Here is a 72,089-nt window from a genome sequence, read left to right as displayed (position 1 = left end):
CCTTTCCTAAGTATTGCTAACACATGTGTAATGTCACAGACAATCAAAAATGTTGCTGCTACAACCTAAAACTATAGCACTCAGAACCTACTCTGACTGTTCACTGAGGTCCATATTTGTTATTTCAAACTGATTAAAGCCCTAGGCATTTGTGAAAATATATAATCAACAATATGGACCTAGATCCAAACCTAACCCCACACTCACGTCCCCTAGGATCACTGCTTCCTTTCTTAATCCTGCCCAGTAGAAAACAGCTATGGAAAATTATTTACATGAAGACGCCACCAAGGAGTCAAGAAAGTCAGGCCCTTAAAGCAATGTTTCTTAATACACCAAAGATGGCCTGCTTCCTTGTAGCACTTTCCATCAAACTCAAGCTTTAAGGTTAAGAAACACAGTTGATTCCACTTAAACTACACCACATGAAGATGGAGGGGTTATGATGTATGGAGACCCAAAGTATTTAGAACATTATAGACTAAAGCAGAGGTTGTCAACCAGGGGTACACATATCCCCAGGGGTACTTGAGAAGGCCCTAGGGGGTATGCACGGGTGGGTGAGGATGAAATGCTACCACACACCACTCTATGCTACTGCGCAGGTGCCACCCACCCAGCTGGATGGGGGCTGGGGGGACGTGGGCGAGGGAATCTCACATGCGGTGGCTGCTCCTGCTCTGCATCCAACTGAGTGCCACCCTCCCCCACCCCTGCTCCGTGTCTGACCACACATGACCCCCCCCACTCCATGGCATTTGACCACCGGGAGTACATTGATCCAAAAAGGTTGAAAACCCCTGGATTAAAGCAACACTGTGGATTTTAGCTACAAGCTAATTGGTACTTAGTGCAGATCATAAGCAGAAGAGTCTTGTGCTGCATATAAGAACCATCACTTTGTGCCACTACTTTCAGCAGGAAATGAAGTTTCTGAGGGGCTGGAAACACAATATGTTAACACCAATGTAAGTTAAACCAGTAGAAAAGGTTACCAGTTCTCCCAGGATATCTACTGCAGTAGGTGCTATTACAGTACCTTAGCACTAGGTGGCAGTAGAGTAAAATATACTGTATTTTCTTGAATATAACATGCCCTGGAATAAGGTATACACCTCATTTTGGAAGGTAGAACAAAGAAAAAAGATCTTTTCTCATAGTAAGTAACTGAGTAGCAGACTCTAGAAAGCCAAGCCTGCTCATTGTTATGTTTCCTGTGGATCATGTGCAGACTTTACTTTTGCATTTGCTTAGCAGAAGTTTAAGCAGCAAAACTGCTGCTACTATGTTTCTTCATTTATAATATGCACTTCAATTTCTGGCTGCTGGTTTTTGGGGAAAAAATGTACAGCCATGTTGCATATGAGGGAACATGGTAGCCAGTTTGAATTAAACAACAACAAATCCAGAATAGGAGCTGACACACATCTACACCTGTACAATATATATTGCTATAGTTTTACAGCAGTTTTTGTCTCTAGGATAACGCTGTATCAGATTCAAGTAAGTTACACCAGTGGAGGGATATGGAGAGCATGTGTATTCTGTCTGTACACCAGTGTAAGGGCAGTTTATACAGATATAGCTGTGTCAAGTGTCCAGCTCTTTAGCTGTCTAAAAATGGAGATTAACATAGAATGTAGATAGCACGTCCCAGTGACAAAAGCATGAGTCCCTGTTGTACAGGCAGTCCTCAGACTTATGACACAACTGGTTCCTGAATACCACAACCTAAGTCAAAACGTCATAACTTGGAACCCATTTTCCAAAAGAAACAATGTTATAAATGGGGGATTGATTCCTGAATCAAGGCCCAATACCCTATTTTCACCAAAAAGAACCCAAAATTTTGTATTCAATCAATTATGAGTAATATAGCTACATTAATGTATTTATATTGTAAATAGCAATCATACTGATTTGGAAGGACTGCTTTGAGGTGACTTTACTGGACTTTCTGAAGGGCTCTTGGTTGGACTTTTTGAAGGGCTCTTGGCTGGAGGCTTCTCAGGAGTCTTGGCTACAGAGTTTTCTGGAGTCTTGGCTGCTTTCTTAAAGAAAGTATCCAAGGAAGTTTGGACACATGTTCTCCAGGGAGATGGGCAACGTAGCAAACTTGTTCTCTGGCATGGCATCGCATTGGATCATAGATTCATAGACATTAAGGCTGGAAGGAACCTCGAAGATCATCAGGTTCAGCCCCCTGCCCCAGGGGCAGAAAGTCAGCTAGGGTCAAAGGACCCCAGCAAGATAAGCATCCAAGTGTTTCTTGAATAAGTCCAGAGTAGGTGCCTGCACCACCTCTGGAGGGAGTCTATTCCAGGTCTTGTGGGCTTGGACAGTAAAGAAATTTTTTCTTATGTCCAGCCTAAAATGTTCTTGTAGGATTTTATGACCGTTTGTCCTTGTTTTTCCTTGGGGCACTCTGGTGAACAGCTGTTCTCCCAGATCCTGATGAATACCCTTTGTGTACTTTTAGGTAGCCACCAGGTCCCCCCTGAGCCTGCACTTTTCCAGACTGAAGAGTCCCATGGCTTTCAGCCTCTCTTCATAGGGCCTATTCTCTTGCCTTCTGATCATGTGCAAGGCTCTCCTCTGGACTCTCTCAAGCTTCTCGACATCCTTCTTGAATTGTGGAGCCCAGAACTGAATGCAATACTCTAGCTCTGGCCTCACCAAAGCCAAGTACAGCGAGAGGATGACATCCTGAGATTTACTTGAGAAGCATCTATAGATGCAAGCCAGAATTTTGTTTGCTTTACCAGCTGCGATATCGCATTGGTGGCTCATGTTCATCTTGTGGTCAATCATGACCCCCAAGTCTCTTTCAGCAGTGGTGCTAGCAAGCATAGCACTGCTGAGCCTATAAGTAGGCTGTGGGGTTTTTTTCCAAGCTGGAGTACCTTGCATTTATCAGTATTGAACATCATCAGGTTTGTGTCCACTCACTTACTAAGCTTATCCAAGTCAGCCTGGATCACTAACCTGTCCTCAGGTGTGGATGCTATGCCCCAAAGTTTAGTGTCATCGGCAAACTTAGCCAGTGCGCTTCTGACACCAATGTCCACATCATTAATAAAGATGTTGAAGAGAACCGGTCCAAAGACAGAGCCTTGGGGGATGCCACTGGTTACGGAATGCCATAATGACTCACTGCCATCAACCACTAGTCTCTGGGTCCAACCTCAGAGCCAATTTCCCAGTCATCAGACTGTGGTGTAGCCGAGGCCACATTTGGCCAATTTTTCTATGAGGAGGTCATGGGACACCTGATCAAAGGCTTTTTTAAAGTCCCGGTATATGATATCAATCTCTTCTCCCTTGTCCAGGTGGTATGTCACCTGGTCACAGAAGGAGATGAGATTGGTCAAGCAAGACCTACCCATGACAAACCCATGCTGGCTATCCCTCAGGATGTTGCCCTCAGCCAGCTTGTCCAGAAGGGTCTCCTTGATAATTTTCTCGAGAATCTTACCAAGGATTGAGGTTAAGCTGATTGGCCTGTAATTCCTGGGATCTGCCCTTTCTTGAAGATGGGTACCACACTGGATCAAGCATTGTATAGTTGAAACTGACATCAGAAAGTCAAAACAGGGTGTCAATGTATAAATGTTGCAAGTGACATTCTTTGTAACTCAAAACATCTTAAGTCGAGGTCTGCCTGCATTGATAAAAGATTTAATTTGGAGAAACTCCCTAATTTAGAAGAATTGGGAATAGGGAAATGATCCCTATTTTAGTTAGTTAGTTAGATAGACAAACGTTCTACAGAAGTTGGCTATTGCTCCACAATTAAAGTTTGTTATTTAGTTCTTCTCGTTCATTATAGCCCTGTATTTACTGAATTTCCTGATCCCTACATGGTGTGAGGAATCATAAATGAGACATAAATTGAGAGAATTTGAGATCCAGACTTAAACAGAAGCTGGAAACTGAAAGCAAGTAGAGCAATGCAGCCACATGGAAAGGCAAGGGCCACTGAAAGTCATCTTGTACAATTATAGTTTAAGTAAATACAATGTCAGTCATGGAAGTTTTACAACCTCCACTGGCCCTTTGATGTCAGGAAATATAGTAGAGAACTGAAGAGTGTTCAGACAAAGGTTTGAGTGGCAGAAGAGAAAAATTAGAGTCAAATCCTCAATCTTTTTGCATATTGTGGGGAAGGAACCCCTGGTTCTTTCTAACACCTTTATCTTTGAAGAAGGCCAAAATATTCAGGTAAGCATAATACTCTCTAAATTTAAGGAGCACTGCATGCCAAGAAAGAAAGAGACTCTTGGAAGACACAGACTATTTTATGCACAGACAAATGGAACAAAATATAAATCAGTATGTTACTGGGCTAAAGAGATTGAGTAATAACTGTGCTTTTGGGAACTTGGCAGAATCTCAGATTATAGATGGGATTATTTGTGGCACTGTAGAAACTGCACTACAAAAATGGTTATTGCCTGAGGAAGACTTGTTTCTAGAAATGACTATCTAAATATGCAGGGCAGCAAAAACTATGAAAGCCCAGGCTACAGAGCTGAATGCAGCAAAGGGATCATCCATGCAGTTGGCATAAATGAACGTGGCCAGAAAGAGCCCGCTTACAGGGCTGGGTTTTTTACTGGTAAGAATACACCTCACAGGGCGGAATTTTCCCTTCACAAAGAGACTAAGTGAGAGAGAGCAAATAGCCACTTATGCAACAGGTGTGGAAGACAACGTGGCATCAAATATTGTGCTGCATTTGGAAAGTTCTGTTTTAGAAGTAACAAGAGGAGCCATTTTGCCAGGTACTGCAGATCCCTACAACAAATCCCTGTAACTCAAAAGCACAAACAGAAGTCCAGCTCCCCACTGTAACTCATAGCACATCACAGGAAGCTCTATGAGTTACAGCAATCCCCTGGACCCAACAGATATTCATTGTCAGGTCCCAGGGGTTGGGAGATTCAGCTGCAAATTGGAGCGGCTGCAAGTCTGCAGCCACTCTCCCCTATCTCCACTTCTCCTCCCTCCCAGCCCTGGTGCTGTCTTCAGAATGGAAGAGGGAAAGGGTGAAGAGGGAGCTTGATCTGGGTTTTTTTCAGCTAGCACTGGAGGGTGGGGCATGTGCATTGGAGCCTCTGCCCCAGCCTAAAGTGGCTTCAGAGTGAAGTGCTAATTACCTCTCCTATGTATATGGGTGTTAATTGATTTTTGTGTTAATTGATATTATGTAATTATTGTTACGAGGGAAGATATAATAATAAAAGTTAAAATTTAGAGATACTCCCTAATTTAGAAAAACTGGGAATTGGAAAATGGTCCCTTAGTTAGGCAGTGGCTAGCTAGTTAGAGACAAAGGGTGCCTATACACATGCAGTGAGGCTGTTTCAATAGCATGTCAGAACAGACTGTATTATTTGAGTCTGCTAGAGTGTGGCAACTACCGCACTCTAGCAGACTCCAGCATCACGTGTATCAAAATCCCCACACAGAAAAATGGCAGCGGGGGTGCTTTAACTAAAGCTTGTTAAACATTTTTCAGTGCTGGGAGGCTGATACATGTGACACTGTGGGTGCTTTAATTAAAGCATTACTCCCCAACTCTCAGAGCATGTATATAAACACCGGGTTCTGCAGAGGTTGCCTACTATTCCATAATTAAAGTTTGTTTACTTCTTCTCATTCATTATATGCCTGTATTGATTTAACTCAGTGATTACAGCAACTTTGCTGAGCACTACAACCAAAGAGAATGAGCTCAGACTCCTAGTAAACCAAAGAGATCAACAGCAGTGACCAAGAATAATTTCTGCCTACATACATAGAAACTACTGGCCACAGGTTATGTACCTGAGTCACAAAAAAATGGCAAATACTGTATACTGAAGGAATTGATATCCTGTACTATTTCTTTGGGTTGTTTTCCAGGCTACCAGCCTAAGCTTCACCTTCTCTGTACTAAACTTCAGATGCCTTATTTTCATGACTCCTTATAAGCAGGTGAAAGCAGTCCATATAAGCAGTCCATCTGACATGTTATAGCCTATAAGTTCCCTAAGGATCACTAGAGCATAAGTGAATGACACTGCCCCCCTCCCCACCACCTTCACTAGAGGGTAGGATCAGAATGTTAGATGATAGAGGCTATTAATAAATAATTTAATCTCTTATTTGTATTTAAAATGTTATTGCCAATGATTGCTGATAAAATTATTGAACTAATTCAGCGTAATCAAATATTTCAATGTGTATTTAACATTGACTTATACTTCCACATTCCCCTTTCTTTTACTCAGTAATTATAATCTCAAAGACCATTGATACCCTCTACTGTTTTGAGCTTGAAGGCTGTTAATCTGCACACAGAACTTTGTTGCAAATGTAAAGCCAGAGAGTGAGCTTATTCTAATTAGTCCTGTACATCATCAGTTTATAAGTGACCATTTCCAGTGGGAAAGGGCAGTTCAGGATGTATCTTTAATTTAAAACTTGACACCTCTGCTAAACTGCATAACACAAGTACTACTTGCAACATAGTTTGTTTTTTGCATAGACACTTGTTCACTAAAAGATTGCTTCTGAAAGAAATGCTCTGGCTGAGATTCAGCATGTGTACGGTACTGTTGACCTCATATGAAGTTAAGTCTTGTGTTATGTATATGCTTTGCTAACTTGGGACAGACTGATTAGCATTTTGCAGGATTAAACCAATGGCTCTAATTCAACAAAGCACTGAAACATGTTTAAGTCTATCCATATTTGGGAAAGCCCTTCTGTTCACAAAAATTAGTGCCTGAGTACTGAAGGCTCCTAAACATCTAATAGAAATTAACTATGCATTTTATTACCAATGATCCAGGCAGGATTAAAAATGCTGCACAGAGTTGAAAAATGCTGTGAGCCATTTTATTTCCCAGACATTCCAACCTTAAAGTTAATGTGCCAACTTAATGGAACGTCACAAAGGGATGCACCTCAAAATGGCCAAAAGTGTATTTGAGCTATCACACATATAGACTGGTAGACTCTGCTGTTTTCCTTATTTGAACTTGCAGCCAAAAAGTTCTGTATTAATATTGTATTAAGATTGCCTGGTCATGCCACATGGTGTTCCAGAATGTTAAATTCAGCTATTTTACCCTGTAACACACCATGAATTGTGCCTCTGTGAATGATTTCTCAACATCACAATAATACACATTGCCCTCATGCATGCTAAAGAACATCTGAAAAAAGAGCATATGAGCACTATAGGATATAATAAGGAACATTCCACTTGCTAGGCAAAATTCTGATTTAGAATCATAGAACGTTAAGCCTGAAAGGGACCTCAGGAGGACTGTCGCCAACTAGATCATCACAGCCAAGGCTTTGTCTAACCAGGTATTAAAGTCTTCCAAGGATGGAGCTTTCATAGCTTCTCTGGGTAGCTTGTTCCAGTGCTTTACTACCCTCATAGTGAGAGAGTTTTTTTCTGATATCTAACCTAAACTTCCCTTGCTGCAACTTGAGACTATTGCTCCTTGTTCTGTCATCAGCCACCACTGAAAACAGCCCAGCTCCATCCTCTTTGAGACCACCGGTCATTGAAGGCTGTTATTAAATGCTCTCTCAGTCTTCTTTTTTCTAGACTGAATAAGCCCAGTTCCCTCAGCCTCTCCTCATAAATCACATGTCCCAGTCCACTAACCATTTTCATTGCCCTCCCCTGGACTCTTTCCAATTTGTCCACATCCTTTCTGTAGTGGGGGGCCCAAACTGAACACAGGACTCCAGATGTGGCCTTACTAGCACCAAATAAAGGGCATTAATCACTTCCCCTGATCTGTTGGCAATGCTCCTACTAATGCAGCCCAGTATGTTGCTAGCCTTCTTCACAAGGGCATACTGTTGGCTTATATTCAGCTTATTGTCCACTGTAATGCTTAGGTCCTTTTCTGGAGAGCCGGTACTTAGCCAGTCAGTCCCCAGCCTGTACTAGTGCATGGGATTGTTCCGTCCTAAGTGAAGGACTATGCATTTATCTTTATTGAACCTCATGGTATTTCTTTGGGTCCAATCCTCCAATTTGTCAAGCTGTCTCTGGATCCTAGCTATGAACAACATATGCCCCTGGTGGCTGGGGGGGCATGGTAGTGGTGAGAGCACAGTGGCAGCAGGAGCATGGCAGTGGTAAGCAGGAGCACCTGCAGATACTGCTGGTGCTGTCGGCAGCAGGGGGGCGGGGTAGTGAGTCCCAACCAGGGGTCAGTGACCACCCACAGAGGCCGCCGGCAGTATTGGCGGCATCCACCGGGAATTGCAGACCACCCACAGATGCTGCCAGCAGTGTCGATGGCAGGGTGGCGAGCAGCGACTGCCCGCAGGCACCTTTTTGTACAGTGTGCACATGCACCCATGTGCACCCCCTACGTGTCGCCGCTGATCCTAGCCCTACCCTCCATCTTACCTACTACTCCAATCACTTGTGGTCATTCGCAAACTTGCTGAGGGTGCACACTATCCCATCTTTTAGGTCACTGATGATGATATTGAGTAAAACCGACCCCAGGACCAAGCCATGGGGCACTCCACTTGACATTGCTACCAGCTAGACAAATCAAGCCACTGATCACTACCTTTTGAGCCCAACAATCCAGCCAGTTTTCTATCCACTTTACAGTCCATTCATCCAACCCAGACTTCCTTAGTTTGCTGACAAGAATGTTGTTGGAGACTGTATCAAAAGCCTTGCTAAAGTAAAGGTATATCCTGTCCACTGCTCTTTCTGCATCCACAGAGCTAGTCATCTCAAAGAAGACAGTCAAGCTGGTCAGGCATGACTTGCCCTTAGTGAATCCATGCCAACTGTTCCTAATCACCTTCTTCTCCTCCAATTGCTTAGAATAGATTCCTTGAGGACCTGCTCCATGATTTTTCCAGGGACTGAGCTAAGACTGATGGGTCCGTAGATCCCCAGATCCTCTTTTTTTTTCTTCTTAAAGACGGGCACTATATTTGCTCTTTTCCAATCATCCAGGATCTCTCCTGACTGCCACACAAGTTTTCAAAGATAATGGCCAGCAGCTCTGCAGTCATATCAGCCAACTCCCTCAACACCCTTGGGTGCATTGTGTTTGTCCCCATGGACTTGTACACATCCAACTTTTCTAAATAGTCCCCAACCTGTTCCTTTTGCACTGTTGGTTTCCCAAACTCTGCTGCTCAGCGCAGAAATCTGGGAACTGACCTTCCCTGTGAAGACTGAAGTGAAATAGGCATTGAGTACTTGAAGCTTTTCTGCATCATCTGTCATCCCCCATTTAGTAAGGGACCCACACTTTCCATCGTCTTCCTCGTGTTAGTAACATACTTGTAGAAACTTTCTTGCTACCCTTCATGTCCCTTGCTAGCTGCAACTTCAGTTGTGCTTTGGTCTTCCTGATTTCATCCCTGCATGCCAAAACAATGCTGCTATACTCCTTCCTAGTCACCTGTCCACATTTCTACTTCTTATAAGCTTCTGTTTTGTGTTTTAGCTCACTGAAGAGTTCCCTGCTAAGCCAACCTGGTCTTCTGGTGTATTTGCTAGCCTTCCTGCACATTGGGATGGTTCATTCCTACATCCTCAGTAACATTTCCTTAACCAGCTCTCCTAGACTTCTTTCTCCCCTCAGACTGGTTTCCCAGGGAATCCTGCCCATTAGTTCCTTGAGTACACTGAAGTCTGCTTTTCTGAACTCCAGGGTCCTTATTCTACTGTTCTCCTTCTTTCCTTCCCTCAGGATCCCAAGCTCAATCATCTTCTGATTGCTGCTGCCCAGGTTGCCATCCACTTCTATGTTCCCCACCAGTTCTTCCCTGTTTGTGAGCAGCAAATCAAAATGAGCATGGCCCCTCATTGGTCTCTCCAACCACTTGTCCTCAGCACTCTTACCAAACCTTCCTGGATAGCCTGTGCACTGCTGTATTGCCCTTTCAGGACATGTCAGAGTGACTGAAGTCCCACATGAGAACCAGGGCCTGTGATTGGGAAACTTGTGCTAGCTGTTTGAAGAAAGCTTTGTTACTAGCTCAGATTAACTAAACTGGAAGAGCCTTCCTGGCCATACCCAGAAACATTGGCGCATTCTCTTAGTCATGGTTCACGTTGTGATGGCACCACCCTCATCCAACTGTTCCAAGTGGCTGTTGCCAGCTCATGTAGGGGCATGCAGGGAGGAGGCAGAGGAAGGAGACAGTATGACAGAGCAAAGATAATGTTTTGGGGGAGCATGTACCTTAGTTTGGTGTTTTCAGGTTTTTGGACATTTATATTTGTGTATGATATCCTGGTTTTCTGAGGTCTAAGTGTCATCATCCTCACTGATCTGAAAGAGTAAAAGCCACTGACAAATAATTCTAAATGTATGTGAATGAAGTCTCTTGTCTCTGAATATGGATTTTGGAATAGTTTGGAACCTTCAGAAAAAACTGTGCAATTAAAAAATGACAAATTATACATTTAGATTATGCAGTAAAAGAAGCAGTGAAAATCCTGTACTACTCAAGCCAAAGTTAGTATCTCATCAAAAGTTAAAACTTTTTCCCCACAACTTGCCCAAAGGCAGTCTTAAATATGCACCTGAGGAAACATTAGAATTCAGAGAATTAGTATGGCTGAGGCGCTGTGACACCATATCATCTGAGGTGCTCCATGACTGCTAGCCAGTGCTTCTACGTACTCATCTCCATTCCAACATACTGTGCCACTTATACACTTGGTTCTTAGGCACATAAGTTTAGTTCATTCCAACCTGAAGAAGTCATCTTTCCCTCAATAGCTTTTCTAATACAGCTGTCCTAACAGGGCAGCAGACACTGTATATTAACTGAGAAATCCCAAACAGCTGATACCTTTTGGAGACAATCAGAGCCACAGTTTGCAGTGTCCCAAAATATTAAAGGAAACAGAGAGTTTTGCCAGGGTGTTTTAGGGCACAGTTATATTAAGAAACCTTTGCTCAACTGACCCCAAATTTCAGCCATTAAATCCACCCTAGTTGGCTGTGAGATATAGCTGTTCTTAAGCCACTCTAACTAAATATTGGGGCTAGGGACAGAAGTTACACATAAACCAGTTTAAGCCATCAGAAACTGGTTTAAACCTGTAACAGAATAGAAACTCAGGGCACATAAACCAGTTTCAAAATGGCTGAAACTGGTTTAAGATAGACCTGGTTGAATCTAGTATCCGATTTAACTGATTTGGGTCAAACCAGTTTATGAAACTTCTGTCCCAGACCCATTCCTGGTTCAAATTAAATCACAGTCCCCCAGCATCCCAGCATGATTTCCAGCCCTGGGCTGGGCTGTGCTATCTGCTCCAGAGAACAGTGCTGGCCCTGTCCCTCTGCTCCTTAGCTAAAGCAGTAAGGGTTGACTGACAAGGGAAGGGTGGGAGAGCAAGCCCAGTTGGGGATGCAGCCTAGTCTACAGGTCAGGGGGACTGTCCCCTGCAGGGAAACTCTGGCTGGGGTCTGGGACTAGAAGGGGGATTAAACACCCTTCCCCCATTTAAACTTACTGCTGGCTGCAACTGTGGACTACAAATCCCAGAGGCACCTGGAAGCAGGAAGAGGAAATGATGACCAACCCAGCAGAGTCCTGCTGCTATAATTCTGGACTGCAAATCCCAGAGACCTTGGGGGCAGCAGGAAGAGGAAGTGAACACTCAGCCAGAGAGCTGTGCTCTAGCACCCCCTACTTTGGGGGGGGCAAAATGGCTGATCTGACTGGAAGCCAGACTCTATTTCCCAGCAGCCCCTGCCCACATGCCCGGGGTCGGTCTCTATGGAGACCCCAGCTGCAGCAGTGCTGTGAAAGCTCAAGGCTGGGGTTTCCATGGGCTGGCAAGGCATGTACCAGAGCAGGACAGGGAGGTGCTCTGGAGCAGCTGGGATCTTGTGATGGAGGTAGCTTGCTCCAGAGCCAGGACAGAGATGTGATCAGTAGCCTGCATGCTCCAGGCAGGGGATCATGGTTCTGCCCCTGTTCCAGACCAGGCTGTCACTGCCGCAAGGAGCTGGGGCAGAGCTGCAGTCTCTTGTCTGCCCACCCCTGCCTGAAGTATGCAGACTACAGACAGCGGCTCTGCCCTGGTTCCAGAGCAAGCTACCCCCATCACAAGATCCCAGCGGCTCCAGAGCAGCCCCCTGCCCTGCTCTGCCACATGCTCTGCCACCATGGCTGGGGCTGGTCTCTATGGCAACCCCAGCCTTGTGCATTCACATGCAACTGGGATCTCTATGGAGACCAGCCCCAGCCGTGAGCAGGGGTGGCTGGGAAATGGAGTCCACTGCTGACCGGATCTGGCCCACAGGCTGGACTTTGCCCATCCCTGCCCTATCTTCTGATCTGAATCACTGCCAGCACGTGGCTGCATTACCTGAATCAAAGGTAAATGTCTGCTCACTTCTGTTTCAATTTAATCTCTTCAGTTTAGATTAACTGGAAAGACTGAATCGATTCAGCCTCAGGCTTTTTGACTGTCTGTACCTAGCCTAAGGCAACTTCACACAGTAGCAACTCTGCCTGAATCTCTCATTACAGAAGTATACAAGTGTCCCAGTTAAAGCCAATGACTTCTAGAGAACAGCAGAAGGAGAAAGGTTTGGCTAAATAAGAAGGATTATATCAAAACACCCAATATTTTAATGAAAGGAACTGAATATCCACACATTTGCACTTATGTACATTTTTGTGAGATATATATATAATTTTAAGCTGTTTACAAATAACATTTAATGCTTCAAATATTACATAATGTTGATATTATATTTCTAGCAGAAATAAATATATTGCACTTAAAAAGAAACTTTTCATTAGATGTTGCTTCATAGTTTATGTTCATAACTTCTTTTTCCATAAAAAGATTTCCCCCAACCCCATACACACAAACACACGCTCAGTACATGATGAATGTGCTCACATAATGCATTTTAAAGAACAAATTAAACACAGCAAACAGCAGAACTGTTAAAGAGGCTACATCCAGTTTTTACCTTCTCTATTTTGTAAAAGAAACCTTTTCTCATATTTCTGAAGGTAAAATAAGAGACTATTTAAAATGTGCTAGAGGTAAAATACAGCAAACTGTATTTTTTGTCCATAAGCTATAATAAGAAATTACTTCAGGGTACTCACTGAAATCACTGCCTAATTTTCTTGTAAAAAGGTAAGGAAGAGAAAATAAAAAATATATCATTTGGTAGACCAGAAATGATAATCATACTCTCAGTCCTGCTAGGAGTTAGTACCAGTGGAAAAAAAAATCCTGCCACAGATAGGCACAGACAGTCAGAGAAATCAAATCTCACAAAAACAAACCAAGAGAAAAACACGTTCTTGTGGTGAAAAACAATGTTACTCTCACTCCTGCACAGAGGATCAATGTAAGAGCTATTTCCGGAGCAGCTCCCCAAATAATAAGACTTGCATGGCACATGGGCCTTCCTGCCATCTCTGCATACAGGTGAACTTCATCAGTCTGTTTTGGATGCTTCTTAAAGTATATTTAAATATAATTTTCATTAATGCTCTATTAATACATACACATAGAGAAGTCTCAGAGGGCCTAATCACACCATCAATTCATCATTTAGCACATGCTGAGTACTGCAAGCTTTTTTTTTCCCTCCCATCAACATGCTCTGCCACCTGGCCAAAGAATATACTATTTGCTTTGTCTGCCAGACTCTCCTAAAGTGCTTGGCACCTGTCAGTTCTCATTATTTTCAAAGCTGTAAAGGTGCACATTTGCTAGGAAACTTTGTAAATGTTTCTCAGCACTGATGCTGCTCCATGAGTGCAACCAATCATGGAGCTCAGAAAACTGGTGCAGGCATTTTTGACTCACAAAGGAGGATGGCATAAGGACAGCCTGCAGCTGCCTCCACTAGAGCCCACTCCGAGGCAAAGCTGCATCAATGCTGAAAAATAACTACCACCATATCCCAGAGTGGACAAGATCTGCTGTTTTCCATGGACCCAGAAGGAATCATTTGAAAGTGATCTCTCAACTCATTTGTCTGCACTTCTTAAATCAGCTTATGCCCAGTGTAATTCAACCAATGAGTCTGAATTTGTATACTTGGCAGTCCCCTCCCAGCAGGCAGCTGACCAGATGGGAAAGTTCTGTGAAGTGAATGGCCAGATTTAAAATGTATTTGATGTTTAACATCTTTCAGATTCCAGAAATAAAAAAGACAAGCCAGATCAATGCATCTGAACAGTTGTTTTAGTCTTTGTGATGCCTTTGTTAAATACAAGACCTGAAGCTTATTACACTTTGAACCAGGCAGTTCAAAAATAGAAGGATAATCTTATCATTCTCTTAGAAAAGCAAATTCAGGCATGTTAACCCAACCCTTCTGAAAAGAACACAGGGCCCATTCTGCTCAGCCAAGAAAGCTCACTCAGGTAAGGCGCTGTCTGTGCGAGAAAAAACATGTGAAATAGTTTGCAAATATGAGTATGAATATTGCCGAGCATCCCTGAGCCATCTACCAGCAGCAGCTATTTGCCTGAAAGTGATGGTATTGTGACATGATCAATACAGACACCCTGGGAAGAATGTATTGAGTTCGTATCAAAACAACAACTGTTGTTTTTAAACAAAGATATCCTAGTATCCAAGTATTTAATATTTGGCTTACATGTTTAAGGATTTTGCCTGCAACAAATACTTTAAAGCAGATTGAAAACTGCCTCCTCTATGGAGTTCCTTCACTGCCAGTATCACTAACGGTAGCTAGCTGGATACCATCAGTAAGACTGCTAGGTGCAGTTCTGTCTCCATTAAGGTCAAGGAGAATTTTACCGTTGACTTTAGAGGTGCAGACATATCAGAATGTACATGGGAGGCACGGAGGACAGGGAATCACAGAAATAATGGGACAGACATTCCCCAATGTCATGAAAACTGCAAGGCAGTTGTTGCCATTCAGTTACACTGCACTCCCTATGGTTTGAAACCATATGAGCTCCACGGGATTGGGCAGTCGTTGATTTTGCAGATCAAGTCAACAGCAGAAAAGAATGGAGCTAAGAAGTGGACATACAGTCTACTTCTGGTAAAGTGCCCACAAACTTTCCATTGAAAAAAAGAGAGATGCATGCTGGTGGAAACTGCCATTTGCCGAGTTGGTGGGATGAGTATGGTGGAGAAGCCAGAAGGAGTTTTCCTACTGTAGGGAAGAACTGGTCATGCAGCAAAATAGAGAGGGCTGACTTTTCAGAGAGCCTAACCTATGGTCTGTGGAAGCAAACTATGGTCTGAGCCTTGTTCCCCACCTTACTGAAAAGACTGCAAACTGTGCCCACTAAAGGGAATATTCCATATGTATAGCGGGTGAAAATTTGCACCCTGCGTGTGTATTTTCCATGGAAGGGGACAGCTAGTGCCAAATGTTTCAGATGTGTATTACTTTCATTTTTGTAATGACTTGCTTTTCATTGAAAATTTTAGCCATTTGCAACAAAAAAAATCCAGGTTTTCTCCTACTAATATACAGTAGTTGTACCTTCATGAGAAACACGAAAGTTTCTCTGAAACATTTTCATGCCCTGTAACCATCACAGGGGAAATTTTAAATGGAGAATAGCATGACAAGATATAGAAAAGAGCCAATGAGATCATATGATTTATTTCTAAGGCTCTGCTTAATAAGTCTTTGCAAGTCACTCTGAAAGAATAGTTTCCAAATACAAAGACTAGTTCAGCTCATCTCTTCCACCCTTCATAAGACAACTGAAAGTGGTTTACTTGCTTCAGCATTTTCTAGCATATAGAAAAAAACAGTTTTAAAGCTGCTACGCTGAATTCTAATCAGACTTATACCCCATGCAATGCTAGATAAATCAATGATATTGCATAAGAAATACTGGTATATTAGCTTGGTAAATACTACACCTACCAGTTTATACAGTTGGAAGAAAAGCAAAAGAGTACCATTCTTCTTCCAAATCTGCACTGAATATCTCAGTAAGACAATTTTTGTTGCGTTTGGAGGGTGGCCTGGAGCCTTTTCACCACACCTCTGATCTGTAGCTGTTCAGTTTATCTAAGACTGGAGTTCATAGCAAAATGGGTCTTTTACCACATATAACTTCAGCCAAAATGGACACGCACGTGCAAAATCCTAGTAAATAGGTAAGTCAGGCCAAATTCTGTGCTTACTTACAGCCTATCAAAGTTGACAAAGCATTTGGACTGTTACCTGAATTTGTGACATTCCCTAATCCAAAAATTATGAGTGGATGATGAAGTTCACCAGTAAAAAAAAAACAACTTACTAGTTGCCTTAAACAATTTTACACCCATCCTTGCAGCATGCTGTACAGTGCATAGGTAGAAGTTGAGGTAATGCTGAAGCAATGGCATCCATTCATTCTATGGCAAAATCATCCAGATTTTAAAAGTAGTCAGTATGCTTAGGGCTTATTAATACACTTCTTATCTGTGGGAACAGATTTTTCAGCTCGATCAGAACACAATGTAACAGAGACTGGGGAAAGCATAAAAAGGTCTTACTGTGAGCATCAGGCATGACTACCCTTCCTCCATTTGAGAAGAAACATGCTTGACCCACTTACTCTCATTCCCCATACTGAAAATATATGAGGTAGCCACCAGTAAAGTGGTGCTAGGTATTGCACCAAGAAGCATGACTGAGCCTTAGAGCAGTACTGATCATTCCCTGGGCATGCACCAGGCAGTGGCAGCATTACATTTTGTTGGCATATCTCATGTGTGGAGTGAGACAAGCGGGAAAACTTTTTATGGCAGCACTTGCTAGCACGGTCAGAGACAGTGTGGACGTAGCCTTATTGGTAGGGGTGCATACGGCAAGTGAATGGGATACAGGTAAAAGAGAGATGGGTGACTTGTCTTTCACTTCACTGAAACATGGCACATGCTGAAGTCCCTACTGTATCATATTATAACACTTACAGGGTTGGCATATAAGAGAACAGTGCTTTTATGGAAGGTATGCCATTCAAAGCCTATTTTCCATCATCCTAAGATTTGTGATACACTATTGCAAAGCCTCTTTTTATCAGTTGGTTATGTAACTGAGGTCATTAGACATGTACGTCTTGTGCAGACATACAAGAACTGTATGCTGACTGAGCTGCCTGGACCATTGCCTTTCCATGAGAACAGTTGCTTCCTTGCATATGGAGAATTTCACCCTTGTGCACTTAGCCAGTATGAGGCCAGGCATGTCTTAAGACTTTATGGCTCATAGGTCTCATGCTGCCTCTTTGTACCAGGGTAAATTTTGCCCATAATGCTAATTATGGTTCTTACATCAGATAATGACTAGCAACTCCAGTTTAAAGCCAAAATGCTAACAATGGCTTACCCAAAAATGCTTAATTAGAAATCCACACAATATCCATCCTCATGAAGAAATAGCATGTGCCAAATTCTCTGTGTTGATATATGTCTCAGGCAACTCTACTAACCATATAGAGACATAAACAAGCAAAAAAAAATTGGCCTTGATCTACAAAAGCAGCATATCTAGTAACAGCATCTGTGACCCAACCCATGAAAATCAAGGGAGCTGGTGAATTGTGATGTGTCGATCATACTCAAGTACTAACATTTGGAAGCTGGGCAGGCAGATCTATATGTTAAAAGAATAGGGTCAAATTTTGTTTTCTCCTTACAAGTGCACAGTTGGACACAAGGATCCTTTGCAATCAATTGCAGATAAATGTTTTAGTTTAAAAGTTGGAGATTTTTGGTTTTCAGATTGAAGCTCAAAAACAGTATTTGCCTCCATCACTCTTGAGAGATGGTTAATTGGCCCCTTCTGAGATATGAGAAGTTCATTTTTAGACTGAAAGCAAAGAATACAATATCTCTGCGGCAATTCTGTAATGCAGTCTTCTTTTCTGACCTGATACAACCCTGTGGACTAAATGAAAATGAAAGGATGAATTCAACTGAATTACATTTGGTTGGTTTTTCCCTCATGAAAATATCAATTAATAATTAATTGTTAACTATTAAATACTGTTCTTAATAAAGATAAGCAAATGTGGGGGGGGGATAATAAAAAAGGACAATGGCTTTCTCCCGCCCCTGTCCATTTTCCAGCAAACTGATGCTGAGATAGCCTAAACATGCTCAAAGCTGTAGCAATAAATCTGGGGGGTGGTTGGCTTGTATTATTCAGTAGAGAGGGAGTTCAGTAAGAGTATTGCCTCTTTCAGAATCCTTTTAGCATGTGAAAAAAAACCTATACACAATTAATTTGTACACTGTTGCATAATGCAACCTCTTTCCACTACTATGATGCACCTTTGGATCAACCTGTACTTGATTAAAAATCTTGCACACTTTGGAATCCATTTGGCTGTATTAGACACATGGTTCTTTGAGCAACTCCAAGCTGTGTTCTCTTCCAGTGATCCTTCAATGGAGGAATCTATATCCATCATGCATTATGTTAGCTGGTTTTTTATGAGTTCAACTCTCTTCTTCCATAGACCTTTCAGGAAGGTCCCTTGTATTTTCATACCAAATTTGCACACTGAAAATCTTGATTTCTCTTGTCTTATGTCAGTCATACAAATGGTGTCATTACTGCAGAGGAGTGACGCAGTCCCTGAATAGCTGCATAAGGCCCCTGCTGAAAATAATGGTGGTATCTTGGCATGTGGAATGAGGGAAACGTTGGGCCACTACCTTGCATTGAGCTGGCAATGGCAGATGGGGTAAGGGGCATTCCTAGGCGGCTGTATGGAGGCAAAGATCCTTGAATTGGATGAGGAATGGGAGTAGCTATAGATGCAGTGCTGGTACCAAGGGCGGTCAAGGACTGCGGGTGCTGAAATCCAGGAAAACTGGTTGATGATGATACCCAAGAGCTGAGAGATAAGTTATCAGATGTGGTAAAAGCTGATCCTGTGAACAAGGAGAAAAATAAATGATTCATGCTTGCATAGTAGTATATAAAGCAACTAGAACAGCAAAAAGAAAAAAGGAATCTTATAGAGCAATACAGTTTTTAAAGATGAGCTATGAGTGCAAATCAGTATTTTCCCCAAAGATTTCTCTCTCTTTCCCTCTCTAACTTCTTTTTATGTTTTCATTCACCAAAGGTCCCACTTTACCTGTATATAATATGGATAAAACCTCTCTCTAAACAAGGCTTCATTTTAAGAAACTGGTTGTGGTTGCCTGGACAGTAGAATCAGCCTTGCAGATTGGTTTTCGATGGCATTCCACAGAATCTACCACTTTACACAACATTAGGTTCTACTGATTTTTCAGTCTGTGAATAGATCTATATATTCTATCTACTGTTAATGCTGGTCCCAAAAAGTTAAACATCTGATTACTCAGATTCAAGTTTCATTTCATTTCATCACCGAACTGAGGAGATATACATTTTTTCATATCTGGCCAGTTGAGCTGGTTGAAATTTTGAGGAATTAAAAACAGGGTCATTTCAAAGCGCTTCTGTTATTTCGTTATTACTTGCAGAGTTCTAGAGGTTAGCTAGTAACCATGACCAATAAGATCTATAGAATTGCCTTAACACTGAAATCTGCCACAATATCTTGAAATATTGGAAGCACTTCTATTAAAAATTTGCGCTCAACAGAGGAATGCTCTATTTTCATATGTAATTATTTTTATCTTGTAAACTTTCAAAAAATTACTAGTTCCAGAAACGTTGGACCACACAGAATTTCTTTTAAATGAAATGTCTTTTTTTCTCAGCATTTCCAAACTAAAAAGGAGGAAGCTAATTTCTTTAAATTGCAAATGAAAATATATTTGGTTTTGTCAGCAATCAGACAGTCACTTTCAAAGAGTCTAATGCAGATGTTATAGATTGTTCTACTTGGTATTTAGTTTAGCCTTGTCTAGCATTTCTCCCAACTATATAGTTGATCCGATAACAGGTTTTACCAAACAAATCCTGTTTCTCACAAAGGCTAGAGTCAGTTAGTATTATTTATATATACAACTGGTTATCGTTATCTGCCTGGGTTTGCACATAAGTAAATACTATAAAAATTCCACTAATGTCTTTTTTTATTTAAAGAACTCAAAATGTTGTTCATATCCCTTTTGCATTTGCATGCCTATTTGAATCCTAATTTCATTAAAATCAACAGCAAATTCCTGTTGACTTCCAGTGGGGGGTCACAATTTCTTCCCTACAGGGATATTTTAGGAAATAAATTTTCTGGAAAACACGTTTGACAAAGCAAAAAGTTAAGCCAAAATTGCAAAGTCGTCTTTGGGGAAAAAGAAATATTTCCATTGCAATTATCAGTACTAGCTTTAGAATCTGACATTAAGAGATGATCAGATAATCAGAGAAGATAAATAATATGAAGATATTTATCTGTCAAGGAAAAACAGTTTGCCTGTCAGATACTGACTTCCAAACAAGCTATTTGAAAACAAACTGTAGACACACAATGATCTGCAGTTTCAAATAATAAATATTTGTTAGAAAACACCATCTGCTCCTGGGAAAACCATTAAAACAGAAAAAATAAACAAATGCATTGGTTGAGTTATTCCATGATGAACGCTTCACCTGCTCAACCAGAGAGAAAGAGTGATGTGGAGTAATGGAGTTACACCAGCTGAGGGTATGGCCTAGCAATCCTGGAAAATGGAGTATTATATTTAGATCATGTATTAGCAAACTCTGCTGGGCAATCTTCAGTTAAAAATGAGCATTTCCTGCCCCTCCCCTCCCCCCCACACACACAGAGGGCTTGGAAATGGGAACAGTGCTCTTATCAACCCTATATGAAGTCAGAGGACAAGACAAGAGCATTGCCTTTATGAAAGCAGACAGAATTGTTTCACCTCAAGTGGCCACCACGTACTAAGCAGTACAAGAAGTCAGCATGCAGAGAAAAATGCAACACAAGTTAATGCCAGTAAGCAATCCCACAGGACTAAGTCAAGGTCTAGGTTCAGTGGCAGAGTGACTGCAGATGCAATTTGTCCAGCAAGAATCCACTTGGAAGGCACCTCAGAATAGCCATTTGTTTAGCAATTGGTAAATCAAGCAAAACTGAGGTGAAAGGCTCAGGCAGGGTTGGGGCTTTAATCCATCAGGTTGTTAAAAATGAAGGCTTAAGAGATAAGGTCAATGTTCCAGTCTGCTCTCACCCTGCCACACTGCTCTCGCCCTGTCACACTGCTCAGACAATTCAAAGTAGCCATAAGCGGGCTGGAGGTGGACAGCGAGAAGCTTATTATGAGTAAGGGAACTCGCTGCTGGCCTAAAGGTGGTGGAGACCTTTTGTACCAGTTATTACTGCACTTACTCTCAGTATAGGACCTTGCCAGAGATGAAGAAGGGACACAGTGGAGTAGACTTACACACCTCTGGTGTATGCCATGGGCTTTACATCAGTGGCATAAGGGGGAGCAACTCCACAGGGTCAGACAGCAGTGGTTGGCACAGGCACAGTCTGGCTACATGGGGAGTTTAGCCCTTAGTTTTGTCACTTCAAGATCGTTTTCCTACCTCTGCTTTGTGTTGCCTGGCTCTCATCTCCCAGATCATCTTCTCCATAGGTTCTAATAGGGGAGCGTGCATAAGAATGTTTCTGAATAAGGCTCTCCACACTTTCTCTGTGGAAGAAAACAATATAGGATGTCAGTAGGCTCCTCACCTGCATCAGAATGTAAGCCATAGAATAATTCTCTACTAAAACTAAATCTAATGTGACTGGTATGAAGAGATGAATTGAGCCTAGACACTAGACTGAGAATATAATTCATTAGGAAAAAAATCTCTTTGACAAATTTTGCCACTCTATTGCCTATGAAATGTCCAGACGGCCACAATCTTCTCATCTATATTTGTTATTCATATTTATTTAACAAAAAAGTTTAGCATATTTCAGTTATATTGTGGCCTGTTAAAAATACCACACTCATTGTTGCTCAGATGCAATGTTGCTTTTTCTCCTTGAATGAATGGCAACACATTCATAGCCAAATTTCCAGTGTGAAACCTATCAGTTCTTGTAGACAATGAATATAAAACTGGCATTCAACAAAAACTGAAAGTGCAACTTCAAACTGGTGAACACTTGTGCTGGGAAAGCCCCATCTCGGTCAGTAGCGATGATCAGAATCTATTTCCCTGGGGACAAGTGTCCACACTGCAAATACTGTTCTATCAACTGGCAATTCCCCATTTTTTCAGAGACCATTTTCAAGATCAGGGAGAAGTGTACAAAAAGAAACCTCAAGGGTACTCCCTTCCTGTTAAGATTTACGCACACTAGTAACATAGCATGGAACAGTTGCAGTGTTCTTTGTCTTGCAGTAACTATTCTGTGGATTTAAAGACATTGGATAGGCCTAGACTTTCAAAGAGGCAGAGGCACAACCTATTTCCCGTGTAGTAAATTGGCCTTGTTATGTGGTAAAAAAGGAACAAATGCATAACACACATCTCTACCACACAGTGGGTGCATCTACACATGCCCCTATGGCACCGTTAAGGCGCCATCATTTAGTACCTCCAATACCTCCAATGACCTCCTAAAGGAAGTACTAAATGACAGCATAGTAGCAGTCATCACTGCACCATGCCAGTAGTGCATGGTTATTTTGAGCCGCCGTGTGGCCGTAGCGACGCACTATAGTGAGGGAGTGCGTCGCTACAATGATGTAGCTGCGGCATCACGGTTTGTGCCTGCCAATGCTATGTCGCTGTAGTGCGTTGTTACGGCAATGTGGCATCTCGTGTAGACGTGCCCAGTAATTCACTCAAATCTAGAGTAAAGGCACCGGTCGGGAAATAAGAGCAGTAACTTTACTATGCAAGAAAATGATCATGTGGAATGTGCCCTGTACCACTCCCCTAGTCAATTCATCCTGGTCTAGCTACTTGTTTAACACAAACTAGTTCTCTTGCCAGTTTGTGGCCACACACCTTAAGAGAACCTATTCTGAGCAGTCTGCTAGTCCAGTTTGTGTCACCTCTTTACTAAAGAGCAAATTTATTATGGGGTAAAATTAAGGGTGAATTATTTTAGAGTAACTGTAATCTGACACTTAACCAAGTACTAAATTCACATGAACAACTTCAGAAGAAAGTGCTGTCTACCTGATAGGTAATGTCAATTAATGAAGATGACCAAAATAATCCCTGGTATATTTCCATTTAAATCAAGGGTATTATACCAAGGATGCCTCCAACCTAACTCATTCCCAAAGGGGTTTTATGTTCCTGTTCTCAGTTAAGAAATCTAGTTAACTGCAGCTGTTTACACTTTCCATTTGGTGCAAGCTTCTTTAGAATTTACCATTTGGTAATTAATAGCTACTAAATGTATTTTACCATGCCAATGTGGCTATTGCAAAAATTCCAAGAAAAAACATTTTCCAATAGCACAGTAAATCACAATACCACATGTTTTCCTTTCTTACAAAAAGGCCATTATAGTAATTTTGTCCTTGGTCTATCGCTGGTATCATTACTTATGCTAGTCTCCTAGAAAAAAAAAAAGTGGATCTTATCAAAGTGATTTACTTGTGTCAGGATTGGAAGTGGACTGAAAGCAATGGCAGTTCCTACATAAAGGATGATATAATTGAATTATTGCCTTTTAAGTGATTGAAACCAGTGGTCATATCAGGGCTATCTTGAAGAAGATTTTACAAAGAAAAAGACAGATGGCATTGTTTACATTATGTATTTAATACCTCTTTTCCATTTTCAAGAAGAATGGGAAATGCAAAGATGTTTTACTTAAAAAGAGAGGGGGAGGGAGAGAGAAAGTACATCAGGCCAGCCTAAAAGACTAGGATAATGAAGTAAAATAGTCTTGGCTAAGTGGTTTAGATGCCAACCTGTAATAACTTTCACATTTGAAGGCCATATACTCTGTAACTGGCTTTAAAAGCTCTAGAAAAAAAATAAATCACTTTCAGGTGATAGTCTCCATTGTCTCTATTGACTTTATTACTAGTAAATGTCCATTTGAAATGATACATTCTGATATACAGAATAATATTTTGATGCAACAGAAACAATGCAGGGTCTAGACCAGTGAGCCAAACTAGTCAGGTTCACTGGAGGTATTTTACCAGCTTCATTGGAGGTATATTTGGGAATTATTTGCCCCAGTAAATTTACCTTTAACTTACCAATGGGAATTTAAAGTTAAATCAAATGCCTATAATATTTGCAGGCTAAATTCTTTCCAGATGGGTCCCTTTGCTATACAGAAAACTATTGTGCTCTTTGGTTGTCATCTTTTAAAGGGAAAAGAGATGACTTTTGAGTGAACCCTGAATTTGAGAAGTTTAAAAGTAGGGCAAGATATGGTAAAATTATTTATTTTTAATTTTGCAGACATTATGCCAAAGATTTAAAAAGTGACATTATGCCAAAGATTTAAAAAGTGCTGACTGATTGTCAGCAGAAAAAGTATATTCAAGTAGAGACAAAAACAGAATGGGAAACTGAGGTCAGAAAAAGCAGCTTGTCACATAAATATGTTAACTGTGAGCTACAACCTTGCAATGAGCAGCTAAGGGTTAAAATGCAAAACTTTACATAAATTATTTGAGCTTAACCATGCTTCTGGTTTGTGGTATTATCCCAAATTTAATTTTTTTAAGAGGCCTGGATTATGAGTCACATCATATGTCTGTACAAGGGAGTTAGATGGCAAGTCCCACATCTACTTATGACCTTAGGCACCTGGACCACATTGCAGAATCCCTGACCCTGAGTTAGGAACCTTATTTAATGCCTGGAGAGAGTGGCATGTCTTGAAAGGGATTCACAAGAAGCAAACCTAAAGAAAACACTGGGCATCTTAAACTCTACCCTTCTTTTGGGCTTCGGTGCTCTACCAAGAGCTGAAACAGATGCCACCAGCAGTATCGGTGATGGGTGGTGCTGGCCAGTAGCAAATGGGGACTGCCCACAGACACCACTGGCGGTATCAGCAGTGAGGGGGAGGGGCCCCAGAGGCAACTGCCCGCAGGCACTACCGGCAGCATCAGCGGCACTGTTTGTGGGGGGTGCACTGCCAATCTCAGGGAGTGCACATGCACCCACATGTACCCACTATGCGTTGCCAATGCCCCTGAGGGTAGGCACCCATAACCCTTTTGTTCAGAAATTAAACTGGGGTCACTCTTCCAAATCATGGCTGCCAAGGCAGTGAGAGTGCTCCTAGTCCCCTTTAATTCACTGCATAAGTGGTTAGAGCACTTATCCAGGACATGGACATATGTGTTTAAATCTTTCCTGTGCTGGGGGGATACACATCTATATTTCCCACTTCCCAACCATGTCACAAACATCAGGCCAGAAACTATTTAGGGTGTGGAGCTCACAATCCCTCCTGTTCAAGCTGTTTCGCTTTGCAGAAAAGGCTGACAGATCGAAGTCCCACATCCTATCCAATTACTATATAAAAAAGAGATTGGCAGGGCACTTCCCCCTCTGGCCATGTTCAAAAGGAAAATGGCACAGTTGCCGCTGCATTTTGTCAAGCACCCAATGCAATAAGCATGCTCTGAGAACATCAAATCAGATTGAGCTCCTCAGCTGAGGGAGAGGCTGAACACTTAGATTCATAGAAGGGACCTCTGGAAGTTATCTAGTCCAATCTCCTGCTCGAGGTAGGATCATCCCTATCTAAAGCATCTCAAACAAGTATCTGTCTAACATATTCATGACAATTCCAGGAACAGTCATGCACAACTACCAAGCACAATGCCCGAAACATCAAAAACACCCATTAACTTGCCACAGGTGAAACAGGGTGACGAGTGCACTATTGTTTTCCTGCCATTGCAAGGACAGGGAGTAATATATCATATACTCTGTGTAACCTGATGGGGCTCTGGTGTGAGAGAGGCATTCAGTTGCTCAGCCCTGGCACGATGAAAGCAAAATGCCTTCATGTGCTACACTCTGGCACTTGTGCCAGGGGTTGCTGACCCCTGCTCTAGGCTTAGGTGGTCACTGAGGATTTTATGCTCACATTTTTAGATTTAGGCATTTAAATCTTGCCAAAGTCATCTATAGGTGCCTCAATCCTTCTGTGGACCTAGGCTTAAAGCCCTGACACAGATTATCTGAATAGTTTTATTAAAAAGTATACATTGTCTAGGATACCTTGAGTGAGGTGCTCCTAGAAGCAGAAAAGGACAAAAAAAAAGTGTGCATGTGGGGGGAGAAAATAAATATTCATTTATTTAAAATGTATAAGTTTTATATTTGTGTATCTAAAAGTTCTTAAGCAAATGAAAGTAATTTATAACTAAATTGATCATGTCACAACATTGTTCAAAAGATTTATGGACATAATTTTATAAATTACTGAAAGATAAATCAATATTTGGCCATATTATGATTCTGTTCAATAAAAAATACTTAATAAATGAAAACTGTAAACAGAATCAGATTTTTGGTGTTTTTAAAGGCTTTCCATTAATTTTGTTCAGAGGTAATCTACATCAAGATGGACATCTTGTCAAAAATGAAGTAATTTCAGTTTAAGCCAAGAAAAACTTTTTGTCCCCTGGGATTGGACAGTCATTACCTAATACTTGACTTACTGATTTTTGTTTTATAGAATATACTAGATCTCTCAAATGCCTTCAATTAGCAGCAAATGTATGTTACTGAATAGTGGGAAGTTTAAGGTAGTCAGCAAGGTAAAGTAAAGGTGTATCTTCCTGTCAGATTCATTTGAAGATTTTCCTAGTATTTTTTTCAACCATCTGGATTTCACTTGTAATTTATGGTTATGTTATAAATATCCACAAAATGAAAAGTGTGCATTAATATAATAAAATATCAAGCTGTGCGAACAATAGATGTGTAGACTAATAACAGGCAACGGATTAGAGAACAGGAAGTTGAGATCTGAAACTGCCTGAACAGGGAGGAAGGAACTGTGCGCTAAATAGAAAGGAGGAAATGTACTTTTATGGAAAAGGAGGAGATATGGGTAGTAATGGTGGAAGCAGGAGAAACAAGGAGAGGTAATATATGGAAAAATAACTTGTGATGAGCTTGTGATGATCAGCACATTTTAAGCCCAGCCCTGAAAATCAACTTTTGTTTATGTTGGAAAAAAATATTCCCTGCTCCATGCAAATAAGGACTAAGAATCCAAGCAAGTGGACAGCATTTCAGTGATGTGTGGGTGGCCCCTGCATGCTGCACACTGAAGGATAAAGGTATCTCATTATCCTGAGGCTCATTATCATAGCAATGGATCATGGAGAATATTTTCTCTCTCAGGGAGGCAGATGATCATTCAGAACTGCAGCATTTTACATCAAACTATGGCAGAGCATAGGTGCTCCATCCATTACCATCCCTCCTACTAATGTATTATCCTATCTATGGGTTGGATGGCTCAGTCTCATCTCCTATGGTAACTCTTTCTAAAGCCAAGCTCTTTTGATTAAGACTGCTTTGCCACCCACTAACACGTGATTCATCTTGGGCTTTGTGGGATGCACCACCAGGGAAGAGTGGAGCTGTCTCCTGAATAGACAGGAAGTGACTGATGTAGCTGAGACAGAATCCATTAATATCTTGAAAGCCTTGAATTGGCACAAGAAGTGACAGGGTCTTCAGAAAACCCAGAGCACTTTTTTGATGTGTTCTTAGTGGCTCAGGAGCATGGCATCTCTTGCAGGAATTGGAAGGTCTGTTTCTTTTGCTTTCAACCTCAAATTTGGGAAATTCACTTTGGAGGTGATAAGTGCACAGATTACTATGACCAGATGCTCAGTCAAGATGAAAGGACAGTGCTTCCTGGCTTCCAGATGAAAGGAGGGCTTTTTCATCAAATCTTTTAATTTCTTATTTTGACTTAATGATGCCCTCACTACAGTCTGCCAGTTACCTGGTCCCTGACCCTGCACTACATGGCAAATCCTGTCTCCTGAAGTCAACAGAGAGATATCTATGCACAATAAACCATAGCAACTAAGTTCAGTGTATTCTTGCATACACTTCAAATTGAGCCTTTCCCTGCATTTTTCGTTGATGCTAGATAGAGTACAAACGGCCTGTAGACAGTTCTTCACTTTTTGATGGAGCAGAGGTGATGCAATATATTTCATATCAGCTCCAGAAAAAAGAAAAGCTAATCCATAACTGGAGCCACAGGTAGGTGCCAGGTTCAGTTAGTGCCCATCTTAGACACGTACAAAGGTGATGAAGTCTTATGTTCTGCTCATCCACTTGCACGCCTGACTAAAGTCACCATGCAAAGAGAAATTTCACTATGTACCACACATTTTCCTGCAGGTGGTTGCTTGAAGGAACGTTTTAGACCTCTAACTCCTTAAATGGCTTGTCTCAGAACAGCTGAAGTGGCCACAGATGTACAACAATAGTTATGATACATGAAAAGGGCTAGAGAACAGGTATATAATGGCCACAATGACTAAAGGTGATGAAGTCTTATGTTCTGCTCATCCACTTGCACGCCTGACTAAAGTCACCATGCAAAGAGAAATTTCACTATGTACCACACATTTTCCTGCAGGTGGTTGCTTGAAGGAACGTTTTAGACCTCTAACTCCTTAAATGGCTTGTCTCAGAACAGCTGAAGTGGCCACAGATGTACAACAATAGTTATGATACATGAAAAGGGCTAGAGAACAGGTATATAATGGCCACAATGACTAACACATCATTCCCCCCTCAGTTATCAGAAACTCCCTTGCTATATCTAACTGAGAGATAAGCCAAACACTAAGAAACTCATCATAATCCACTCCCCAGGCCTAATTGTCTCTTAAAGAAAATGAAATGTTAAAAAAAAAAGATTAATAGGAGGAATATAATAAAACTGACAACTCTGTTTTGCTTGGCCGTACAACTCAACACAAAGGAAAATACTGAACAGGATGTAGAGTGTATGAATTATCAGTTTACAGCTTGAATGACTTCTTTAGTTCTGGATTTCAAAGGTTTCCTTTTTCATAGCTGCCAGTTAGTACGTTTGGAAGAAAGCCCAGATAACAGGAGACATCAGAAGTGAGGTGAGGTGAAGACAGATGAAATAAATGGGCTGAGAAGGCACAAAAATAAACTAGTCAGAAGTCTCACTGTAGTAGATTTTTTAAAGGGAAAAGATGAGTAATTTGTCCAAGACCCAAGTGCTAAAAGGAGTCTTAAAAAAACTGAAGAACAAATGCCCTTACAGAACAGCCTCAGGGAGAAGTTAACATTTAAAACTCATTTGAGACTTGTTCAGAAATCACCCCATCTTGATAGTGTTGAAGATTTTGATGTACACATGTACGTACACACACTAATTAATATGGTACATACAGTCATTCAAACAACCTGGACTGGCATACTGCTATTACATATTGGCTTTAGGAGTGTCACTCAGCTTTCACTTATTCCCATCAGGTCAAACCATCAGCTGGTGCTAATTGGCATACTTCCATTATCTTCATTAGCACTTGTCAATTCACACTAGCTAGGGATCTGGCCCATCAAATTAAATAGAGTTGTATAAGCTCAAGTAGAAATGGAATTTGCCTTACTATGTAATACACAGCCAAAAGAAAAAAACCCCCTTAAGATATCATAACTAGTATACTAGCATTCGCATATGCAATACAGAAAAAGAAAATGCTGGCAGCTTACAAAAAGATAAAATAAAACCAATAAAATATTATTTGTTCTTGGAAAAATATGAGTTTAGTGGGAGAAAGACTAACTGCATCTCAGAAGTGACATTTCCTGGAATGATGGTATCACAACACACCATCCCAATCAATATTTTAAAGAAGAAAAACAATTAGTTTTGCGCCATTAGGTAAAGTAGCCTAAGTGAGGCTGCTCTTTGAGAAGAACAATAGAAAATATGAAAATGAAGAATGAGTTTATTAAATACCGTGCTTCTGCCTCCCCTGTCCCAAGAAATTAAAACTGGGGAAAAGCAGCAAATGATGTAGACAAAAAGCACTGAGTTTATATTTCTTTTTCCTGATTTTCCAGAAATCAAGCACATACAAAAGTACACAAAAGGTACTGCTATTTCTCTTCTTCATTTTCTCTTAACAATGCATAGGACCAAACCCATCTCTAGCATACCTTCCACTGGGCCAGACTGAATCCTATGGCAGTACAAAGTTGTCTCTGAGGGTCAGGAAAATGGTGTGAGGTCACAAGAGAATAATGTGAAAGTGGCTGACTTCCTCCCCTTATGAGGGGCAAGGGAAATCCACATGAAACAATTCCTCTGTAGTGGAATGTTTGGGCCTGATTTTACGCTGTCCTGCCCCTGACATACATATTTGCACCAATGCCAAATGAGTAGAAAAATGAGTGAACAGGATCCAATCCAAATGGTAGCATTTACACCTGCTTTACATGAAGGGTAGGCCACAATAGATCAGGTCCAACAGCAGAAGTACCTGAAATCCAGGTGTTTAAAATCCTGGGCAATGGAACGTTTCCAAGTTGGCAGCTGAAAAACTGAAGGAAGGATGAAGGGTTTTTGGCTACCACTGAGGAAGGGCTAGATAGGGAAGTTTGGGAGAAAGGCCTCACCCATTCTCAGGACCCTCTTCACCTCCTGACAAAACCAGCATTTCTAACAGAGCCTCACCCCTCCCAGTTCTTGCAGATTAGGAAGGAGCAGGGAAGTGTGTCCTTTGGACCACAATGCAGAAAAACTAGCATAAGGTGGCACCACCCCCATCACTGGCGACGTGTAGGGGGTGCACAAGGGGGCAATTACACCCCCTCGAAGTGCCAGGCGTGAAACCGGAAATGCCGCCAGAAGAGCACTTCCAGTCAGTGCTGACTCAGCAATCGGCTGCTGTGGGGACTCCCACCCCCCAGTCAGTGATAGGCCGCTGGGAGGTCCCTCCCACCATGTCGGTGATCTGGTGCCACCCCAGACTTGGGAGGCATCAGTTGCCCGTGACCCCCATGCTCACAGCCTCTTGCAAGCCTCCATTAAATTTTCTGCCAGCTGAATGAGGGTGTGTGTTTTCTGCCCCTTTAGTAGGAGGTGGTGGGAAACTAGAAGAGAAAGGAGGAGAAAGGTTCATGCTTGGGGGCAGTGAACCAGCCAGAATCTTGAATAAACTTAGCTTTCACACCATATAATTAATTACTAGGTCTAAATGCCACATGGATGGAGTTGTGTTCCTATCTGGGTATCTGAATGTACTGAGCATATGACTTTATACAAAGTATTTCTACATGGGTGTGAAATCCCTCAGAGGAAAATGTCAATTCTGATTACAGTGAAAGCCAGTTTGAAATGCTGTATCTGAATTTCCTATACTTCCTGTGCATGTACTTTCTTCTCTTTCTCAAGGCCTCTGAAAAAGTATATTTTTCTAGGGCATTTATGCACATAGTCTGGGAGTTTGGGGTGGGGAGGCGGGAGGGTTACTTAGAGCATCATGTGCATTAGCATCCCTGCACTGAAAAATGTTGGTGAGTCGCTTTAACTAAAACTCATTTGATGAGCTTCAGTTAGGGTTACCATAGATCTGGGTTATCCCAGACACATCCTCTTTTTGGATAGCCTGATCTCTATCCGGGTGATTTTTTGAAATCTGAACAAACATCCAGGATTTTTCTCTGCTCTACTGGTGGGAACAGAAGGAGGACAACTGAAGGCTGGGGGCACCATGTGCATCTGCATGTGCACACACATACCCAGCATGCAGCCAGGCAGGGGGGTGAGAGCAGCCTTGGCATCTGGATGCAGGTATGTCAATGGTGGGGCAATGGTCAGAGGGCCAGGGCTTGCAGGCTATATGTGTGGGGGGGGGGGTGGAAGGGGTGTGTGGAGGGGATGGGTGTGGGGGGGGCAGGTACCTGCTTGTGCTGGGGTAACCTGTCCAGGTGCTGGGGCTGGGGCTGGGGGGATGGGGGCAAGGTGCCTGCCCCTCCAGTGGGGGAAGGGGGAAGAGAGGTCCTTTGAGGGCAGTGGAGAGCTCTGTGGCTCAGCTGGTGGCACAGGGACCAGTGGCTATGCGCACAGGGGCAGAGCAGCCAGCTCATTTCTTAGTTTGGCTAACATACACTGAAATGGAAAAAAAATGGTCAAAATAAGATTATGATATACATCATTGATCTTGCTCTGAACATTAGTTTATGGTTCAGGAGTTCTGTTGATTCTGACACTTGAAACTGATTGCTTTTTTGCTGGCTAGTCTTTTTTTCTGGTACGCTAATTTTTTTATCATAAGCCCAAAGAATACATTCAAATTCAGCATAAAAATAGAACCTGCTTGGCTTGTGATTCGATATTTCTCATGGACTGAGAGGTATTTTTTCTGGAAAAGCGTAAAGGGGATTACTTAATACACATCTCCAGTGATTTTTTGTTTATTCTTACCTATAGATCACATTTTTTTCAAAAGATTAGCATTACAAAGGCAACAGCATGTACCGACAGTGCTCATCTCAGTTTTCGATATAGTATGAGTAACACTGTGTTATTTTAGATACAACCAGAGGATAATTGTTTTTAAATGTTATTTTTCTAATGGCAGCCACTGTAGGAACTGAACTATAATAAAGCAAATGTATATAAGATCAAGATATAAATGCAAAATAAAGTTATCAGTGGATAAATAAATATCATACTTAAGTAAGATTGACTCTAAACAACCATAAATGGATTACCATAAAAAGTCTCATCCCTAGCTGATTACAGAAGGAATCTCACATTTTAACATAAATTTGAAAGATACCACACCCACAAATCATTTTGAATAGATAAAAGTTATGAAGAGAAAGCTCTCAAGAGGGGACAGCTGTTCTCAGATAATTAGCTAGTAATGAAAGAAAGGATATTAATATCAATAGCTTACATTTGTCTAAAGCCAATACTATTTTGCAGACTCCACTGTCTTTATCTATATTATTGTAACGTCAATATATGCAATGCAAACAGTTTAAATTTTAAAGGCATTTTTAGATTGGATTTCCTGCACAGTGATCATAAATCTAGAACAGGAAGCTTGCAATAGTTAAAGTCACATATTTATAAAATCATATTCAATTAGGTTAGAAAAGTGCAATTTCTGTCATCATGTCATAAAAAGATGTGTTTTTCTCTCAGATCTACTATAAAGAAAAGCTCCCTATATTGTTACAGATAGAGGCTGTTTTCAATCAGTTACAAGGAACAATCCAATTACTAGATGGTTTAGTGCAGTAACTGACTCCAGACTAATTTAATTTCTTTAAGTCTCTAAAGATCAATTGATTTGATTTTTTTCCCCCTCCCTAAAGGCTGTTTAGGAAAAAAGCAGACTTCAATACCTGGAAATGAAATCCAAGCTTTGTTCACTTTCACACTCCTTAAGTCATTCTGAAAATTTGCAACTCATGATGAATGGGTGCTCTCTTGAGATGTTTCACCAATTAGAAATCATTAAGACCACTGTGCAACATTTCAGATGATCAGTGCATGTAGACAGCATACCCGGCTGCTATACATGACTTTATAGTCCATTGCATGGGATCACAGGATCTTATTTTTCTTATTTCTTTTGCTTTCTGTCCAATTGATTTTATCATCATAGCTGGTGCAAGCAATAGTTTTTATAAAAACATACCATCCTCTGGCAGCAGATATACAATTCAGAGAAGCAACATCAGCATTATTTTCATATTTTAAGGTTCTAGAATACTTTAATGTCTGAATAGAATAAAACCTTCATGTCCTTGACTATTGTCATATAACTGAAGATAGAAACACTAAAAAGAAGAAATGATCCAGTCTCATATCAGCACACTTCTGACTCACAATTTTACTATGTTGTTACTTGATGCAATGTTCAACTGTTCCATTTAAAAAAAAACAAGCCATAGTCCCCTAACTAGAGAGGATCTTTCCCTTTTAATCCAAAACAGATCTAAGCCACTTTTGTTCAAGTAAAAAAAATCAGGACCCTCATATGATTTTCATGCCTTTTAAAATTCAGTTTCTTGTACTGATATTATTGTTTTATGTGTGGATATATGATGGAAACACTCATGCCTGACCAAGACAGTTTATGCTTAGCATTTCTGATTACATACCATGTGCTGTTATAATAAGATGCCTTTTGGAAAACTCTAAAATGTCATCTCTAGAATCACAATTACTTTGTGTGTATGGAAGCATCTGAGATTTTTCTGTTGTCTGTTCATTCACACTTACTTTCTGCTGGAGTGCAGTAATTACAACACGCTGGAGAAGACTCAATTAATTGAGTCTGCTGGAGCATGGTAATTACTGCACTCCAGCAGACTCCAGTATCACATGCATCAGCATCAAACTCCTGTAAGGCCAGTTATTTTATGGCCCCATCTGAGGTTATCAGGGTTTTGTTTTGTTTTTGTTTTTCCAGTCAGGGCTTCTTCTCTACCTACAGCTCCTAGCTTGCACACTTTATTGTGATTTGGTCCCTGCAGTTTTTACCTTTGTATTCTGTCCATGGTATGCTTTTTCGTTGGATTTATTTCTGTTTTCCATTGCTTACAAAGGTGTTAAACTGGGAAGCTGTTGGCACTAGCCTGGCAAATATTCATTCTATTTTGCAAAGCTGATTCTGTTCTTTGACTCTATTATCCATTTGCCACTAATAATCCACTCTCTAATTTGTCCAGCTGTTAACTGTTTAAAACCACATGACTCAAATTACATACCTGTGTTAACAAAGCTAACAGTCAATAGTCTTGCCTGTGCCAATTGCTTCTTTTAAAAAAAAAACCATGTCTTTTCCAACCAATACTCTTGTTGGGATCAAAGTATTCTTGAAATTTTGTAATGACTTCACATATCAGTCTACAATCAATCCCCTTATTCCAGACTATCAGTGCATGTAGATATTATTTTAGATGGAAGAGTACTGCATCACCCCAATTCCTCTTTCAGTGTCACATACTTGCAGGAAAATTAGAAGTGCTGTAATCACTCCCTTCAATCCTCAATCAGAGTCCCTTACAGATTCTCTTACAAAAATGATTTGCTCTGTACTTGCAAAGATATAACTTACATCTGATGCAGTGTCATACTGATGTGACACACACAAGTACTGCTAAAAGATTGACCTTTATTTCCCCATTCTCTCATATAGCTCTGGATACATACCCCTCTTACTGTGGCTAAATACCCCGCTACTTAATTTGTGGGGTAATATTCCTCTCACTTAATTTGTGGGGTAATATTTCTCTCACCATGGGCACCAACTTAGTAGTAGTTTCCAAACATACTCTTCTCCTAATTAAATCAGTACGGCAGTTTAATTTCAATTAAACAAAACTGGCATCTCTACATTACAGTGGGGATTATGGATTTAGACTGATGGCACTACTTGCTGACCTCATTGTCTAGGACTTCTAAAAGTGGTCACATTTAAGGTATGCCAAGAGCCAGGAGACAAAGCAGCAGAAACTTTCATTCAGCTCGAACAATACATTTACCTTATGTTCCTCCCACTATCTGGAACAGTGGAGAATCAGAAGGAGGGGGGTTTTGCAGTACCTTACTTCACATTTCCCCGAGAGCCAAATCTTTGTTTCAAATAGAACTGAATGACATGATAAGGTAGGAAAAAAAGAAAAGCTTTGCTTGCTGCAACTTAAAAAAATGTGAAGCTGTTAAAATGACGCCTTTCTTCCCCCCTCTCCTCCTCCCTGGTCTCTCCCATTAAGGAACCACAGAAGGAAGATGAATCTATTAGATTCCAGTGGAGCAGATGTCAAGACTCAGAACAGCTCTGTCTTCATAAGGTTTATAAGTATTTTTAAAGGAGGTTGAGGAGACTTGCTATATGCAACAAGATAACATTAAAATGCACAGCTTCCCAGGAGTTGAAAGGATGCTTTTCCTACAAACTCTCTCTTCCCTTTATCTTATCTGCATGGAAAGTAAACAGAAAGTCCCCATTACCTCTCGATATCAGTGAGTCTGGAAGAGTCCCGGAATCCCTTAGCAAAAGGGTTGCTGTCAATTTTCAGCTTGGTTATCTGGAAACACAGAAAAAAGAGTAATACAACATGATTGTGGTGCTTGGCTGTTGCAGGATACACAATGTTAACCAGTCCATCCTCAGTTTCAGATGGTTCAAGCAAGTGTGGGATCTCTTATATAACTACTCATTTGACACTACCAGCTACAAAATGCAAGAGTCAAGAGTCTCCTCTCACACCGATGTAAATCAGGAGTAAGTCCACTGCATAGAGTTTGCCTGGGGTAAACCTGGTGTAGGTGAGAGGAAAGATCAAAATTCCTTTTTGCTGTTTCTCCTACAGTCCTGTGTCATGACAGATGAAGAGGCAAGGCTAAGAGGGCATGAGGAGAACAGCGTATTGAGGTTTGCTCATAAACAAGAGCACAAAGAACCTTCAGAGGCCTCAAGTTATTGCTTCTGAAAGCAGTCTCTAGCAGCAAAAATGGGTCATATTCCCCTCCATGTAGAACTGAGATGTGAGTAGCAAGCAACATCACAATAATACCTAGTTGGTGGGACCCGACAACTTGGTAGGCACTGTGTGCGAAGATTTTAACTCACTGCCTCAAGCAGCCCCAACATTGATTACCATGGTGCAGTTATTCACAGAAGGTTTAATTAACTGCACACTGAGCACACAGACACACAACATGATTATTATACAATAATTTACTCTGAATTTTTTTACTCCATTGTTAGTTTATTTAGGAGTGGAAACACAACCAGCTCTTCCCAGCTGACTACCTGAAGTAGGCACCATCAAGACTGTTTGGCCACTAGGTTGTAGATAACACACAAAGGCATACACTAGTGTAAAAGTTATTCTGACAGCATTTCCTTGTAATATTTCTGTGCATCATATGTCTACTTCATTTTTTTCTCTGGAATAAATTGAGAATACTCTGAAGTAATCGAGTCATGTGTCTGTCCCTTGAGGCAGCACAACTGCTTTGTACTGTTAAGTGAAAAATGCTAAAACAAGATTTCAAATGAGAAGGTTGAATGAAAACGTCACTGTCCAAAAGCAATTACAAACCTAAGAGATCAGACATCTTACAACTAAAACTTAATTTCCTTCTTCAGATGTAGCTACAAGATGGAATAGGGGCAGCCTTTCCTTTGTTTAAGAGGTATATACAAGGAAAATGTCTTTGGATACCCCACTTATTAATGTCTTGATCCTGAGATCCTAGCATTCAAGACCAGGCCTTATCCCAGGGGTGGGCAAAATGGAGGATCCAGCTGGCTACTGGACTCCATTTCCCAGCTGGCCCTGCCCACCACTGCAGCTGGTAGACAGGGCCAGGGTTTCCATGGAGACCAGCCCCAGCAGAGCTGGCAGGGTGAATGGCCGGGCAGGTAGCTGTTCTGTAGCTGGGACTGGGATCTTGCAGTGGTGACACCATGGTCTGGACCTGGAGCAGAGCCGCGATCTGCTGCCTGCAAGTCCCTGCCCAGGGTGGGTGGGCAACAGATACCAGCTCTGCCCCAGCTCCAGACCATGCTGTCACTACTGCAAGATCCCAGGCCTGGAGCAACTCCCTGCCCCACCATGTGCCCTACCAGCTTTGCTGGAGCTGGTTTCCATAGAAACCCTAGCCCCACACTGTCATGGGACTGCCACTCCTGGGGCTTCCTTGGAAACTGGCCAGAGTGATGTGGGCAGGGGCTGCTGGGAAATGGAGTCCACTATGGGCCTGATGCAGCCTGCAAATCAGACTTTGCCCACCTTTGCCTTATCCACATACAGAAAATTAACCACCTCTATAATCATTACAGGTATTACAAGCAGAGAGAGAGAAACCCAGAAAATACAAAAGGCAATACCCCAAAGGTAGGAACTTTGCTTCAGAAAAGACTAGGGGGAGTAAAAAGAATTTGCATTTATTGCCATTTAATGTAATAAAAGCTCATCTCCAAGCTCTTTAATGACATGCTGATTCAAGAGTGAAAGAATGTAATGTAGGCAAATGCTTCTGTTATTTTCTGCCAAAAATGTCCCATGTAAAGCCATGTGTATTTATATTAGTGCCAGATAATAATAAGTATGGCTGTATGGGTAGAGGGGTAGGGAAGAGGGTAGATCAGGATGCTTTTTTGGGCAAGATAATCTAGTTCATAAATGAAAAACTCCAATCATCTTAAAAATTCTCCCTGCTGATACCAGAGATGAAATTTTGCTTCAACTGCGTTTACTTGAGTTACACTATTCAGTGAACATTTTCACCTGATACCTTCCTGCCAGTGGAGACATCGTTAAGAATACTTTATGTATCCATCAACCCTTGATTGCCATGGTTTCTCTTGGTTTTATAATTGATGTACAGTTGCTTCACATATACTTTGGGAAAAAGACCCCATCATATTTGCCATACTCAAAGCATCCAGTTGCCTCATTAGAAGTCAGATTTGGTGCTGAAAGTATGGAAAGCTCTAATAAAACTCAGATTTCCCAAACTTTATGCCCAGCAGAATTAAAAGGCTCCCAATGCACCACGCTCCTGAAAGGTGGTGGGCTCTGTTGACTCCAGCTGATGTCAGGGAAAAGTCCAAGGCACTCAAGACCTAAGGGGTAAGCAGAGGCTGGAACCTATGAGGAACTATTCAGTCATTTCATACTTCATAAGGCATTTGTTATCACTGCCTTAATTCTAGGAGCTTTCCTTCAAGAAAAAAAAAAGATCGTGTACAGAGATCTGGATGTGCAGGTGACCTTATGAGTTAAAGGTATTTTAGCACTGGATGACCCCCTCCACAGACAATTAAGGTTACATCCAAATCTCTCTCTCCATTCTGAAAAGACTGGTTTCCTGGGAAGGCAGTCAGCAGAATGGGGAGGAAGACTTATGAGAACTAAAGCAAACAAAGCAGCACTGATTACTTAAGCTGCTGTCTACATTATATGAACAAGAAGTCTGATTACAACAAGGGTGGGAGTGAAGCAAATAGGCAGCCTAGTCTAACAAATGGTCCACTGGACTGAAATTTGTGTGAAAATGTGGGTCCAATGAGGTCAATAGCAATACTACTATTCATTACAATGGGGCCAAGATTTCAATCCTGGTTTTTATTCTGGCTACTGACTAGCCACATGATCCTCGGAAAATCATTCCATCTCTCTGCTTGTCATTTTCCTTTGCTGCTTTCACTTTCCATCCCTCACTCATCCAGCCCACGCACTGGAAAGGTTGAGAACCCCTGGTTTAAAGCCAGAAAGACAGCCACTGCCCAAATAGCTGATTATGGGCATTTACATTAGAGAAGACACACTGGCAGGTGGTTAAAAAAGCTTATTTGAGCACAGAGGGGCACTGGAGAGTATGTGTGTGATGGGTGAAGATGCTGGGCAGTAGCATAACTAGAGTGGGGTAAGCAGGGCACCTGCCCCAGGCACCAAGTAGGAGGGGGTGCAAGGATTCCCTGCACCGGGAGTCTATGCCACAGCAAGAGACACTCTGCACTGCCCCTGACTGCCCATAGGAGCACGATAATAATAATACATGAAAGATAACAGTTATCCTAAATGTACAGATTTAAGCAAGTCATTACAGACAAGTTCTGCACCCACTAAAGTCAATAGTAAAACTCCCATTGTCATTAATAATACAGGATCAGCTTCCTAAACTTTCTGCCACACTTACTCCACAATGAATTGCAGGTAGTTCATCTGGAAGAAACAATTAGCTAATGGACCAAACTAGTGATTTGACTTTAGTTTGGTTCAATGTTTGAAAACTGCCTTTAAAAAAGTTCTAAGTATTATTACTTAGATCACTGAAGAAACAATACCCAACTCTGCTGCAGAATAAAAAGATTTCTAGGCATTCCCTAAGGAAGATCTACATATGTATATTTTTGCCTGTCAAATCACCATTTTTCTAACAGCTATGATCTGGTGTGACATCACAAGTGAAACTTATTCTAGCTGCCAACATCTGATAAGATCACAACCATTTATGATGTCATGTAGAGACAATATATATCCTCACAGACGGTCTCAGAAACAAGCAGAGAACATCTGCTACAAAGCATTTTAAAATGAAATTTGACCTACAATTCAACTCTGTAGCAGTGGTTTGATTGTTTAAATAAATGCATGCCCTTTAAATCTTAAATTATGAGATAGTTTGTTGAAAGTGTAATCTTTTTAGCTTTTATCTAATAACCTGCAGAAATGTAATCAGCCCTCTTAAAACAGCACTGAAAGAAATGGCAAAAATGAAAAAAAAGATTCCATTTTCATTAGTCATAAATAACAGGACCGCATGGACCCTGAGGGTCTCCAGAGAAGCAAGATTGAGAAATTTTGCAGTCATCATTGATATATTCAGGCAAGTTTTGCTTAGAAATAGCTGTGATCTAATATATCATTGATAAGTGCAAACTTGCATTGTATGGTTTATTGCACAGAAATAAATTCTGGGTTTAAATTGGATATTTTTATTTTCCTCATCCCCATAGAGAGTTCAGGGAATACTCCTTTTCTAGACGCATTTATTACCTATATTTTATTAAGATTACCACACGGCTAACTCTTTTTCTTTCTTTCTTTCTTTTTTTTTTTTTGATATTCAATTATAAGCCTGAGTTTATTGGGAGCTTTTTCAGCTACAAACTGCTGTAGGGCATATCATAAATAAGATCAAATCCTAGCACTATGGAGGAAAGTATTTTTAAAACAGTAAGTCAAACTAAATGACTTAATGTTCCCTCTGGCTTTAAAATCTATGAAATATGGTCAAAACATATATCTAAGGCAGATCAATTCCACAGTTCATATCCTACCAAAATTTAGTTACAATGCTGAATATGTATAATATTCAATACTTTCATTCCATTTATGGGATCTGAAATTAATACTTTTTTGTGCTTTGTGTTATCCGAGGTGTTAAGAAATGCTATACATTTTATACCTAGAGAAGCAAATATTCTGAGGGATAAACACCTATGGGATCACACCTCCCCAGATGTTCGGATCCTATTCAGCCCTTTTCTGATAGAAATCTTTTTTTAACATATGAATAAAAAAGAGACACCCTTGAAAGTGTAACATTAATCTCTTAGGATGGACTACAAAGCCCACTTAAGCCAACTGGAGCCTTTTCACTGACTAAAGTACCAAAGGCCTTATTCAATGCCCACTGAAGCATTCATCATCCAATGGTCTACAGATTCTCTAAAGTTACTTATTAGAAATGCATCTGATGTTAAAAGTGGAATCCATCACTAATGATTGTGTTTATCTGGGGATCGTTATTCATTTGCATATTAATTTGAAATTCAAATATTTACAGTGAAATGTGAAAAGCAGATTTGTGGGTTATTTCCCTCACACCTTGGCTTCATGGTTTAATGAATCAGCCTTCAAAGTACATTCTGTCATCGGGTTTGGGCCACAGGCATTTAAGCTGATACCTCTCAGCATGTCAGATTATCGGAAATTAGAGCAGCTTCTTGATGAAATAAGCAGAGGGTTAGCTTGAAAAGGAATAAACAATAATACACAATGTTACTATAAAGAAAACATCTGGGCTCATTCCCAAAGCCCTTACTCATGTGATAGCACTTATCATTTTCCAATGAGAAGTTCCATTTAAATTAATTAGTCTTGAATGTAAGGTGATCACGCAAGTATGTGTGTAAGGCCAGGAGCGGAAAGAGCACTTGAGAACAGTGTGATGGAACGTTATGTTACATCAAAGAAATTTCTATGCTAGATTTTAAAAGGGAGGAATTTATTAGCACAGAGAATTTTAGACAAATCAACAAGTTATAAAAATAGTCTAGCAACACACTCACCAGTTGATTCTGATAGGCAGTGACAGCAGTGAAAACTGTCTCTGGGAAGATAAATGTCCGGAATTCTTCAGATTTCAGATTCAACAAAGATGCAGTGTGGTCCTTCTTCTTAATGATGTGTACCCTTGGTTGGTATTTGTGCATGGAGTTCAAAATAATCTGAAGCAAAGAGTGACAAAAAGATGTCCTGAGATGAAGATTAAGATTACTGTGAACTAAACAAAATGTATCTGTAAATGGCAGGGCTTTGGGAATCTAGATGTACAGAGGCTGATTTTCCAAGATGCTGAGCATGCGCATCCCTCTGTAACTTCAGCGGGTGGTCACCTTTGAAAACCAATTCCTTAAACAGAATGTTAAGGAGATGGTTCCCCTTTGTTCATGTGTATGTTTGCATGTATCTAGTATGTACTTCTGAAGCATTAACATCTATTTATCCATATGATGGATTTTACAGACACAAATGTTATCGTCTGTGCACAGAGGTATTTGAAGTTCTCAACCAAACATGCAGGTTTGAGTGCTTGCTTGGAAGGGTGTCCCCAGAGGCCAGTGCCTACAAAGTTATACTCCTACAAAATGAGACCTGCTGGGGCCCCTTTGGAAAAAAAATCAAGTTCTTGTTATTATACACAATGTATACGCAGCATTTAAAGAAGTCTATTCTGCATACTCAGGTAGCAGACTATGTTTGGACTGGTGGAGCTCTGAAATAGGACCAGAGCTAGCTGAAGAATTCATCAGAAACAGTATTTGTTGTAATGTTCCCATTTTTCTTCATTAATAGTTTTTGTGAATAAGGGCTTTTCCTAAACAAAACACACCAATTATTGGACTTCTTTTCCTGCTAAAGTGAAAGGATAGATTCCTATTGACTTAAAATGATATTAGACTATTTGACCACCTCTAATCAAAATATTAGAATATAGTAAGTCTAGTGTAGAGCTAAGTTTGCACCATTTCTCATGTTAAATACAATCACAGCCATTTAACTAATTTGGCAGTGACCTGGGTGGTTCCAGGTATAACAAGATTAGTGGTAATTCTTTGCAGTAGTGGTTCTCAACCTTGTAAGCCTCAAGGCACCCTCTGGAAAATATCAATTCTTAGCTCTCACTCATTTGTTTGTTTGTTTGTTTGTTTGTTTGTTTGTTTTTTACTACAGAAAAATAATAGAGCAATTCCTCTGTTACAAAGAATGCAGAAAGACCACAACAGGTCAGAATGTTTCTGACACTATGGATTCCCATCTGAAATCTCTGGGTTTATTTTGTGAATCATGTGTAGGTGTCTGTACACCTATCAGTACTGAGCCTTTTGGATATCTGCTCTGAGACTTTTGTATAGGGTGGGATAAAATCTAATAAATAAATATATACATCCTATATTTACTCACCTGCTGCATCTTTCCTCCAAAAATTAGCCTTCCAAGGTTGGGGTGCATGTCTTAATGGGGAATCTGATTTTCTGTGCAAAATAGCAGCAGTAGCATTTCTATTCAGCCTGTGCTGAGAGACTCATTTGACTTAAAGGATTCATGATTCATTATAATCTACTTGATTCCCACTAATTGCTCTTTACTCCATGTGTGTTAATGACCCACTCTCCTTTTTAATTTTCTTGGTGTTCTACTAATCTAGCTAGCCATTCTTAAACAATTTTGCTGAAGAATTTGCAATTTAGCTACTACTGATCTCTCTTCTATTTCACAGCCCTGCAGACTGCAGACTATTTTTAGCTCTTTTCAAAACCCTGGTTCTAGCTTTGGTCCCCAGTCTTCAGCAGAAGTTGCAGTTTCAGGTTTTAGCTGAGCAACCAAGAGCTGGTAACAATTCAACTGTGAAACGGTTAAAACCATAGCTTTTTGCCTGAACCTGAAAAGGAGGGTGAGTGAGCTAAAGCAGAGGCTCTGTCCCTGCTGTCTGTGACCATAATTCTGGAGGAATCTTTTTTTCTCGTTCGGCCTTCCCAAGAAACAAGGTGCATGTCTTATTTCGGGGGGGCGTGGCATGTGAGAAAATCTGATAATTGAGTGCCTCCTCCCCCCTCCACAGCACCCTTCAAAAAAATTGCAGCGGTCCAGAGTGCAGTGACAGCCTGGTTGAGAATCACTGCTTTATAAAATCATAAACAGCTACTCCACATTGCAGTATATTGCTACTCTACATTAACTCAAGATGAAATGCAAAGTTAGATATCGTAATCACGAAGTAAATCACACAGGTTGTATATTGCATCAGAGCCCTGGTCTGGCAATAGCTTTTCATGCAATGAACTCCCATTGTTCATTTTTCCCCCCTCTTGTTTGAACCAGATTCTTTTCTGACCCACACTTCCTTTTCAGTGGGATTCAGTGCTTATACTGGAAGGCAGGACTCATCCCATTATCATCACTATCATGAAAATGAGACAGAATTTTGAGATTCTTTGTAGCATGAAATTTTTTAACATTTCAGTACCCTACAGAAGTCACATCACTGGCTTCCACTCCATTTCTGGTGCACACTCAAGCTCCTCTTTTTCACAGACATGGGCACAATTACTTTCCTCCTTAGCGTCTCTGTTCTTGCTGTTTCTTAATTTCCCTTCTGTCCCTACTTCTCTTGGGAGTACATCCTACTCCCAAGTGTCTACCTCACTGCTCTGTTGGTTTTTTTCACCTCTAAAATACTCACAGTTAATCCCATCAGGGCACAAAAACACCACCATCTGATTTATATCCCTAGTCACAACCATGCACAAATAAGCCACAAAGTAAATGAAATTTGTGAAAAATGTTGCCAAAAATCTGGTAGTAAATTTTAGAAAAATCTCAGTTTACTCAAAGATATTCAGCAAAAACAAATATTAGGCAAGACTGTATGGATGCATTTCTTATAAATGGCTCACTTTCCCCTAAAGAGTTCATCCAAAGTTCTATATACATACTCCCAGTTTCTTTCTTCTGTTAATGATATCTATTCACATACAGCAAGCTTTATGTTATGCACACAGCAATGAGACTCAATCTTACAGAAAATACATGCATAATTATGTTATGCATATTGCTCTGGATACAGGAACAGTGAAACTTGCCAAGTCCAAAAGTCTTAGGGTAAGAGAAAATTTAAAAAAATGCTAAGCTAAAAACAGCTGGTCTCTTCTCTTCAGGGAGACTCCTCTTCAGAAAAAAAAACATTTTACAATAACCACCATTACACTTTAACCACAAAATGTTTCTTTTGGAGGATGGAAAGAACACGTGATCATAGAATCATAGAGCAGTAGGGCTGGAAGGGACCTCCAGAGGTCATCTAGTCCAACCCCCTGAACAAACTGGCCAACGTGTTGTACCTATAACTAAAATATTAAGACATTTTTAAGGTATTGACAGTTCCCCATAAGAACAAGAAATGAGAATAAGAAGAAAGAGTCAGAGAAAAGGGCAACTTTAAATTTAAGTTAATAAGATCCAGATAACTAAACTCTGCCTCTAGGAACCATGGTGTTCCTGAGCTCTAAACACTATGAAATTACTTTTTCAAAATCTTCAAAGAATGAATTTGTTCCTTGTGTCTATACAACATGTAATGATGGCATTACTGCAGTACCAACATGGAAGCAATAGATACCAATATACTCTGATCATTAACATAAAAGGATTCTGGTCTTGCTGCTTCTTAGAAGATACTACCAGGCAGTCTCATATGCTAAGATATAGACTGTATTTTTCTACCTTATGCACTGGCTGTCTGAAGTTATTACATCTTGTTCTGTAACAGGAATATTCCTGACACTCTCTAAGAGCTACTGTTTTTCTTCTTTTTCAGACCCATCTGTCCTGGGAAATGAACCCCACTTTGCTGGTTCACAGTACATTGCTGCGAGTCATGCATTAGAGACACACATGGCCTGTTATGATGAAAAATGCTTTTTAAAGCACACATACTTGTTTTGGAAACTTTATATATATTGATCCTATCATCACTCGCATACTTTGCTTCCAGAGATCTGTTTCTGAAAAATGAGTAAAATCACATTCTTTTGAGCCAGAATGGGGGGAAAGGGATTTAAGAAAAGCAGACCTACATACCAGATGTTTAAAAAAGAGTAATGCATTGGCATCTGTGCTTTCCCTCTTTTTTTCAGGCAGTATTTCCATTTAAAAGACTTTTCTCCAACCCTGAGGTCTTTAAATGAGAAAATTCTCAGTCATGTTGGAAATATTCTGATTGAACAATTCAGACAGATGGCAGCTATATCAAGCAGCCTGAAAAAAGCAGTAACTGACCCTCTGCATCTGTACCCTGTCCCTGAATTAAAGGTCAAAACCCTCCTGGACTTGTTTATTAACATTGGATATGCAGCATAATACTTATATTGGAAACCCTCCTATCCTAAGCTTACTCCACAGATTTGATTTCCTTGAGTGTTCACTTAAGTCACTCAATTTTCAAAATCCTAAGCCTACAGCTCAGGCCTTCCCATGAAAACTGTTCCCATCACTGCTGAGCGTCCCTCAGTTATGGGACAGCCTACCTCCACTTTCCTGTATCTTCTAGCACCCTGCAAACAGGGGGCATTTATAGATGTGCTCCAGGAGGCAGGGGGAGCACTTTAATTAGCCCAGCTCCAACAGCCTCACTAATTAAAAGCACCCCGAGCTGCAGGTGTATCAACATCCTTGCACTGAAAAATGGTAGCAGGGTGCTTTGGATTAAGCTTTACAAGCTCGTTGAACAAGCTTTAGTTTAAAGCACCCTACTGCCATTTTTCAGCACCCGGACACTGATACACCTGACGCTGGAGTCTGCTGGAGCACAGTAATTACTACATTCCACCAGACCTGATTAATCTGTCTATGAATTGATTAATCAATTAATTGAGTCTGCTCCAAGGTGCTGTAATTACAGTGTGTTGGAGCAGCCTCCCTGCACATGTATAGGAGCCCAGGGTGTCTCATATCTCCCAGCAGGTCTGCCCCTCAGCCACATGTTTTCAGTGCTTCAAGTACTTCTGTGACTTAGGAGGAAAACCAGGAGTGGGTCAGAGCTGGAACTTGGTCCTGTTTATGCTCAACCTCACCCTGTGATTCCCTGTGTTTCATTTTTGTTGGGATGGTCTGGGCATTTTTTCCTATTGCACACAATTTGCCTTCAAGCCATTTTCTCTTTTCTAATGTTACACCCTTTCGTTTACTACTGGTTTAACCCTAAAATGCAGACCCTATACCCATTCCCCCTTGAGTCAGGGAGCAGAAGAATTATTCCTGATGGCTCCATCTCCAACAGGTTGCTTAGGGTACTGACACCAAACTTAGCAGAGAGTATGTTCCTTGTATGTGACAAGGCACTGGCCAGTGTATAAGAGATGAGAGCATGAGCCAGTGGCGGGGGGGGGAGGGCAAAGCAAAATAGAGATGGAAACGTATCCGAGAAATTCATGTCAGTCTTTTCCATTTCCTTTTAACCCTGGCTATTACACCTGACTCAGGGTTATATTCTGCCTCTTTGGTTGCAAAAAATGTTCTACCACTGACTGCAATAAGGGGAGGCAGAAAAACCTTCATGTTGACCTCATCTGTCCCATTAATATGCTACCACATCAGAACTACCATCATGTATCATTTAGAAATACAGGACTTTTTTTTAAAGAATGTGATGACCAGGGAACTGGGTTTTCTGTTTCCTGCAGAAAAATGGGGAGGAAACATGGATTTTCCCTTTTAACTAAGAAAAACCATGGATTTTTCATTTTAAGGCAGAAACACACAGATTTTCCACTTTTGCAAAGAGCTCTCTGCAGGTTGGCAGTGTTGCAGCCTACAAGGCACTGGGGGGGGGAGCAGGAGGAGGGTGGTCAGGCAGGGGGTGCTATGTGCATGTGCACGCTCACACATGCGCATGGCCACCAGGCAGCCTAGAGGGCAGCTTCTGCAGGTAAGTCTGGAGGGGAGGGGATTGAGGCCTCCAGAGGGAGTGGGGCTGCTGCTCAGGTGCACGGGGCTTGGGGCCAAAGCTAGAATACATGGCTGCAGGGTCCCGGCAGGGAGTAGGATGGAGCTGTGAGTGACTTGTCACTGGAGTGGGGTGGGGCTGGCTCCCTGTTTCTGCATGCAGTCCCAGGAGGCCAGGGGGGGCACATGCCCCCCCAATCTGTGCATGGGGCAGGCTGCCTTCTGCAGACACAGGCTCCCCACCCTACTGCCCTCCTCCTGGGGCTTCCGCAGCCCAGCAGGTGGGACCTGGCATGGCAGGGCAGAGTGGGGCCAGGCAGAGAAGCTCCTTGCTGCTGCAAGCCCCATGCTGCCCTGGCAAAGCATTACCTGACCACCCAGCAGCAGCATGGGCAGTGGCATGGAGTTGTGCCCCAGCTGCTGCCAGGCGACCAGGGGGCATTCACCAGGGTGGCACGGAGCTCCCAGCGGTGGCAATGAGCTTCCCTGCACAGCCCATTTTGCCCAGCCACTCTGGGTCAAGCCTGGGAAGGCAGCAGGGTGGGGAGCTCAAGCCTGCAGCTGGTGGCCCACATCCACACCCCCACAATGTGCTTTATTCCCGTTGTGCCACCTGCCGGGGAGGGGGAGCCAGACTCTGCACTGTAGACCACCACAGCAGCCACCACCTCCCATGGGTAGCAACCAGGGTTCAGGTGCTGCTGGGGGGGACAGGGGGCTGCAGACTTTGGTCCCTGGCCCCAAGACCCTGGCATCTGGGGTGCCCTTCAGCAAGGCTGGGAGGGATGGGGGGGGCTGTGGGAGGGGAGTGGGGGGCATCAGCAGGACTGGGGGCTGTGGCTTGGGGGTGAGGGGCCTGGACCTGCATCCTGGTGAGCGAACAGGCAGGGGAGCTCTGATTTTCCATGATAAAAAAACCCAAAATCAAATACCAATATTTATTTAGAATGTATTTTATTATAGTCACTGAGGCACCAGTAGGCTTCCAAATTGCTTTAATATTGTCACTATATCAATAAAACATTGTGGTCAACTGATACCTGTATCTATAGTGGCATTTCATTTTAATGGTGGATCTTGGGTTTTTTAATCAGATAATTTGCAATTTTTTTTTTAAATCCAGAGAAGTTACAGTTTTTCAACAGGGAAAACCAGGATCACTGGTGATGACTGATGTGAAATATGCTTCTCCAAAAAGCAAACATAAAACTTATAATAGGGAGTTTCAGGGGGCTGTTTATGTATAAAAGAGACAAAAACCCAATACAAACTTCCCCACAAACCTTGGCCGCTGCACCTCCACTGTGACATGAAGAGACCAGCTGGAAAAGTGATAGGTCAGGTCAGTCTTAGCACCTTGTCGGGCCTTTGCCATTGGGATTAGAGGGTCAACAAGTTTAGTGTTATTCTGAAGTCAGGTGAAGGCAGGGTAGATTTGCTTTTTGCATCTGATGACGTAAGCTGCTGTTCACAGAAAGCTTATGTATCTCTGCTTTGGTTAGTGTATAAGGTGCAAATCTACCCTGCTTTCTGCCTAACAAGTTTAGTGCCAGCTATTTTTTAAGATCTTTTACCCTTTTTCTACATAGGAAGCTACTTACATGTCCATGCTGATCCAGTTCATTGTTTGTTAGCTTGACTTTCTCAAAGGACACCATCTGCTTTAATAACTGTTCTCCTGTAAATGGAGAGTCAGGATGCACATACAACCTAAACAAATGAACAAGTACACAAATCTTACAGTCAGGTTTGTGTAACTACAGACTTTACCATAAAGCATTCAAACAAAATTAAGACATAACATTTTGTCTTCAAGGCATCCAGTGGCTTCAGAGAGATGCATTTTCTCAGAGCTTAGAAAAACACAGATATGCACACAAAGCAAGAGAAGCAGACTTCCCCTAAACTGATGCCTATGTGCAAAATAACGTGTAACAAAAGAGAATAAAATACATGACTGAGATCTTCATCCACTGGAACATAATAAAGGATACTTTTTAGGCCCTCAGACTTCTTGGAGCATATTTTGATATGAATGTCTGTAATTTTATCTAGTTAGCTGCTAATAATAATCTAAGCTAGGGATATTAACAAAGCATTACATTGTCGTATCTTTTCCCAAATGAAAAATTCCACCGAGCTGTGCTAACAAATACTTAAAAAAACAGCGACTGCAGCTCAAACAGAAACATAGCGTAGATAAAGACATAACCAGAGAATTCAGATAAAAATATATATTTTTTCTTATTAGTGTCATGAATTATTACAACCTTCATTAGCTCACATGTTAATTGTGATGAGGATGTGTGTTTATAAGAAGCTGAAAACCAGCATGGTGGCTTGACATGAAAAGTCATTGCGTTTATGAAAATTAACAGCTATTTTGTCAATTTGGCAGGATAGGATGGGGTAGCAGGATTATGTTGGAACTAGAATGATTTCAAGTATTAGATGCTTTAAATACAATATCTTCATTAAATAGTATACAATGATTTAACTTCAGATACTTGGTAGGTGTTAACTGATAAAGCCTATGCTTGTTAACTGCATCTATGGCTTTTGCTCATTCCCATTGTTTAAGTTATTTGACTCCCACGATGGAATCCCCTCCCACTAATTCTGTAGGTCAGGAAAAAATGCAAAGGGACCTGTTTCAGTGCATACCTCTTGCTTTGATATATATTTGTGTCCCAGAAAGGAGCACTAATTGCTCATCACTGAATGATGGGGCCTAAATATTTAAAGGAGGATGAGAGATAGGGGGAAAAGTTAATCATATTTGGGCTACATTCAGAGACTTTTACCAGCATAGTTATATATCTGTCAGGAGTTAGTGGAGATGTGATCCCTGATCAACATAGCTGAACTAGTAGGATTCCTTAGTGAAAGCAATGTTCTATCACCCGAACTGGCCTTTTACTTGTATAGCTTGTTTCACTTCTTGGGATGAGTTTTACTGTATTAGTACAAATCACAGATTTTCCATCCACTTTAGGAGTGTTTTGCTTATATGTTATGCTGATATTCGTATGCCAGTAAAGTGCTTCTAATGTAGATATTGCCTCAGCGTTGTGGACTCATAATTTCATCATAAGACTCATCATATGGGGTGCTTTTCTTTAAAAAAAAATCAGTTTCTGGAGTCATGTCATTTCCCAGAAAAACTCAGCTTTCATTGAAGCCTGCATGGCTGTGAAGAAAAGAATGAAAATGTGATCCCTAAGGCTCAGAAAGCAAAAGAATGAGAACATGAAATGCTATTGTTTAAAATGCCATTATTCTTAAGCAAATTGCATGCTTTCTGGAGGCTGGATAATAATTTTGGATGATTGGATTGGCAATACTGCAAGCCATAGCTATGGAGATTCGATCTTAAGAAGGTTTGGCTATTTGAAACCAAAGATACGCATTTTGAAAGTAAGTAGAGACCTTTCTGTACATAGCTACTGAGCACAATCACCATAAACTATATAAACACAATTAACTTTTGTCACAGTTAACAGGCTATAGATTAGATGAATGCTAACAATGAACAGGAAGCCATCTCCCTAAAGTATGACTTGCATACTTTAATGTGCAGTGCTGGACATGAAAGGGTGGTGGATTCTTCAGATATTTTTACTATGACACTCTAGATCTCAGCCACTTTTAGTATTACAACTCACAGATAACTCACAATTTTATCCTAATACATTTGCTATGTGTTAATGGATCCCACAGGAACATATGACTCCACATGTTTGAACTGCACACCTCTCCAATGGCCAAATCTTGTAGACCAGAGAGATGAGAATTCCAGATTAAATATAGTTACCAGCTGGTGCACAGAGAACGGATGATCATGTGGATATGCATGAGCAAAAGGATTAGAGAAATAAACGTACACATTCCACTGCACAAAACTCCCACTGAAGTCAGCAAATGCTCAGCATGCCTAAGATCAGCAGGATGGTGAGAGGTTGTTCAGATCAATTTCCAAAGTTTTAGGAAACACATGCTGGTGGAAATTCATAAGTTATTTTGTGTTTAGGCAAATATTCAAGGTTGTTGTTATTGCTTTCTTTTTGTATATTTGGCTTTTATTATATTTTCCTTTTCTTCATCCACTGGAAGAAAAGAGAGCATGCAGCTTCTCATGGACTTAATTTATCATTCCATAGGCAGAAGGTTTGCACAACTGGGCTTAAACCGTAAGTCAAAATACCTTCAAAAAAGAGAAGCTTTCCTACAGTTGGCTACAAGAGTACAAATATTGTACTTTCATTATGCAGACCACTCTGGATTGGTTAGAATAGCTGAGTAAAGCAAAATCTTTTATCATTGCAAGGAGGCAGTTGAAAGACAGATAAAGAATAAGTGTACGTGTCAGAACTTACAAAGCTAGTATTTCCTTGAAGTATTTTCTGTAATTTGTAAGTCAGAAGAAACAAACAAAAAAAATCACCATGTAAAATACTCTCTCTCAAAGCACTTTAGAAGATTTACAAATATTTTCTAAAAAGGCTTTTTATTCTGGTGATTGTATCAACATCAACTTGTTTTAAAGTTGACAGCAGAAAGACAAGGGTTTAATTGTTATTTGTACTGAAGATCCATGAAGGGATAAGCTTTCAAATAACATCACATAATACTTGTTGATTTCAAGCACAGTTCTAGTGTTGCAAGCTATTTTATAGAAGAACAAAGAAAAAGCCCTAGGGCCTTGATCCTGCAAGGACTTACATAGGTGCATAGATTCACTCCTGTGAATAATCCCATTGCCGTCACTGGGGCTATTTGAATGAGAAAAGTTATGTATGTTTTTCGCAAGGTCAGCACCTTAATGCCATAGGCCTCGATCCTGAAAACACTTACATACATGAAATAGCCTTGTGGATTCTATTCAAGTGAGGAAAGGTAAAACCCAGACATGTTTGCTGCTCAGGATCTTAGAAATCGCATCTATGAAAATGTGATTGCTGTGTCCAGATCCTGAACACATAACTTAAACATTATATTGACAGACACTACACTTCAACTTAAGCAGTATCACTCCCTAAACAAATGGTTAGCATATGCGCTCCAAAAGCAGTAGCTGAGTGTAACGTAAAAACACCAGAACCCCAAAAACCTTTTATCCTCAAAAGAATATGCTCAGCAGAAAGACAGAAAAGGCATGTGAATGGTAAAAACATTTATTGAAATGAAAACCCATGTATTAATACTTCTTTCTGATCAGCATTGTCTTAATTCAAAACGGTGAAAGTGAAGCAGAAATTGCCTTTTAGTATGTGTTTGAATTGTGCACAACGTATAGAGATGTTGGCCTGATTAAGACCACAGGGTACTACCACATACAAACTCTAAATGACAATAAAAATAATAAAAGTAATATAAGCATGACCCTAATCCCATCAAAAAATGTAATAAGTATTTACTATTACCTTCAATGGAAGCAGGATCAGTATTTTCAATATTCAATATTCACATAATATATTCCTAAAACAATTTATTTTAAAAAGTACTTTATAAAAGATAACTACAAAACTCACATATGGATTGGTGGCATATCCAAAGGCACTCAGAATGCACTTGACATTTGACTTTGCCCTGAGACATCATCACTACCACCATTAATGTAGTAATAATAATACTAATAATACTACTATTACTAATATTAACCTGATTATCTGTACACTCTTGGGGACAAGAACTATTTTTTTCATTATGTTTGGATGTTGCTTAGCATACCAGGTAGCTGATCCAAATGAATCCCTTGGCACTATTGCAATATGAATAATAATAAGTACTTTTAATTTTTTTTTACTAAGGCAAAACAAATGTCAGAGCCATTGCCTCTAGTAGAACCATGCCATCCACTATCTACTTTTTAAAGCCTTGAATTGCCAATGAGAGATCAGCAATCAGCAAGACTATCACTTCAGTCAGACTACTCATATGTGCAAGGTGTGCAGGTTTTGGCTCCATAGTGGCACACAAGCAGATCCTTCTATTTCTTTTGCATAACATGTATCTGTCTTTGCAATATCCAAAGCCCTGACTCTGCCCTGAGAATCCTGCAGATATACCAAAGTGTATTTTTGGATCCTCAAATCTTCGGAAAGGTTTTTATTAACATGGGAGTCTGCATGTTTTTCAGCACAGGACTGGGGGCTGAGGCTCTGATTCAGAAAGATCACTAGGCACGTGGTTTTCATTCAAGTCCATGAAACATAAGCATAAGCTTAAGCCCTGTGCTGAATGTGACTGGAGTTCAGCATATGATTGCTAAATTAGCTGCTGAAGCCTTCCTATTTATCAAAGCAATTTAAATATATATAATCCGTGAGTTTACACCTGAAACCTTAACTGTAACAAGGGAATCATTTTAGAAGTGAATTGACTCTTGCACTTCAGGGGGTAAAAAAAGAGTTAACCTGTTTGATTTTATTTATTGTTTCAAAGTTTCAAAAGTCCTACCTTTCCTGAAAAAATAACCTTTTGTGTATGCTTGTGTACACAGGCATGTATATGTATATACAACACATGTACATATGCCTACCATGAAGGAGAAAAGTATGGATCAATTATAAAATTGCAAGTTAGCAAACACTGAATATATTGTTTGATCATCAGTTAGAAAATAATGCCACTTAGAAAATGAATGGCATCCAGCTGTAATTTAATATTTATACTGGCACTTAGAAAACAGTGGCTAGCTTGCTTTAAATGGGAAAGAAACATAACAGAATAAGATTTTTTTAATATATAAAATTTCCATCTCTGTGGATTGGTCCAACCATTTTCTATAGCTGATCCTAAAGCCAATACCTGCTTGGTTTTGGAACCTGAAACCAGGGCAGGACACAGGTATGGGCGAACCGGGCGGCTGCCTGGGGCCTGGACAGAAAGGGGGACTGAAAATGGAATTTTTATTATTATTATTATCATTATCTCTGGTGAAGGGGGGCCCAAGACTAAAAGTTCTCCCAGGGCCGTCAGGAGTCTAGGTATGGTGCTGCCTGAAACACAGATCTGGGACCTGATCTTTCACTATTGAAATTAATCAGAATATTGCCACCAGTTTACAGACACTTCTGAAAAATCATTCCTCAGTAAAAAAAACAAAACATTTTTTAAAATTATCTGTAAAATTCACAAACCTTGCAGGAAGTGGAGGGTCAGCTTTTCCAGCTACCAACCAGGAAGACCTGTGGTAGGCATATCTGTATCTTTTATTGTCCACTGGAACAATATCCATTAGCACGATGTACTTGGCTTCAGGATCCACTCCAGAAAAAGAAACCCTAATGGTAGGAAACATTCTCCTGAAATAGAGGCAAATTAGAAATGTAAATATATGAGTAAGCAAGAGAAAAAAAGAACTAAAAATGTTGCTGTGACTGAAATTGCATTCTGAACACCAGGAAAGAAACAGAGGTTCCTACGTACTTATACTGCAATTTGATGGGTGTTTAAATGATCTGTAGCTCTCAGTTATGCACGCAACTGTTAGCTGAAATTAACATTTATTTTAAGCAGAAATGAAAAATATATATCTGACTGGTAGTTACTATATAATGTCTCAGATTTCAAAGAAGTATTTAAAAAGATAATGTATTACTGTTCATCAATATGCACATTTTATTAGGTATTTTGCAGCATTTTTCTTACTCTATTTCCAATGATATTCCTGCAAACTTTAAACTTGCTTTCTTCTACTATATTTACAGCATTTTCAAAGAGAATTTTTTCTCAAGCGCAATTTACTTATGTGAATTCTGGTAAAAGTGAATTTTAAAATTAAACATGTTAATATTTTCCCTAAAATTGCTTACCTAATAAAAACATAAACTTCAAATTACAAATGTTATGCTTATCGAACTCAAAATAGGTTTTTATTGTTGATTAACAAAAATATAATGTAATCAAGGAAATAAATTACTAACAAGTGACTTTTGAAACTAACCAAAGGACTTACATTTGGGATTTTTAAAACACCAACAATTTTTAATGAAAAAATTTGTGAATAATTTTAAATGATTATTTTGACCATTTGTGCAGGTTTTGCACGTGATGTGTGAATAGAAAGAGAAGATACTCATCAAATAGCATACTTAAAGTATATGTTCAGGACTCTGTGTGCTTACACACAGTTCTAAAAATTATACCAAAATACAAAGCAATGGTTCAAAAAATATGAAGCAGCTTGCAAACATTAACAGTTGAACACTATGCTGATGCACAAATAATTCTAACACTAACACAATAATATAGGATAAGCCTTATTGCTTATCCTATGTTATTTCCGCGTCTCTTACGGCATATACAGTAACCAATAAAGGACAGCAAAGCACATAATAGTACCCACTAAACATGGAGGATTTTTTGCTATCCTTTTCAACAGGATCAGGCTCAGCATAAGGAAAGAGAAGACTCTCTGAGCCCCCAAAAAAAGACTGTGTCTGTTTTTAATCCTACATTTACCAAGCAGAGAATCAGCCCTGCTCCAAAGCCCACTGAAGTCAACAGAAGCATTTCTACTGTCTCCAACAACTGTGAGAACGTGCCTTGTGAGAGTTGTTTTGTGCTGGAGACATGGAAATAATACAAGATACACAATAAGGACTTTTATAGTGTTAGAATTATTTGTGCAGCAGCAATGTTAGACTGTTAATGTTTGCAATGAAGCAATAAAAGGAAGCAGATGAAGCAAAGCAGAAGTAATTTTCGTCACATCTGGAAAAGGGACACTGAAAACTTTGGTTGTTAAGGTTTCCAAATGTCTCAAATGCATCCTAAGTTTCTGCCTTCCCCAGTGACCCATTAAGACCATCTTCTGCCTTACACGGTAAATGTAGCCCTGGTACCTGACTGATGAGCAGTAGGTTCAAAACCTAACAAGCACCCACACCCCTAACTACCCTCATGCCTCTGAAAGCTGAACTGGGAAGTATCTCATACTGAGACTAAAGCAATGAATGCCTGGGAGGGCACTGACTGCTGCATCCTTACAACAGCTGCCCTGCTTCCCAGAACCTCTGTGTAGGGTCCGCTATAGCAGAAGTGGTCAACCCGCAACATGATGGCCACAAGTGGCATGGCAAGCCTTTTTGTGTGGCATGTCGAAGATTGAAGAGGGGACAGACAGTGCAGTGCCAACCAGGACAGGAAGCAGAAAGCAGAGCAACAGATAGGCAAGAGGCACAGTGCAGGGAGCAGAAAGTAGGGCAGCAGATTGGGCAGGGGATGGGAGTGGCACTTGGGGCATGTGTGGGGCTAAACAGTTGCCTGCCACAGTGTTACACCATCCCCTGCCAGCATCCTAGGGCACGAAAGCCTACTGAACTGGTGGAATATTGATCCCTCTGGATAGCAGCAGGAACTCTCTTCTCCAGAAGCGCCCTTCTCCCACCAGGCAACTGGCCCTGTGCTGGCTTGCGTGCTAGATAAGCCAGCACAGGGCACTCAGGACACGGAGTAGCACCTCCATAGGGAGCACTATGGGGTTCAGCAGTCACCCCAAGGTGGATTAAATTCAGATCAATGTGATACCATTTTTTTTTAATACAGAACTAGTGGCTTCTGGCTGTGATCTCCTTCAGGGGTGGGTGGGTAGGTTTCAATTAAAACAGTACTTTAAAACTTTTGAGAAATGCCTGGAGGCTTGGGGCATGGAAGTGTCCCCCTGCCTTTAATTGTGACCCAGTTAGAGAATCAGCAAAACTGGACCAGTTGTGGGGAATGACTTTGAGCTATGATCTGCAGCAGAGGGGGAGGTGGAGAGGATCCTGCCTGTCTGCCTGCCTGTCTGTCACAGGGGTAGAGCCTGCACTAATAAGGGCTTGACTTCGAGTCTCTTCCCAGATCCCTGATGCCTCAAAAACACATCGGGGTGAGCTCCAATGAGCTTGGGGAGAGAAGCCGGTCTATCACAGTATTTTCATGCCCTGAATTGCCTTGGCAAGCTGCTTGCACAGGATCTAGCAGGTACACATCACCCCCCAGCCCCAGTCTCACCGGCCAGACTTGGTGATGATCATCTCGGTGCCCAGCTCATGGAACTTGTCCCACAGCTCCTTGGTCTCGAGGCTGCAGGAGATCTTGGCCATCTCCTCGCTGGGGATGATGGGGGTGGTGGGGATGAGGGGCTCGGTGCAGAGGGACGCTGGGCTGGTGCTGAAGTCCCCGTGGGGGTCCAAACTGGACAGGTCACCCAGGGGCTGGGCACAGGAGGATTTCTCCACGAATTGTTCTGCGATGGGGAGAGAGACAGGGAGAATGAGGGAGGGATTCCTAAGCTGCCCCTGGGCGAAGACCCCTCCAGCCCTGGTGAGATCCTTGCTAAGCCAACACCCTCTCAAGGCCTTCAGTTGGATCCCAGACCCACACAGCACAGTTTCCTCAGATCAAGGATGATTTGCTCACCATCTGCTGGGTTTTTGGTTGTGGCTCCTGGATACAGAAAATCATGGACTCAATATAGACATTGGAGTTATGACACATTGCAACCTGTCTGACATTTGATTCACCAGATGCCTGCCAGACTTGACCTTTTACACTTTCTTTCCCCAACCCTTCCTCCCCTCCCCTCCTTTTTTACCCTTTGTCTTCCTAATTTCCAGCTAAAGGAATCAGAACTCATGGTACTGGTGATATCTTTTATTAGACCAACTAGATTTTTGCACAAAAAAGAAGGGGTTTCTTGCAAAAATCCACTTGGTCTAATAAAAGATGTGATATCACCTCTACCAGGACTCATGGTAGAAGTGATATCTTTTATTAGACCAACTAGATTTTTTCAAAAAAGGAAAAAAGAGGGGTTTTTTTTGCAATAATCCAGTTGGTGTAATAAAAGATGTGATATCACTAGACCAATCTAATTGGCCTAATAAAAGATATCATATCTTTTATTAGACCAGCTAGCTTGGTCTAGTGATATCTTATACCAACTAGATTGGTTTAGTGATATAGCATCTTTTATAAAAAAAAGATCTTTTTTTATTAAAAAATCTTTTTTTCCCCCCCAAAATGTAGTTGGTCTAATAACAGATACCACCTCTACCACAAGTCCTGATTCTTTTGCCTCTAGACCAATAAGGGTACAACCTGGATACCTAATTTCCAGCTATTCACTTTTTCACAGGCATCCTCTTTTCTACCTTGGAAAACTACTACAGTAGAGTCTCCCTTGCTTACCTTTGGCTTTTTCCCCTCCCTTCCCTTCTCCGTCTTTTGTTTTCCTAATTTCCACCTATTTGCCTTCTCACTGACATCCTGTCACAATTTCAGCTTCTTTCATTCCTTGGAGCCTCAGAACAGCAGAGACTCCCTATGCCTGAAGAAGAGTGATTTTGAGCTGGAAGCTTGCAAATAACTTCCCCCCGCCCCAGCTACTCAGTTGGTCTAACAACAGAGATCTCATCTACCCAAAGAGTCTTGCTTGCTCACCATCTGCATCTCGAGGTTGTGAAGCCCCCAGACACAGTGTGGGGCCAGTCCAGAAAGCAGGCATGCAGTGCCCATATTTCACAGGGGTGGGTTGGGGGGTGGGGAAAGAAATCAAGTCAAGTTCCCCGGCTGCAGAGCTGCACTGTCCTCCTACCCTCTCGTGATTCCCGGCCACTTCAACCGCACCGGGAGAGCTGATTGCCCCGTACCTCCTGCTGGGTAGGGGACCGCGATGGGAAGGTCACTTTGCCAGTGCCCACTGATTCTCATTCAAGCTGCAATGCCCAGCACGAGTCAGTTTGATTGAACGCAGGGGGCCGGGTGTCTAATTGTTTCGATGATCCCAGCCCTTAAAAAAAGAAACTACTTGAGTGTGTAATGCGGGACGGCTTCTCGCGGGTATACATTGCAGCTCAGAGAGATAGCAGGACTGGCGAGGCTGGGTTGCCAGATATCCAGGCTGCCTCTGTTTCCCCGTGGTATAACCCTCCTGTGCCCAGCAGCTCGTCCCAAGGGGAGTGACCGAGCTGGTGGCAAGACTTAGCTCTAGCACTGACTCAAATGGCGGGGGAGAAAATGCATCTATCATGTATCCAGCCGGAAAGCTTGCAAATAAATATTTTTTTTTGCAAGTATCGAGTCGGTCTAACAAAAGACCTCGCCTCTGCCACGAGGTCGGCTGGCATCTATCACACAAGCAGACAAGGTTTTTGGGGTAGATGTGATATCCTTTATTGGACCAACTAAATAGTTGGGGGAAATTGTTCTTTGCAAGCTCTCCAACTCTTCAGCTGGTTTAGTAGAAGGTATCACATTTACTCATGTCTGCCTATACAACCAACACGGTTATAACCACCACCCCCATCTCTCATCTAGCCATATTTAGGCGCTCTTCGTTTAAGTTGGTCAAAACACGTGAAATTTTTGTAAGCTGCCTAAGTCTAAAATATCTGGAGGTGGACAGTAGACGTTAAAAAAAAAAAAATAAGATCGTCATTCTGCCGCTGGTATTGGGATAAATATCCCTAAATTAAAGAATAGCATCAGATCCCTCCCCGCAGCCCCGTCAATGTTGTTTCTAGGATCCGTTTAAATCAGAGAAATCGCCATGTCGCTATTTAGACAACTTGAAAGGTTAAGTTAATTTTAATTTAATTTTCTACTCAAGCCAAGCCAGAGGCGGGCTATTATTGGAGTAATCGCTCCCATGGAATATCGAAATATCTAAAAATATCTCCATTTAAATCTGAATATCGAAAAAGCTGCAGTGCCCTGATTTTATTTGATGGTTATCTCGGAACTAAAAACATCTCATCCGGCTCGCCCCCACTCCGGGGAATCATAAACTCATAGAAAATGAGGGCTGGAAGGGACCTCAGGAGGTCACATCTAGTCCACCCCCCTGCTCAAAGCAGGACCATCGGTACAGAAACTATAGTGGCGCAAGCACGCGATTGCAAGGCAACGATCTTTTCTCCAAAAATCCTCAGAAAGTAATGTTCAGTTAAGAGATAGGCTTACTAGATTCGCCTTGTATTTTATTTTTTTTAATCGAATTATTTTGGAGAACAAGAAGCGATGAGAAGGCTAAAAGAAAGAGCGCTTTGAAAAGATACGGGGGGGGGGAAATAGCGAATAATCCCACGCAACTCTGCCAAGCACGTATTTTATAACACATCCGGTCTGCAGCATATCATGAAACTAGGAATACATAAAATGCATAGCAGCTCCGGCACGGTTTGAATAGGGGTGTCGGATCCAAACGACTTGCCCGTGCTGAAGCCCAGTTTCAATGCAATGCTCAACTAAAACCGGAGTTTTCGAGGCACTCCTTCCTTTGCCGTATTTCTGTGCGCTTCAGGCTCCATCCACGAAACACCAGCCACAAGCAATGCGGGAGGGAAACTGTTTAACTTGGTCGCCTTGAAATGGCATCGCCGGGCGGGTTTAAACAGCTGGAAATGAACTCCTTGAACTGCAGCTCGGAACATTTTTAGTTCTGTTGTTCTCTTGCTTATTCATATATAGATGTGGTGATTTGCCTCTATTTCAGGAGAATGATTCCTACCATTAGGAATCAGAACTCGTGGAAAAGGTGATATCTTTTATTACACCAACTAGATATTTGCAAACAAATCATTGTATTTAGTTGCTCTAATAAGAGATATCACCTCTCCCAGGAGTGTTGATTCCTTTTATTTGCGAACAAAGTATTGTATTGACTCGGTCTAATACAAGACATCACCTCTCCCAGGAGTGCTGATTCCTTTTATTTGCGAACAAATTATGGTATTTAGTTGGTCTAATAAAAGATATCACCTCTTTCACGAGCTTTGCCTCTAGAGCAATACGGCTACAACCTGGATATCCTACCACGAGGGTTTCTTTTTCTGGAGTGGATCCTGAAACCAAGTGCTTTGTGCTAATGGATATTGTTCCAGTGGACAATAAAAGATACAGATATGCCCACCACAGGTCTTACTATTCCGCCGCCGGGTATTAACAGTAAATTACCCGCGTGATTGTGTTTCTCCGAAGTATTAAACAGCTCAGGAGAGAAATGCATTTTCAAAATTGCCTACATGGATTTTTTTTATAAGTACTCCTGAACCTGTACACAGTATTGTGCATGGTCAGTGAGGTGTTTTGTTTGACTTTTGAAATCAGGTCCTTTACCAAGAAGGGCTCCTTCTCCTCGATCTGTCTCAAATGCGGCATTTCCTATATGCATGGTGATCATAAACAACGGAACTAGCATTTGCAAGAAGAAGAAAAAAGAGAAGGACTTTGGAAAATGGTTACTTGCTAATGTTATAACAGCCCGGCCTGAAAAGGACGACAAAAGATGGCTTGAACTTTTGGAAGGCGCATAAAGAGAGTTCTCAACAAAAGAAAGGGCTTTATTCTCTGATTTGGGTGCCAGGATGATCTGTTTCTATCATAGACTCACAGAAAATTAGGGTTGGGAGGGACCTCAGGAGGTCATCTAGTCCAACCCGCTGCTCAAAGCAGGACCAGCCCCAACTAAATCATTCTAGTTTGTAAAAAACAGTTTGTGAAATAGTTGGCTAAAAAAAACAGGGGGAAAGATCCTACGAACATCTTGCGCCGCTGCATTATTTAAATGATTGTATTTGATGATCTTTTTGTATGCGTTATATCCGCACACAAATCTACATCGTGTCATTTCGCTTTATAGTTTGTGAAAACTGGATCTCAGCTGCGTGAATACACTTATCCGGGGGTGTTGGTTGTAGCCGTGTTGGTCCAAGGACCTAGGGAGGCAGGGTGCTTTGGGCAAATGGGAGCTCCTTTATTAGACCAAATTACTTGCTCTAATAAACGATATCGCATTTGCCCGAAGAACCAAGTTGGTCTAATAAAAGAGATCACATTTACCCAAAGAACCTAGTCTGAATACACTTATGACATCGATACAGAGACAACGAGAGCACATCTCATCTAATTTTACAAAATATTTAAAGGTGATTCCCGCGTATCGTACCACCGAGCTTTATCGGGTTGCCAGACGTGGGTCCCCGGCGTAAAGATATATTTTCCTTATATATATGAATTGTCTGGTCTGATAAAAGGCATCATTTTGGAACCAAGAGTTCTAGTTTTTGTATGTCTTCTTCTGTATCTGAGGAATGTATACATGGAGATATATATTCCCGTTGTGGGTGAATTGGAAAAATTAGATGTACACCCGAGCGAGCGAACCGCGCAGCTCATTTCTATATCGATAACAGGACACGTTGGCTTAATTTTAGGCACGCTTTTAGAGTCGGCTGAAACTGGATCGGGGGCATAAAGCAATCCCACTTCCTCGGGTTTTAAAAGCGCTTCTCGGCTTGCCAAAGTTAAGCCAACTCCTGCTCTGTATCAGATTTGCAGCTCTTACTCCCTCGCCTTCCAGGCCAGCCACTTCGGAGCTGGCATTGCCCTTTGCTCATCTAAGGGGTGGGGGAAACCTTTCCCAGTCCCTTTCCCACCCTCTGCCACGAGAAACCCGTGTAAAGTCTGAAAGGCAGCGGGGTTTCCTTGGGCGAGATTTCTTCAGCATCCGCTCTCTACTCCTGTGGGACACGGGATACCGGTCTGACCCGGTAAATGGCAAGTCTGATGTTCTTCTTATTTATTATTTGTCTAGTCAAAAGGCGCAGGACCCCAGGAAGGCTGGCTTCTACCAGCACTTTCCCCCCCTCCCGTGGTAGCTGATCTGCCCTCCAGGGCTTGGAAACGATGCTCAGCCTGCCCCCGCTCCCGGGATCCGCACCTGTAGGGCTGGGGGCGAGGCGGAGCAGAGGCGGGTACTTACCCAGGGGCTTGATGGTGCTCTCCGCGCTCTCCTTCTCCTTGGAGCTCCCACTTGACATGAGGGCCGCTATGGAGAAGGCGTTGGCCCGGGAGGAGAGCTGAGGCTTGGGGGATGCTGTGTACTCCATGATCCCGGCGCAAGTCCTAGCACAGCCCAGGCAAGAGCGTCTTGAGCGGATCCTCAGCTTCCAGCCCAGGAGGAGGGAGGGAAGGAGGGGGGTTTCTAACGCGGAGAGGACAGACCGTCTAGCCTGCCCCGGATCAACACTGTGCGGTGCGGGTGGCTCTGCCTAACCGGTTGCTAGAGCCCCCGAGCAGGAGCAGGTTAAACGGGAGCCCTCATGTCCCTGGTGGTGGGAGAGGCGGAGGCGAGGAGGCAGAGGCAGGGCTGGGCTGGCTCTGATCGCTCTCCGCGGCTGGGAGCCCGGGCCGGCGTGGACACTGCGGTCGCCCCCCTACTCCCCTCCGCCTTAATTTGCTGGCCGCAGAGATCCTATCGGCTGCCGGCCAATCGGCTCCGGGCCACGTCAAGGGCTCCGCTGATCCTGCTGATAGGGGTGGGAGGAGGGAGCCCGTGCAACTCCCTCCCCTCTCCAGCCGGGGGGAAGGGAAGCTCCTCTAACTCAGCCCTGATCTGTCAAGCCGGGCATACCAGAAAGACACGTTTGAGCTGGCAGGCAAAGGCATGGACGCCGGGCACCTAGCTCGCAAATAAATGCAGGCATTTGTTGGCAAAGCGTCTTAGTCGGCCTCATACAAGATATCACCTCTTCCCCGAGCCTGGATTCCTCCAGGCGCCTAGATCTGGACCTGGAGGTCAGGCTTAGCCCGGCATTGAAAAGGGGGCGGGTGCAGACGGTGAAATGAACGCATGAAACAGCGTATTTTTCCCCCGTTAAAAAGAAACGGGAAGCTGTTACAGAACAGGGGCCGAGGGCTGGCTTATTCAGTTGAAGATGGAAGCAAAAGCAAAGACCCCCCCCCCCAAGATAATTTTATTGGAATGAATTAAAAACGATCTGCCAAATAGGAGCTTCATTACCAGCAGCAAGGAACAGACAGCAGAAGAAAGGCTCCTTTGATGCTGGGGAACATCCAGGCCAGGGAAAAGGAGAGAGGATCATTCACACTCGGGGGGAATGAAGACTTTGGAAGGGATGAGGTAGATCACAAGGAGCCAGGAAATCATAGCATCATCTCATCATCGCAACTTTGGGCTGCCAAGGACCTCATGGGTCATCTAGTCCAGCCCCCTGCTCAAAGCAGGATCTTCCCCACAAGCTCACCCCAGCCAAGGCGTTGTCTACCTAGGGCTTCCGCACCTCTGTGGAGGTAGACTCCACCACCTCTCTAGGTACCCTGGTCCGGGGCTTTACTGCCCTTCTCCTGAGAACCGAAACGTCCCTGGCTGCAACCTGGCAGGTCAAGTGACTCCCTTAACACTGCCTGCAGGGAAATGCTGCTGCCATAGCCGGGCTTTATACTTTGGGTGGAGCAAGAATCAAAGGGGGTGGGGGGGAGCAAGTGCCCCAGTGCACCCCCTGGACCCGCCCCTGTCTGTGCGCGTGTGGAAGGGGGGATTATGCAGGAGTGCACGTCTCTAAGGTATGCGGTGTGGATCCCCCCCACGAAGAGCCTTGCTCTACATGGCCTAGGAAACACAGCTCCCCTTCGAGTCCCATATCCACCGGCTTTCACGTGGGTTTCCTGAGCGGCCACAACCGCCTGCCCTCTCGGATGGAGGCTCCGGGCTTCAGATCGGTGGTTCCTGAGTGAGGACCCTGCTGCGATCGCCCCTCCCCGACGGTGCCTTGAAGGCCCCTTGTGTACATCAAGTCCTTAGTCCTCTCTCGTGCCCCAGCACACCTCGGCATACAGCTGAGACGAGGGGAACCAAACGATCTTGCTGCGATCGCCAGCTTCATTGCACGTGGCAGCGACTTTGTCCCTTTCCATGCCTATTTCTGGAAAGGCTGAGATCGGCGAGGCCCATTCACACAGGCTACAGGTCTCCTCTGCCCCAGTCCGGGTTAGGCAGCACAACTCAGCTCCATCAGCCCAGCTGGGGAGCTGGAGCCACACGCGATCCTGCCGGGTTGCTTCCCCGAATAAAACCCCCAGTGGAGTCAAGGACCAGAGGATCAGGGCCAGATACATTTCAAATAATCCGGATGAATTAACTCCGCTAGGATGAGTTCTGGCTATGAGGGGAAAAGCAAGGCAAAGACAAACCCCAGGATCATGTCAGCTCAATAGCCCTCAGGCTTTCGTTAAGGGAGCTGAGTTACAGACATGTAGGAAAGCAGCGCCCCAGTGATTAGGTTGTATTGTCAACAGTCGCCCCAAACTCTCTGCTATTGGTATCCCTTTGAATGAAAATCATCCTTGAAATCTGCTGGCTCAAAAATGCACAAAGTCATAATGAGTGATATAGCCTCAGTTATACTGAATCTCTCTTTTCGTTTGCTTGACTTGAAGCAACAATTAGAAATCCAGTTTAAGGTTAGTTAAGGGGGGTTGCTGGTTGTAGCCGTGTTGGTCGAAGGACATAGGCAGACAAGCTTCTTTGGACAGATGGGATCTCTTTTATTAGACGAACTGAGTAGCTGGAACCAAGTTCTTTGCAAGCTTTCGGGCACAAACACCCTTCTTCAGGCACAGGGAGACTCTGCAGTTATTCTCACGTCTCCAAGGACTGCCTTAACCAGTCTAAATGCTCTTGAGGAAAGGGAATGAATCTCTGCCAAGTCACCCGCAAACTTGTATAGAGGGCAGTGTTGTTATGTGGTCCCCAGTTTGATCAGGGTTGCCACAGCCCCATTTTGCAGAACTCCTAATACATCGTCTGTATTAGGTATAGGTACAGTGAATATAACTTCCCAATGCAGAGGTGAACGGAAGCGCTTCCACCGCCTCCACTAAAATATGAGCTGTCACCTATATCACGCTGTGCACATTATATTGATCTACAACCGTGTCACTGGCGAGATGTCTTCTCCAAGCGTCTCCCTCCAGTGTATCTTTCGGCCCCGGCTGAAACATTATTCGGGTCCTACAGGTGTTTAAAATCAAAATTCGCCCTAAAATTGTGTTCGGCAAGAGGCGAGAGCCAAAGGAGGGGATCCTTGTTTGGTCGTGCAGTTGTCTGGGCTCAGTTGGCCTCGAATAGGTCTCTCTCTCTCGCTCTCTCTAGGCACTTCGGGAAAATGTTAAAACAACAGGATCGGGTCCTTGCAAGTAGCAGTTTCTTTCTACCGCTACAAAAGAGCAACAGAAATGCTCTCCAGCTCCCTTTGCTGAGCGCCTGTGTTTGGTTTGGGTTGGGTTTCCACTGCCTGTGTTTGGGTTGATGCACCCAAGACTTCCCCCCCGGAAGATGAAAATAACCTGGCTAGGGATCCGCGCCAAATTCCCTGGGAAATGTTCCTCAAGTGCCTTTAAAACAATTTCTAAGCAGAAAACGACTGGGCACAGGAACACGAGGCGCTGTCTGTAAAAGAAAGGGGAGATCCTGGGCGATTCCTGGCAGGCATCGCCTCTGCGGGGGGACAGCGCCCAGGGAGAGGCGCTGGTGGAGGGGACGGGATCGCCCCCGTTTTGGATGAGAGGGGAAAACCCCAGTCTCTGGCTTCTGCAGAGGCAGCTCCAGAGAGCTGGTGGCGACAGGATGCGACGTGGGGTTAATCCAATCCCTGGCACGCTTCATCTGGGGATAACTCCTGCCTCAACCTGGAGGGAGGGGGATTCCCGTGCTGCAGTGGGAGCTGGGACACGGGCGATGGTGTGATGGGGCCACAGCGCAGATCCCAGCCCAGGGGGCTGTCTGGGCAAGCCTTGCCTCCGTGGGCACCACTCGGCCTTGCAACCCAGCCCAAAACTGTGCCCAGGCGGGAAAACCCCCATATGCCTCCATCTCCCCCGGGGGGAGGGGATCTGTCTGGGGACTGGAGATAGGAGGGAAGTGCGGGGGGGGGGGGTTCTTGGGGGCCAAGGTGGGGGCTCTCCGAGGTGGGCGAGGGCTCCCAGGGCCCAGAGCCTCCCTTGTGGCCTATGCATGCTGCCAGCACAAGAGCTGGCAATCAGACAGGAATAAACCAGGGGGGACGGGACACACAGGGCCCAGCTACCGATCCCCATCAGGGCTGCAGGCGGGGCGGCAGTGGCGCTTGTGAAATCCCCCCGCTTCGTCTCCCACGAGAAGCTTTATTTTCTTTCGCCTCAGATAAGGGAATGAGTCTCGTCTAGACGACCCCCCTCCCCACCCCCGGCCCCTGGTGCCGCCTGCAGGGGGATGAGATCCGGGAGGTGAAACTGCGCAGCCCCGGGGGGGCGCCTGCCCCGGCCCCCGGCCGCGGTCGGAGCGGCTCCTCTCCACGGGAGATCTGCTCCCGCACCTCGGGGATCTCGACCTCCCCCCAGGTAATCCAGATCCAGGCCCGAAGAGCAGGACCCTTCCCAATCCAGCCCCAGGACCCCCGCCCGGCGGAATACAATCTGCGGGGCGGGGGGCTCAACCCCGCCTGACTCTAATTCACCCCCTGGGACCGGTCAGATCCTTCCCAGCCCTGCCCCGAGCATTTGAATTTGCAAAGCCCCCTCCGCTTTCTTCTCGGCGGCCAGAAAGTCCAAGAAGACTTGGACTTCTTGGGAGGGGGCTGCCACGCGATTTCAAACGAGACTATCTTACCCCGGGGCAGTCTCCCTCGGTGCTGAGAATGGCCGGGGGGGGAGGGGTGAGCAAAGGGGATGATACTACTGCTCCAGAAGAGGCCGGGGTTGCGCCCTGCCGCAGCCGGTTTCTAATGGGTCGGATCGACTTTCTAATCTACTCGATTTCTAAGGTATGGGAGTCTAATGGATCGGATCGGATCCCTGAAAGAGTCACACCCGCCCGAGAAACACGAGCTGGACCCCCCGGCACGGCTGCCCCTGCTCCGCGGGGCCTGCGCCGGCCCCTCCGCGGGCTCAGTGCTGCCAGGCAGGAGGCCGAGCTGGCAGGATCAGGCCCGCCCCGGCTGGGAGGGGTAGGGATCGCTTCAAGGCCTTAAGCCATTATTATGTGAAACGAGGAAGGCAAAGTCTAAGCCGTTTTCTCTCCGGTTTTTACAGCTGGTTTTGGCCCTTCCTGGCGGTGACACAGAGGGGGGACTTTCCAGTGTTACAAGCAATCTCAGCCATTTCCTCCTTAAAATCAGCTAATTGGGCTAATGCAACACAAGCCCCCCCCCCCCCCCCCGATGATTTGGGATGTGCATGTGCTCCCTGCCCCCCCCCGGTTGTTTTCGCAGTCGCCTCTGGTCGCTTATCATGTGCTACAGGCGCGGCAACGGCTCCCGGCCCGGCCCCTCGTCTCCTGCTGCCGGCCCCGGCACCGGCGGCCCGCGGAAGCGGGGGTCTCTCCGGAGTCCGTCCCGCTTGGCCCTAAACCCGGCCGTCCCCTGCCTCTCGGGCCCGATCCCTTATCAAAAGGACAGGAGCCGGTTGCTTTTGCATGGGCTTTTTCCTACCCGGCGGGGAAAGGAAGGACCCTTCTGGATTTTTTTCCCTCCACTCAAAATAATGTCGCTTTTGAGAAAACCACGCCCTTGATTCACGCTGGCACGACCCCTATGGGTACTTTCGTGGGCACCGCTGTTTAAATAAGTAACGGGACAGCCGGGACGGGTACACTTCTGGGCTCCTGCGTCTGGGGTCATCTAACTCCCCTAGATGACCCTGAGAATTGCTACACACACCCCACGTATCTCACTCACACATCACACACACATACACATGTATCACGCACCGCACACACACACACACCGCACACGTATCACATCCCCCCCCCCTTCTGGCTTCGGTCTCTCCCTAGACCCCTGTTTAGTTTCGGACTAGACCCGGGTTGCCGCTCTGTCTGAAACGGAGACAGCATTTCAGCTCGCAGATCTCTCTCTCTTTCACACACACGCACACGCACGCACACGCATGCTGTAGCAGCAAGGGCTGCTCCAGTCCAGCCAGCCACAAACCCAGCCCAGCTCGATCCAATTTCCCAGCAAAAAAAAGCTTCAATGTCACCTACATCGAGACGGTGGCTTAGTGGAGCAAAATGCGAGGCATCTTAAACCCATTAGGTATCTCCCAGATGCAAATCCAATGGTGGAAAGAGAAAGGCTCTATTAAGACCCGGGGGTTGACAATTAGATTATAGTCCAATTGCCAGTGGATAATGTGCTAAAAGCTTTCCCACTTAGTGTAACTCCTTACTGAAAATTATTCACACTTTGCAGGCTACTGCACTCCCACACTGGGGACGTCTTTGTCTACCGAGACAGTGGCCAGCCAGCCACACCCCCCCCCCAACACAATCATGAGACTCATTAAGCAGAGCCAGGGCAACAGCACACCTAAACTGCAATACACACGTCGGGTGTGAATGTACACGGCGCGTGTACACACACAGACAGAGACTGACAACCACGTGTGCCTGAACGTGCCTGCACCATACCAGGATAAACACGTAGGGAGTGGAAGAGTTGATTGTATTGTCTCTCTTGCGAGGCTTGCACATCGTGTATGGAAACCGCGAGTGACATTTATATGGAGTTTCTTTATTTGCAGTTGATTTATATATGGGAAGTTATTGCCAAACAAGCCAGCCAGCCGTGGAAACGCTCGCAAAAGATGATCAAACACAATCCCAGCTATTTAGACTTTACCCCTCTGTTGCAATATATACATTTAAAGATCATTAACTTCTCTAAAATGCCAAGCAGGACACTTTAATGCACAGATCAAGAGTTTTGCTGGTTGGGTTTTTAAAGCTAACGATCTGCGAAGCTGCAATGGACTTATTAAAATGTGTTTCCCATGTAGAGTTTGGTATGCTTTACACTGCCTGTGCCTACGGGTCTTCACCTAGACCCGATTATCAAGAATCAGTTGCAATACTTTCCTGAAAACAAGTATCAGTTGCAACGCTTTCCCCCCAGACCCTGGCGAAATTAAAACGGTGCGATCGCCCGTGGTGAGTGTTTCATACGTTGAACACAAGCCGCAGGGAATTCAAGCCTGGCTGTGCCTGTACCTGCGCGGTTCAACACAACGAATAATACTGGCACAGGCCAGAGAGCCGCAGATGATGCTAACAGAGAAGAGGCTTTGAGAAAGTTACTAAGACAAGAATTTAAATAGAAGAAATCCTGAAATCCCTTCCACAGCTGGGTTAAGTCAGACCCTTTCCCCTTACACTGAGCGCGCCGCTGCCTGATCCCCTCAAACGGTCACTGTCGCTTGCACATTGGAGTTTGACTTGTTCGGCTTGCGAAATATATAGCGCTATTTAAATATTTATTAAATTAATAGTAAATATTAAATATACATGTAGACATTAAACACATTTTAACATCTCTCTATATTTATCTATATACCTATCTATACATATATCAAAAGCTCTATAGATGTACGTCTATAGATCTCTAGATAGTTATAGATTTCTATATGTGTATAGATATGTGTATGTCCATATCTATAGACATATATGTCTATAGATTTATAGATATATGGATATGTCTACAGATTTATTGATGTATCTATAGATCTATTGCTTTACATATATAGACATATATATTACATATGTGTATAGCTATGTATAGATCTATATACGTCTATAGTTCTCTAGACATCTATAGATTTCTATATGTGTATAGATATGTATCTGTCTATAGCTATAGACAGATATGTCTATAGATTTATAGATATATGAATGTGTCTATAGATCTATCTATATATATTTATAGATCTATTGCTATACACCTTTAGATCTCTAGATATTTACAGATTTATATGTGAATAGTTATGTATAGATCTATATACATCTATAGTTCTCTAAAGGCGAAAGATTTATGCGATCTGAAGAGAAACCAGACGTATATCAAAAGATCTATAGATACATAGCTATAAATCTAGAGACACAGCCATATATCTATAAATCTATAGACATATAGGACTATAATTCTCTAGATATTTATAGATTTCTAAATGTGTATAGATAGGTATATGTCCATATCTATAATCCTATATGTCTATAGATTTATAGATATCTGGCTATGTCTCTAGATTTATAGCTATATATCTATAGATCTATGGATATACGTCTATAGATCGCTAGGTGTGTATACATTTATCTATAACTAGAGACCTATAGGTGTATATCCATAGATCAATAGATATATAGCTATAAATCTAGACATAGCTATATGTATCTACAGATCGATCTATCTATCTAGATCAGAGAGCTAGCTAGCTAGATCACAGGAAGCCCTCCCCCAGGGGCTCTGGTCGGGACCGCCAGGCTTTATGTCCCCCCGGCGGGTAAGGATTTGCAGACTGAGTACCAAGCAAGACCTTGGAGCAGGGCAGAGGTGCCCAAGGCGGGCACCTAACCGGATGCACACAAGCTGCGGGAAAGGAGCGGCAGGGAAGCGGAGTTGGGCTGAAACCCGCGCCCACGGCAACCACAGGGGGTTTTACCCCCTCGCTCCTTCCACAGAGCTAAGCCCCCAGGTTGCACGTGCCTGCCTCCCTCGGAGTGCGGGCTGTAGGGGCAGGGGCAACAGGCAAGGGCTCTCCACTTAG

General features: G+C 42.6%; 1 protein-coding gene across 1 annotated transcript; it reads right to left on the bottom strand.

Annotated features, from left to right (window-relative positions):
* Positions 1-12,646: 12,646 nt before the first annotated feature.
* Positions 12,647-63,601, bottom strand: TBX20 (T-box transcription factor 20). The gene is made up of 8 exons (XM_090050165.1): positions 63,475-63,601; positions 57,723-57,957; positions 54,866-55,030; positions 49,325-49,433; positions 41,789-41,947; positions 35,929-36,005; positions 21,522-21,628; positions 12,647-18,919 (listed from the first exon to the last, which is right to left on the bottom strand). Exons 1-8 carry the CDS (start codon positions 63,599-63,601, stop codon positions 18,579-18,581), a joined length of 1,320 nt encoding a protein of 439 aa, XP_089906291.1. The 3' UTR covers positions 12,647-18,578.
* Between the last annotated feature and the right edge of the window lie 8,488 nt (positions 63,602-72,089).

Source organism: Crocodylus siamensis, chromosome 5, assembly GCF_052110815.1.
Source record: "Crocodylus siamensis isolate JL-2025a chromosome 5, ASM5211081v1, whole genome shotgun sequence".
Lineage (NCBI taxonomy): Eukaryota > Metazoa > Chordata > Crocodylia > Crocodylidae > Crocodylus > Crocodylus siamensis.
Note: the sequence above shows the minus strand (reverse complement) of the source record. Positions and strands in the feature narration are given on the sequence as shown.

Excerpts from the sequence above, each read along its gene's own strand:
- TBX20 (XM_090050165.1), bottom strand. The coding sequence starts at position 63,601 with ATGGAGTACACAGCATCCCCCAAGCCTCAGCTCTCCTCCCGGGCCAAC. Across the intron at positions 41,948-49,324 it reads AACTGGATCAGCATGGACAT|ATTATTTTGAACTCCATGCA; the intron begins GTAAGTAGCTTC and ends TCTTTGCTTCAG. Across the intron at positions 18,920-21,521 it reads CCAGGCAACACAAAGCAGAG|GATCAGCTTTTACCACATCT; the intron begins GTAGGAAAACGA and ends CCTTGTTCACAG.